Here is a 71,943-nt window from a genome sequence, read left to right on the forward strand (position 1 = left end):
GGGAGCCATTAGAGAGACCGAGAAGATATCTTGCCAGGAGGGTGCTGGTGACTTTTGAGAGCAATGTCAAATCAGGCAAAGGAGAACGGCCACTGGAGGTAAGGCATGGAGAATAGGCAAGCAGACTTCCTCCTGGGCACGCCACGCTGGGAAACGGTGGCAAGAATTGGGGCCTTCAGGAGGGGGCCCTGATGGGAGAGGGTGGAGACCGAGGGACATGCTCAGGCATTCTGCCCACTTAACTCCAAATAAGGTGGAAACTGCTTGGCAGGCACGAGTGATATAACCTTTCCCTTAGAAGCCGAGTCATACCGCTGCCTCAGCCAGGCCAGCTAATTGATGTAAAAGGCACTCTATGACCTCTCAGATCTAATTCTAATTGCAGGACCAGGTTCCTGTAAGAACCTGAGTGAGTAAGTAAGTAAGTAGTCTTACTTGAGTTCCTTTGAGAAAGCCATGCTGCACCTCTGGCCAAGGAAATGATACAGCAGAGTCAAATGGCTATGGAGGGTATTGCCGTGTTTTTTAATACCCATGTATCGCTCTAGCTCCAGTCACAAACCCAGGAGGGAATGTCCTGACACCCTTGCTTGCTGCTTGGCCTTGTTCACCTGCCATTCTGCACCCCCCTGCTTTTCAGCTCCTCTCTTGAAAGTGGGCATCCTTAGAGAGCCTCTGTAGCTTCAAGTGGACCACCCTGATTCTCAGGGAGCATCATACAAGTGCAAAATTCCTGAGCAACGAACTCCACCATTTCATCACTTTCTTGCCCATTTCCCCCCTTAGTCTCCACTCTGCCTCTGCCTTGGCATCTCTGCCTTGGTTCCCTGTCACTCCCATGAGAGCCTCACCCTGGACCTGGAGGAGAAGCAGGAACCCACAGGCTGCGATGGTTAGCCGAGTGAGAATTTGTTCCGGTCCCATGGTTGGTATACAGAAGAGTGTCTGAACTTCTGTAGGGCAGGTCAGGCTTTACCAGAAGGCACCCGAGGACTAGAGCTGGAGTTTGGACCCTGCAGAGCATGGGCAGGGCTCTGGGTGGAGCCTGGCAGCTGTGGGTGCTGGGGGAGAGCAACCGAAAGCAGATTGGGCTTGTGAGAGCCACGGTCACCAGACAGGGATCTTTTAAACCTCACACTTTTTGTATTTCTTTTGGCCTCCATGAAGATGCTATGTGGCATCCACAGCCCCTAAAATTACAGGGACCTGCACCTGAAACCTGCAGGCACTAAGTGTACTGACCTGACAGTCACAGGTCTGAAGAGGGCCCTGGAGATGAGATGACAGAGCAGAAAACTGTAACCGGAGAAGACAGAAGGTGTTCTCTGAAGAGACAAACCCTCAGTGACTCACATTCGAGAATAGACACACCTATTATGGAGTGAAGAGAAATGGGAGAGCAAATCCATGAAGCTACAAATGTTCCCCTAATCCTGAAAACTCATCCTTAGTTTCTGAACTCATGATTTACTTGGTTCTCTGTCCTGGATTCTTAATCCTCATAGTCATGGTCTGAATATCTGTATGGATTCTTCCTTGAACTCAGGGACATTTCTGTGTTTGTGTCTTTATACACACGAGTGCACACACTGACACACACACACACACATATATATATACATATATGTGTACATGCACATACTTATTTATATAAATATATTCTTGAATGAAGAAGACACTTAGGAGCATTTATGTCTTGATTGGGAGAGTGATGGAAAACTTAGTCACAGAAACCTAGAGGAACACAGGGAAAAACAGACAGCCAGAGAAGGAAACAGAAACACTCACACGGAGTCAGAGTATAGAAGGACTGAAATGGAGATGGAAGGAAAATGGAAGCAGAAGTTAGAAGTCTAAGGAGAGAGCCAGCGAGATAGCTCAGTGGGTAGGGGTAGGGGTGTCTGCCACCAACACTGAGGAGCTGAGTGTGATTTTTGGAATCCACGTAAGAGGAGGGGAAAACTGACTTCCAAAGAGTTTCCTCTACCTTTCATATGTGTGTCATGACATGTGTGTGCAAATATGCATATGTGTTTGTGTGTATGTATGTTCATGCATGGGCACACACACATGGAATAAATAAAATGAACAAACAAACAAAAAAGAAGTCTAGAAGAACAGGTATGATGACTAATGCAAGTAGTTGAGGCAGGTAGATCCCAGGTTTGATTACATCATGGGTTACACAGGAAGACTGTGTGTCAGCAAACAAAATTCAAATGAGCAAATAATAGTAACAATAACAATACAAACAACAATACAAATAAAATAAAAGTCCAGGGACTGAAGAGATGGCTCAGAGGTTAAGAGCACTGTCTGCTCTTCCAGAGGTCCTGAGTTCAATTCCCAGCAACCACATGGTGGCTCACAACCATCTATAATGAGATCTGGTGTCTTCTTCTGGCCTGCAGGTGTACGTGCAGACTGAATACTGTACACATAATAAATAAATAAATAAATAAATAAATACCACAAATGAAATCTTTCTTTAGAAAAAATTAAAAATAAAGTGCAGCTAAAAGTCCAGGTGACAATATTTGTCACCTGCCCCTAGTAATTCTTCCAGGCAGGCTCTACGTCCTAAAGGATCCAGCCTTCAAAACATTCCTCTAGCTATGGGCCGTGCACTCAAAACACAAGCCTAAAGGCCACATTGTAAAATCAAACCTTAGCAACTACTGAAAGTCTTAAACGTGCCCCAAGATTGCTGTTGGTGAGATGTCCTGTGTATTCAGAGAAATGGAAGCCACATGGCAGTGGGTTTACAGCAGTAAGACTCAGTGATCCCCTTCACTGCAGCAGAGTGATCCCTTCACTGCAGCAGAGTGTCATCAAAGCATCCCGGAAGCTTGGTATTGGCACCAACGTGTCAAACAACTAGTCACACAAGCTCCCAACACCACAGGCCAAGGCTGGCTCCTGTCTCACAAGTGAAACCCCACAGACAATGAGTGAAGGTGAAAGATAATCATCAGGGAAGAGTGAGTGCCTGAGAGTGGTGTAAAGGGACCGTGACTCCGAGCAATGGTCGCCAGGGCTCTCACCTGACAGGAAGGGTCCAGAGATTGGTTTAGATTGTATAAAAGGGCTTTGCAAAGGGGAGGAGGCTGCAGGGGAAGCAGCATGAGCTGCCAATCAGAACAGTGTTGGTTGTCTGCCTCTGATTTTTTTTTTTCCAGGAAAGTCTTCAGCCGAATTGGGCAAGCGGTTGTCAGCTGACACCAAGCTTTCAGCAATGAAAGCCTTCAGAGAGGAAGCCCCAATCTGACTGCCTGATGGGGTTCAACAAACTACTGGTCTCACCAGGAGCTCAACAGCACATTAACGCTCCAGTGAGAGTATCCCTCTGCTCAGCTTCTTAACCAGGCTCAACAATAACCTCATCTATTTCTTGGTGTCCTGGATAGTCAACACAGAAATCTTCATTTTCAACCTGAAGGTCATGGTACATTATGATTGCTATTTAGTGCAGTGATTGCCCTGGGGGAAACTGACCCAGGTAGTACAAATGACTGAGAGGTAGAGGGATGGGGCAGTTTTAGGGCCTATAGGACATAAGACATTACCCCTTAATGACATAGAAAGTGCTTTGGGGGAGCAAAAGCACAGACAGAGCAGGCAGAATCTGGCACCTTTGAAAATGATAAAGTGCAAGAGACTTTGTACTGGTGGGGCTGAAACATTGAAGAAAATCAATCACATGGAAGATTAGGGGATGCTGATCAAGGAGTCAAGAGACTCCAGGAAGTTTCATGAAGGGCAAGAAGACACTTCCATAAAAGGGGAAGCTTGCTCTGGGTGCCAGGGACAGGAATCTCTTTTGATACCTATGGACACACCGCCATAGACAAACATCTTTACAGAGGTGGTAGTCTCATGCAAGTTCTCCATAATGTCTGCAGAACTCCTGATAGGAAGAACAAACTTCAGGAAATGGGACACTTCTGGTCAACTCCCTAACTTCTGACCCAGCTTGGGAGCCTCATAAACACGCCTAGTTTTGTTTTTACAGGCCTTTATAAAAGAAGCAAATAAAAGTTCATGCAAAGGGACAATATGTAGAGATTTTTTTTTCATCAGTTGGCATTCTTAGTGGCTGATGTCAGAGACCTCTATGAGCTATGAACTGAAAGCCGTGGGAACAAATTTATTTGCTGAAATATAATTTCTAATCCAATGTTATTAAGAGTTATGACTCTGGGAAGATCAAGGGTACCACTGTTTGCTCATTCTACCCAGTGAGGATACAATGTGAAATCTTTTGAGTCAGAGACCTAACTTTCACAACACAGCAAATATGATGCCATTTGACATTGGATTTCTCAGTTTGTTGGGCCTGATAAGGCCTGCTGTATCTACCTGAGCCTGGCTCGAGTTTGGAGACCTGTCTTTAGCTTCCGATTTAAGAGACGCCACTTCCGGGCAAAAGTGATTCAGCATATCCACCTTAAAATCAACCCTGCCTGGTAACTGTTACGTGGAGTTTTGTCGCTGGCCCACCTCTCCTTGCACTACCTAACCTTGCCCTCTAGCTCATCTTACCTCACTTCCTTAACCCTGCCTCCTGACCCAAACCTGTAAAAAGGACCGCTTTATTCAATAAACCAAGTTCCTGCTTCGACAGATCTCCTGGCTCCATATTGTTTTATTCCCTGGGGCATCGGGGGAGGTTTTGTTTCCTGAGGCATGGGGGGGGGGAAGGAGGACATTGACACTCATCATCCCGCTCAGCCACAGAGGGCGCCCAGCTGGACTGGCTACCCTCTTCTCAGCTCCACCTGCTGGATGTTGACCCAGCATCAGTTTATAAAAATATATATAAATTTCTGCTATTTGCATGTTATCTAGCTTATAAATATACTTTTTAGAGACATTGGTCTTACTATGTGCTTAGGCTGACCTGAAATTGTCAGGCTCATATTCTTGTCTCAGCCTTTGAATAGTAGGGGCCACAGATACCTACTACAGAGCTCCATTTGCATTGTGAACTTTTAGAACAACAGCTTAACCATCTGAAGACAATAGGACTTTGGGTCATTAGGTTTCTTTATTGGCTACTTGCAAAGAAGAAAGACATGAGACTTGCTGAGAGAGAACATGAGATTTTCACATAGCTCATCCCCATGTAGTCAGTGTTTCCAAGGCCTTTGTTTTCTTTGAAGAGGACCTGGGACTTGGAGAAGAGGAAATAGGATGAGAGATGAAGAAAAGAAGGGAGGAGCATGGTCCCAGTGGAATGTGAAAGAAGAATAGGACACTTGGGGGAATCAGTCGTAGGACCGTTTACTGAGTGGGTCTCCTAAAAGGTATCTCAACTTGTGGAGTAATGAGTGACACACCAAAGGTTTGCCATACATGTTGGTCAGGACAACTGTAGAGGTTAGGGATGATCATGTGACTAACTGTTAGACTCTAACTAGGATTCTCAATGGGCTTTACAAATGTCAGGCTGACCCCATGTACACTCAATCCTACACATCATTTCTCACAGGACACTATAGCTCTTTGTGATTTTCCCAAGTCCCCTTAAGCTCCTGGATCTTCTGGGGCAGAATCTTGGTCCAGAACTTGAGCCTTCTGGCCTTCAGGGCTCAGCCCACCGCAGGCTGGATGTCCAGCTGCAGGTATTGCTCCTCATGGTCAAACACGGGCCAGTAGGGTAGACCCTCGCTGTTGGGGTTCCTGTGGATATGGCACCCAGCAGGGAAGGGTGAAAGTCACTCTTATTCAAGGCCTGATCCCATAATTTGTGTCAGGGCAGTAGACCAATTGGGCCAATGGTTGAGAGGGCTGATGGGAGATGTGTCCTTGTATAGGGATACAAGTGTCACCCACTAGTGTCTGCTCCACGTGGGGCAGGATTACCTGGCCAGTTTCATATCTCTATCTCAGTGGCAAAATCTAAAGAGCCATACCATAGCATGTGCCTGGTGACTGCAGTATGACCAGTAACTAATATGTACAATATATCTAAGTGTGCCCTGGGGTGAGGAGGAGGACTCTGTCATGTGATGAATTATCCATTTGTGCTAATGAGGTCATCAATTACAAATGGAGTCCTACATAGGGACCCCACACTGAGGAGTTTAAGGGAAGGGCGTGTTCTCACCCATGTCGTGCAAAGTTGGTCCAGTACTTCATCATTCTCCTGCTCAGCAGCTCCTCCTCCTCAGTGAGCTCAACTGTAGCCATTGGGAAGACAAAAGTCCAGGTCCCAGCCACCTGATGCAGCTACCTACTCATGCTCCACAATCACCATTTTTACTGCATCCCAACCCTGACCTCTATGCCTCTTTCCCTTCCTCCTTTTCCATCCAGAATCCAAGAGCCACCCACACCTCTAATTGAAATCTTCCAGGTTCATTTCTGCTCCAGTGTGACCTCATTCCCTCTAACATAAGCGTGGTGGCTTGAACGATGTCACTCCCATAGGCTTATGTATTTGAATGCTTGGTCCCACTTACTGGAACTGTTTGGGAAGAACCAGGGCTCGAGGCCTTGTTGTAGGATGTGTGTCACTGGAAGTTGGCTTTGAGGATTAAAACATCCACTCTATTCCAGTTGGCTCTCTCTCTGCTTTGTGCTTACAGATCAAGATGTAAGCTTTTAGCTACTGCTCCAGTGTCATGCTTGCCTGCATGCTGCTCTTCTTCCATCCACGATGGCTGTGGACCCTAACCCTTTGAAACTGTAATTCCAAGAAATTCTTTCTTTCTCCTATGAGTTGCCTTGGTCATAGTGTCTCATCACAGTGATAGCAAAGTGAGCAAGACAACTGATTTTACTTGCAAGAGTGCAGAGTCTAATCTGGGTGTGGCTTTTTGACCTGGGAAAAGCTGCCTACTTGGTCACGTCTTCTCTCAGAGCTTCATTTTTTTCAACTGGACTGGAAGCTCAGTTGCCCCTCAGACACCCCTTCCCCCCGGGAACCCATATAGTTCATGGAAAACAAGAAAGACTCACGTTTCATGCCCCAGAAGTAGGACCCAAAGACAAAGGGAACCTCATCGCCATGGTCAGCTTTCACATGGGATGGCCTGACATCTTTCAGGAAGCTGGCCTCATGACGGAACTCATAGAAGTAGACAGGGGAATGGGAGCCTAGAGGTGAGGACACATGGTAACATGATATTCTCTTACCTGGAGCTTTCCTGCCTAACCCCTGGTGACAAGGTATATTGGTATAAAGTTAGATGGTGCCACAATTGTCAAGTGGACAGCTGGAGTACTAGTTATGGGAAAGCCCTCAGCTAAACAGTGATAATGGCCTTTCTAGCTGAGTGGTTTTGGCAAATCAACAGAGTATCAGCAACTTATTTCCTTATCTGTCCTTGGATAAGGTTCCACTCTCTTATGCTAGAATGAAGAAATACTGATGTAATGGTCTTTGGGTGTCTGGTACCAGAGACATGACCCAGACATCAGAAGGGGACATGGATACTGCAGAGCTCATCTGGGACCCCTGCTCTAAGCTTCTTTCCTACCACCACCTCATTACAGGTGTACTCATTTTGAAAATTTTCCACTTGGAGTGCAGGGATATTGAACATGAAGTCCCCCATCATTTCTTTGAACTGTATTTGGAGGGTCTGGGGGTCCTCAGTGTCCCCCATGTACTCTTCCATCAACAGATCACTGCACTCAGGAGGCAGCATCTACACCAGGTGGTCAGGAAGAATGAGGTTAGACAGGTTCTTGTTTTGATAGATAGCAGCCTCAGTGTGAAGAATATGTCCAGGGATGAGATAAAGTATAGGGGGAAAGGCATAAGTTCTGGTGTGAGCCCACCCATAATCACACACACACACACAGACACACACACACACACACACACACACACCTTTGTTTCTAGGTATGCTATATGAGAATGTGTGTGTGTGTGTGTGTGTGTGTGTGTGTGTCTGCTGGACCCAATGTAGGGCAGCCACTTGGTCCAGGTAGCCCCAGTTGCCTCTGGCATGCTGGTCTCCAGTGCTGAGAAGTGGAAGAGAAGGAGTCACAGGGCTGTCCTATTTTTGTTCATCCCCTACTGCACAGCACAGACCAGCCCCAGGCTCACCTGAAGAAGCCCAGGACACCCAGGCGGTACTGGATAGTGACCACTACCACATCCTCAGTAGCTGCCAGCATGGATCCATCATGAATGGAAGCCATGCCCATAACCAGTGAACCACCATGGATCCACACCATCACCTGGAGAAACCAAGTCAGAAATGAGAAGGTTTCTGCCCAGATCAAGTTTTACCTGGTAAAGCATTAGGTAAAGCCTCCTACTTCACTTAATGCTTTGTCTCAGTGTATTTAGACACATAGACGAAAATCCTCACTTGGAACACAGACAGGCCCTGGTACCATCAGTATATTTGCTAGTCTCTCAACCCAAGCCTGGATTAATGATTCTAAATCTAGAGTAATGACACCATTACTCTCAGACCCCTCTGGAATGAAATAAAGGGGGTGTCTTTATTCATGTCTCTTCCGATTATTAATAAAAATCATTGGCTGGTCATGGTAGTCTATGCCTATAACACCAGAATTCTGGGATCAGGCAGGCTGCTCATGTACCTTCTTTACTCTCTCTGTTAACCCCAGACCCAGTTCTTAAGGTTGCCTATAGAGCAGCAACAGAACACTGCTGCAGCTTCCCTCTCCCTGCCCACCCCTCCTGTGGATTCCTCAGACCATTGCTCCCGTCCTTCCATCCCTACCTCATCACTATGTTCCAACCCCCAACCTGGGCAACCCCCCAACTTACCTAACCACACACAGGCCATGCCTGCCAGATGACCAGGTAGGCTGCCATAAATCTTCTCTGTTCTAGACCCAATTCTCAGGGTTACCCCTAGCACTTCAACAGACCATCTTTCCTTGGCTTCTCCTTTCTCAAGCCTTTAACACCAGCAAGAATTCCCCGTGAATGCACCAGCTGAGCAGATCAGTAAAACCAACAACGCACAGCCAACACACTCTCTGAAAATCCAGAAAAACAAGACACCAAGTAGTATAACTGACATCCGCCAAACAAAAACAACCCCCCAAATCAGCACCTAGATTTATCATCATCCCAAACTCAGATGCCTAGATGCCAGTGGAAGAACACAGTCAACAGCAGCCAGAGCAGTGGCTCTCCAGAGGAGCTTCACCTACTACAGCAAACCCTCCATATTCCAACACAGCTGAAGCACAAGGAAAAAAAAAGACCTCAAAACCAACTTTCTGAAGAAGATAGAGGTCCTTAAAGAGAAAATGGATAAATCCCTTAAAGAAATCCAGGAAAAAAAAAAAAAGAAAAGAAATCCAAGAAAACACAAACAACTGGAGGAAATAAATGAATCCCTTGAAGAAAAAAAACCAAACCCCAAAACCAAAACCCTAAAAAGCTAACCAGTTGAAGAAAACAAATAAAATCATTCAAGACCTGACAACGGAAATAGAAACAATAAAGGAAACAAACAAACAAACAAACAAAAAACAAGAGAATCCTAGAAATGAAAAATTTAGGATTGCAAACAGGAACCACAGAGTCAAACTTCACCAACATAATACAAGAGATAGAAGAGAGAAAAGGCACAAAAGAAGAAATGGATACATCTGTCAAAGAAAATGTTAAATCTGAAAAAAATTAATGACCCAAAACATCCAGGAAATCTTAGACACTATAAAAAGACCAAACCTAAGAACAATACAAATAGAAAAAGAAGAAGAAGAAGAAGAAGAAGAAGAAGGAGAAGAAGAAGAAGAAGAAGAAGAAGAAGAAGAAGAGGAGGAGGAAGAGGAGGAGGAGGAGGAGGAGGAGGAAGAGTAGGAGTACTAGTCGTAGTAGTAGGAGGAGGAGGAGTAGGAGGAGGAGCAGGAGGAGGAGGAGCAGAAGGAGGAGGAGGAAGAGGAAGAAGAGGAGAAGGAAGAGGAGGAGAAAGATGAGAAGAAGCAGGAGGAGAAGGTGGGCAAGGAGGAGGAGGAGGAATCCCAGCTTAAAGGCCCAGAAAATATTTTTCAACAAAATTGTAGAAAATTTTCCTAACTTAAAGGAGATGCCTATAATGATACTTGAAGCATACAGAGCACCAAATAGATTGAATCAGAAAAGAAAGTTTGCTAGCCACATATAAAACATAAACATAGAGAACAAAGAAAGAATATTAAAAGCAGAGTGGGAAAAAGGCCAAGTAGCTTATAAAGGCAGATCTATTAGAATTACACTTGATTTCTCAATGGAGACTCTAAAAGCCAGAGGGACTCGGACAGATGTTCACCAGACTCTAAGAGAACACAAATACCAGACTACTACACCCAGCAAAACTTTCAGTCACCACAGATGGAGAAAGCAAGATGTTCCATGATAAAGTGAAATTTACAGTATTTATCAACAAATCCAGCCTTACAGAAGGTAATAGAAAAAATATTTCAACCCAAGGATGCTGAACACACTCATGAAAATACAGGAAATAAATAATCTCACATCAGCAAAACCGAAGAAAGGCAAACACACACAGACACACACAGACACACACACTCCACTGCCACCCTCACCCCGATTCACCCCCCCCATACAATTTGCAGGCAAATGGATTCAACTAGAAAAAAAAGTTATCCTGAGTGAGGTACTCCAGACTCCAGACCCAGAGAGACAAATAGCATGTAATCACTTATAATTGGACACTTATAAGCTGTCAAGTAAATGACACTCAAGCTACAATCCACAGATTCAGAGGGCTCTGGGAGAATGCACGGACCTCTCTACGGAAGGGAAGGGAAGTAGAATATATTTTGGGAGTGGGCTGGGGGGAGGGGAGGATCAGGTTGCAGGGCATGGAGTTAGAGAGTTTGGGGAAGAGAGAGCTGGAATTGGAGAGCATTGGGGCTGGTAGCGTGGAAACCTCGTGCAGTGGGAACTTCCTGGAATCTGTGAGGGTGACTGACCCTCCTGAGAACTCCTGGCAATAGAGGATACAGAGCCTGGACTGGCCATCTTTTGTAGTCAGGCAAGGCTTCTAATGGTGGGACTGGGTTGCATTCAGTTGAGTAGTTGGCTGAGGAGGTCCTGTGGAGATCCTTAAGCAGCCCAGGCTGATGCTAGGACAAAAGGCCGCTCTCTGAAACTAACAGTGGGGGCCCCATTGCCAAGAACAACATCTGCAGAGCTCGTTGAACATTGGAGAGGTTGAGCTGGTGCCTGCATGACATTTTCACCCCTATATTCTAGTATCTTTGGTTCAAGTAGGTACTCTGAAAGCTATGGAAAGAGAAACCTGGACACAACCCAGACAAAACCCTCATCCTATAATCTGTCCCCCTGTAAGATGTGCTGGGGCAATGGTGGCTCTGAACTTGTGAGAGCGACTGAGCTTAACTTGAAGCCCATGCCAGGAAAGGGAGTCCATGACCTACACTACTTGGATGGACAGGAACCAGAGACTGGATAGCCCAGAGATGTAGGATAGAATGAAACATGACTGGCAAACACAGACAAACAAACAAACAAATAGACAAATCTCAACAAGACGATTCTTAATGATACTCTGCTAGACTCATAATTCAGTTCCTTGCCCAGTTATCAGAAGAGAGGCTTCCTCTGGCAGCAGATGGGAGCGGGTACGGAGATCCACAGCCAGACAACTATGCAGAAAGAGAGTCTAACTTGAAAGTCTCTGTCAGGTCCCTCCCCTCAGAGATCCGGGACGCTTGTCAAAGAGAGGGAGGAAGGATTATAAGAGCGAGAGGGGATGGAGGACACCAGGAGAACACGGCCCACTGAAGCAACTAATCAGATCCCACATGGGCTCACAGACACTGAAGCAGCAAGCGCAGGGCCTGCATGGTCTGCACCAGGCCCTCTGTGTGTTATGGCTGTTAGCGTGGTGTTTTTGTGGAACTCCTAACAGTGGGTTTGACTGTATCTCCAACTCTTTTGCCTCTCTTTGGGACTCTTTTTCTCCTAATGGATTCTTTTGTCCAGCCTTGATATGAGGGTTTGTGTGTAGTCTTATTGCATCTTGTTCAGTGTTTGGTTCATATCCCTGGGAGGCCTGCTCTTTTCTGGAGAGGAAATGGAGGGGGAGTGGATTTGGGGGAAAGGGAAGGTGATGGGAAGTTAGGAAGAGTGGAGGGAGGAAAAACTGTGGTCAGGATGTATTGTATGAGAGAAGAATCTATTTTCAATGAAGTATGTATATATGTATGTATGTATGTATGCATATATGTATGTTTGTATATATCTCAGAACTCTGGAGGCAGAGGTTGAAGATCTTTCTGAGTTGGAGGCCAAGCTGGTCTGCATAGTGAGTTTCAGGCCAAACAGAGCTACAAAATGATACACTTTCTGATACAAAAAAAAAAAAAAAAAATTGGCATGGCAATAAATTTGCATGATCTCAGTGTTTCAGTTCTCAGGTCTCTGGTAGGTAGTGTGAGATTAGAGCTGATCACAGAGCTACAACCTCTGACCTCTTAGAGTCTCTAGATCTCTCTGTCCCACACCCAGGATTTAGTTTATGCCATCGCAGAGAAGGCCTTCTTGGACCTGATAGGGAGAGCTTCCCATCAAGGTCTCAGACTGATTTTCCCTTCTAATCATACTGAGTAAATGCATCCTCCCAAAGCTGACCGTGACTTGACACTCACAGGCAGGTTAGAGCCCTCGTGGGCATGAGCTGGTGCATAGATATTGAGATACAGGCAGTCCTCTGATGTAGAGACGGGAAGGAGGGTCAGATTCATCCTCTCCAGACTCTCTGCATTCGCTGTTTCAGAATTTTGTAGACACCTGGGGGACCATGACAGACAATTATTCGAACTGATGTACAGTGGTCAAAAACAGAGCCTGAGTATATATTCACTCCCAGCCACCACCAAAATTCCCCTGTCTGCCATATGGTTTCCTGACAACATGAGATCCTACTCTAAAATCTTTTCCCACCAAGGTAAAGGTCACAGGCTCTGGGAAAACTGGTATGGCGCTCAAACTTCCAGGGAGACTGGCAGATGGGTGGGAGCCCTGGATCCCACATCTCCTGAGAACGGGTGTTGACATTTCCACGAGTTTCTGTGGGAACCATTGGTGTGTATAAAGATGCCTCTTCTCTTTGCACTCTCTGAGGCCTGGGTATTGGAGCGCTGGACCTGCATAGGTGCTGCATTAATAAACAGGGTGGTAGGACATCCTTCACCTCATGTTCAGACTCTCAAGGACCTCTCCTCTTTCCTAGAATCTTTATTTAGAAGACATATATTTGCTTCTTGGACAGTGGTACCTGGACACTTGTGGGTTGGTACAATGATTGTGGAGGTGATTTTTGCCAGGAAACCATCATCATGTTGGCCTTTCTCTGGCATCTGCAGCATGTCCCTATCACAGAGGGAATGCAGCTCAGGGGTTGTGATGGGGAAAGCTTTGCAGCCAGGCTCAGAGCTCTGAGTTCCTACCTGATCCAGGGTCTGAAGTTCCCTAGGTCTCAGGAGAACTTACCTGGCTGGGTAGACTGTCCCATCCCTCATGCCACTCCATGGCTCAGGAGACTCAGGGGGTGCAAACCTCAGCTGTCCTAGAGGTGGCTTGGCAAAGGGAATTCCCAGGAAGGTGTGGACACTCACTGTGGTGTCATTCAAGTGGACAAGACTGCCCCGAACCTGTCCTGTGTGGGTGGTCCTGATGGGGCTGGCTGAGTCTTCGCCTGTAACATGTGATAAAGATTGGGTCCCGATCACCTACCTTTATTCTACGGGTGTTGCTACTTTCTTGTTGTCCCTCAGCCTAGCCTTTTCTAAGCATCCTGGTCTTCAAATACTGCTTACTGTCAGGTCCTAGATTATCCAACCAGGCTCACCAGGTGGTCTTGTTGCTATCAGACATCCCTATGAGCACCCAGTAATGGATTTTGCATGTTGATTCAGTTCAAGTGCTATGAGTGGAGGATCCCTGGGGGCTTGCTGGTACCAACCTAGCTCCAGTTCATTGAGAGAGCCTGTCTGGAGGGAATGAGCCTGTCCTCTGAGTTTGATAGGAGTACACATACCAGTTTGCATACACCACACAGGCATACATAACACTCACATACACATGCACATAAACAAATATAATTTTTGAAAAGCCTAGGCTGTTATGGCTGAGATTAGAGAGTATAGACATGATTGAAATAATCCAATAATCCCAGTAAACCGAGGGTGTCTGAGTCCTGGTGTTTGGTGAAATGGGTGATGAACACCACCACAGGTTTGCTGGTTCTTCTTCCTCACCTTGGGTGCTACACCACACTCTTTGTATCTCCCTTCCCCAAGTCTAGGATACAGGGAGGTATGCAGCGAGGCCCTCCTTCCCTACAGGGTCTCACTTCTCCACCAGCTATCACATCCCTGGCAGCTTGTCTCCATAGCATCGTGTTCCAGTACAGCAGAATTTGGCATACCCGCTATGTTTCTATAAAAAAGTGAAAACTTTCCACACCTGATAAACATGAATTGGGTATTTGGAGCTACGTAGCCAAGGCAGCAGCCACTCCAAGGGACCACAGGACAACTGGTAACACCTTCCAGTATGGAAGGCTCACCCTGTGCCTTGGGACAGGACATATGTGACATGACCGTACCACATGACATATCTAGGTAGCTCACTGAGGAACTGGGCCACAAATTCCTGCCCCACTACAGCCACAGGCAAGACCTGTTGAAATGGGTCTGGTAAGAGTCAAGTTACATCCAGGATGCTCCACCCACCAAGAGAAGCTCTCCATGGAATCCTGTGCATGGGAATACTTTCAGTCAGGAGGTGGAAAAACAACCCAGAAAGGGGCAGTTTGTGACCAATATATGGGATAACAAATCTATGCACACATTCTTCCTTTTTATTTTTAAATGAAGCAGAATTGGAGTTTGTTAAGCAGAGATTCCGACTGTGAATAGCACATGGGGGAAGGATAACACATCTCTAATCACACATGTAGGCTTCTCAAGAGTTACCTTTTCTTTATAACAGCCGTATGGGCAAAAAGGAGGCCCTTTGGGCTGGAGAGATGATGGCTCAGTGGTTAAGAGCACTGGCTATTCTTCCAAAGGATCTGGGTTCAATTTCTCAGCACCCACATGGCAGCTCACAATGGTTTGCAGGCCCAAAATTTGACACCCTCATACAGACACACATGCAGGCAAAACACCAATGCACATAAGTAAAAATAAATAATTATTAAAAAAGAGGGACCATGAAAAGAAAAAAAAAGAGTAGAAAATTACTCTGTAATTAAATCTCAATAAATGCCATTTATGCTGTATTTAAAACCAAAAAGTGACCATTGATTGGATTGCCACCTGACCATTTATATGATATTTCAAATTTCTGATTTTGTTAAGAATGTCTGTCCACTGGGAATTGGCACATACTTTAATCCCAACACTCAGGAAGGTAAAGGTAGGTGGATCCCATAAGTTCAAGACTAGCCTGGTTTACAAAGTCCAGGACAGCCAAGCTACACAGAGAAATCCTGTCTTGGAAAAACAAAAACAAAAACAAACAAACAAAAAGAATTTCTATTTAAATTCATTTCCAGATGTACTCCTTCCCTTGGTTAGTAATGATGCTGAGATTATTGTGTGATTCTTTTATTACACATTTCTACATTTAACTTATTTTTCCTGAGAGAGGTTCTTGCTTTGTAGCCCAGGCTGGCCTGCAGCTGGAAAGCCTTCTGCTTTTTCTGCCTTATCCAGAGTGCTGCTTACAGGGATGTGATGTCATACCAGCTCTTCCTATCTTTTTAATCATGTGTGAGACTGACATCCTGATGTCCCTGTGGATAAGCCTGGCCTGGATGGGGTACAACTCTGTACCATTTTATGGTTGTTAGTAATTCTGAGCCCAGGACCCAAACGAGAATGTTCAACTAAGCCAGAAGGGGTTGGGCAGGCCATGCTGCCCAGAAGGCCCTGGTGACATTTCAGAGCCCGCACATCAGCAAGCCAGAATCACATTGTGAACACGGTCATCTTAGGGTAGACCTGAGGCCTGGCGGGAGGTCAGCATGGGTCATGCTTCAGCACCCATGGGTAAGAGGCAGGGTTACACACAGACCTTCCCAGATCACCTTCTAGAAGCCTGAAGACTTCGTGACAGGCCCAGAGCACATGCCCTTTGCCCTGGAAGCCAACTTTTTCCTTTCCCAAAGGTCAGAAAATGGGGACGGGAACCCGGGCCTGTCAGTTTGGCAAGTGTTGTTGGGCTGGAGAACTTTATAACTGAGGGTCAGGAGTATACCAGGATGTTTCTCTGTTCAAGGGGTGACACATTCAGAGACCAATGACACCAGGAAGGTGTAATTAATTTCATTATTATCTAAGGGTCGAGAGCAGCTACAGTCACAGGCTCAGCCACACACAGAGGATGGAAATGCCCACCTGCCCCTCTGGGCTCCTGACTTTGAGGTGCAGGGCTCATCAGAGGCCCTCACACTTAGTGTCCTCAGGCATCACTGGCACCCTGTGTGCTGCAGAGGCCACTTTCCCACTCTATCATCTGTCATCTCTACCTGCTCCTCCCTCCTTGCTACTTCCCCTGCCACAGCCTCAGCCTCTGGCTCTGTAAAAATTGGCAACTCTGGTCCCCATCACAAATGTAGGGGGGGGGGGTGTCTCACCATGCACCTGGAGGAGAAACAGAAGACCACAGGCCACAGCGTTCAGCCAGCCAGGAAGTGTGTCCAGAGGCTTGGCCAGCTCTCAGGCCTGAGTCTGTGCTGCTGTGGGATGCACTGTGTATCACCAACAGGACGCAGAACATGTGAGCCTTGCCCAGACAGATATTTGGACCCAAAGGGTTGTAGGCGGGAGCCTGATGGGCAGGGCAAAGCTGTAACAGGAGACTAGGTCGAATAGATTGGAAGCAGGGCTCAGCAGGCGGGGCACAGCATGGCTTCAGAAGCTATTCTCCATATGTGCAAGCCTCACCCCAAACCTGTTTACTGTCCTGTTTACTGTCCTGTTTACTGTCCTTCGAGTCACAGGCCCAGTGTGCTGTTGGGCAGAGAGCAAGGAACAGGAAGGAAGCTGTGACTGGAGTAGCTGTGGTTGTTTTTTTTTTTTTTTCTTTTTCTCTTTAATTTATTTTTATTAATTACAGTTTATTCACTTTGTGTCCCAGCCGTAGCCCCCCCTTCCCCTCTCAACCCCGCCCTTCCTCCCTCCCTCCCTCTTCTTCTCCCATGCCCCTCCCCTGTGGTTGTTTTTCTAATGAGCCAGGAGCTGTGAGATTCCCACAGGTGAGTGGTGTGACTATTTGAGCACTGTCCTGATAAAGGGAGAGCTAGGGCAAGCACAGGTGCTCTGAGCACACCCTTTTCTCCAAAACGTTTTGCCTTCTTGAGTCATAGTTCAGAGTCTGCATTCGGGTCTCTCCACCCTTACAGTGGTGATCTTACATGCGCACATACCTCTCCCTGTGAAACCATGACTGTTTGAGTGAAACTCATGGGAACTGTAGCGATTTGTGTTTTTTTTTTTTTTATTACATAATAATGTTCCATACTTTATACATGTAGGTAATGTTCTTAAAACATATTCACCACCAGATATCCTTTCTTGTCTTCTTCCACCTTTTATCAATGATCCTCTTCCCTCCCAACTGGTCCATATGCTACTTCCCATTTTTAAATGTCTTCATTTTCATTTTTAAATTTTTCAGGTAAGGTTTATTTATTTACTTACCCACACATATTTAAATGTACCTTGTGTGTTCCTGGTGCCCACAGAGGCCCAAAAATGGTGTTGGATCCCCTGGAACTAGTTAAGTATGGTTATGAGCTGCCATATGGTTGAACAGAACTCAGGTTCTATATGAGAGAGAGCAGCCAGTGCTCTTAGCCACTGAGCCATCTCTCCAGCCCCAGTTTCGCTTTCATGTTCTCCTTCCTTCAATTCCTCCCTTCCTACTCCTGCCCCTCAGTTCATTTTTTTTTTTAGACAGATGTGACATACTCTATTCATCTGCACATGAACCACCAGGTAGATGCTAGTATGCATACAGGTAAATTCTGGTACATACAGGACCAAAAAAATAGGTGCACAGGCTTACAGCTAAATGACACAGGCAGGCTGCTGAAGGCATAGGTGCCTGGATATGGCTTTAATTAATTAGCGAATCATCCCCTTCAGATATTCATGGAAAAGCCTTTACTCATCTCAAAATGTCTCTACCATAACCAGTAAACAGTTGGTCTTTTTGATGGGTGCCTTGTGGGTAAAATCAATCTTCCAATCCTGGTCAGAGTTACCTCTTGCTTGATGAATTGAGGAAGGCAGGGTCCTGAAGTGTCCTTGGGGCACATGAGGCAAGACTGGGTAACCTCATGGAGATTTCTGATAAGGGACACATCTTCCATTAATTTTGAGAGGAGACTAGGGGCTTCTATAGCCCACGTTGTTAAAACAGCAAATTTTTTCTAGGTAAAATTATTTTTTTCCACCCTTAATAAGTCAATGTTGATATGAGGTAGCTCCTTTTGGGGATAATTTTTCTTTTTCCTCAGATGAGAAAGGAGAAGGGCAAAGGACAGTGAAGAGAGGTTTACAGCTAGAAATTTAGTTCCGCTGCTTAGGATTTCCTAGGCCCTAATGGCAGAATTAAATTCTAAGTGCTTCTGGAAATGGAAAGCAGCTGCCCAGTTGGGGGAAAAAGGTAGCCTGCAATAATTTAAAAATAGGGGTACTATTAATGATAGGTAAACCCTTAGTAGTTAGGACTCCCCACCCCCACCCCCATGAGGGAATGACTGCTTCAGAAGGCATGATAGGAGTCTGTTTAGATATTTGCAGGCAGAGACTTAGTCAAGGTTAACACTCTAGATAATATAGTAAGTTCAGCTGCAAGGATTCCTTGTAGGAGGGGCCCAACCCAGTTGCTGAGTCACAGGTGGCTATTGTCTTGCTTGGGTGGCTTTCTGAGTTTCAGCTGAAATTTGTCTATCAACCACACAAAGGTTTGAAGGGGAAAGGGAGAATCATTGATGTTAGGGAAGGATTAAGAGGGTGTGCTTGATGGCTTAAAAGGGGTTTTAGAGAATGGGATATATAGACATGTTGTATCAGGGTCCCAGACCTTAGTTGCACAACTGACTCCATGATGGAAGTAACATTCGGGCTGTAAAACTCAGCATGTAGACAGCACCACCTGCCAAAAATAAAAACAAGGACCGAATCCATCAAAATCCATGCTTATGAGAAAGTCTCCAAATGTGCTACCCTTACTTTTTGGCTTCTGTAGTTCTGCCTCTGGCTAAATTGTTCTTGTTAATTGAAGTATGTCAACCCAGGACAAAGTTTTGTGCTTAAAAGCTCACCCTGAGAACGGTTTGGGGCCACACTGGGATCCCAAACACTCAGTGTAGTCGTAGGTCAGCTAATACAAATCTTCTACTGACTTAAACCCATGTCTGGGCAGCCTTCTCTGCTGAATACCCCACAACAATGTATGTAAGGATAAGAGACTAATGTAAAAGTTTCTTGAATCATAAGAGCAGCCCCTCAATGCCCCAAACAAGGAAGCTATCTTAGGATAATTTTATTTAATTGTTTGTGAAAAGAATCAATGGTGAAGAACTAGGAGAAATAGAACACAAATATCTACTTAATATATGCATAAATTATATGTTATATGCATAAATATGTTCTTAACAAAATAGTACAAAAATACCCATGACAATGAAAACCACTGTCTCTGTAATTGGTCACATGACTTTATCTGGTATTTATACTTATCTTCAACCAAATTTTGTATATACTCAACTTTCAGCAGGCACCTAAACAGGTCTTGATTCTCTACATGGAAGACAACTTCCATTCATGAAGAATCTGGACCATTTATAATTCTGATTAGAGTAGGCTGTTGTAGTTTCACATTGACCCTAATAACAGGACACAGTATCACCAAGGACTGCCTGAAAGCATCTCTCAAACTCCAGTCATGCTCTTTCTCAGCTCTGTTTTGGAGAAGTCATCTAATTTTCCTTTTATAGTCTGGCCAATCATCCCTGCTAACACTGTAGTTACAGCCTGTCAACTGAGAGGAATCAGGAACTCAAATAGACCAAGGGGAAAGTCTTACTATCCAGTCCAATGGGATGTTTGTTGTCTCTCCTAGCAGAAACATGCTCTACTCTGGAAGTAAAATTTATAGGGCAGAAGACTAAAAGGTCATGGAAACAGTAACCAAAAATTTTGCTACTGGGTCACCTAGAGGTTCTGTGAGTGGCACCGTTCCCATTCCTTGACTCCTAGACCTATAAATCCTGGATATGGCAGAAAAAGTACCATATATGGGATGCTGTTTTTGAGCACACATAGCCTTCTAGAAAACCCTACTCCAACCTCTAAGCCAGTGGCTCTTATTGCTGCAACCCTTTAATGTAGTTCCTCATGTTATGATAACTCCCAACCATAAAATTATTTTTGTTGTTATTTCATAACTGTAATTTTGCTACTGTTAGGAATAGTAATGTTGTAATGGGCCCTGAAACCTTGGCACAACTGACTTCATGGTGGAAATACCATTCAGACTGTAAAGCTCAGCTCAAGCCCCACCTGCCGAAACCAAAACAAAGGCTGAATCCATCAAAGTCCATAGTTTTGGGAAAGTCTCTAACTGTACTGACCTTGGTTTTTGGCTTCTGCAGTTCTGCTTCTGGATAACTGCTATCTGAAGTATGTCAACCCGGAACATGGTTTTTGTGCTTAAAAGCTAACCCTGAGAAAGGCTAGAGGCTGCTCTGGGATCCCAAACACCCAGTGTAGTTGTAGGCCAGCCAATAAAGAGTGTCTGTTGGCTTAAGCCCATGTCCTAGCTGTCTTCTTTAGTGACTATCCCAGAACAGTGTAAATATCTTATATGCAGGACTTCTGATATGTGACTCCTATGAAGCGGTCATTGTACTCAAAGGGGTCATGACCCACAGGTTGAGAACTGCTGCTGTAAGCTATTGTTCTGCACCATGGAACATCCCCCAGACCTACAGCTTTTTGAAGGTTAAACACATTTGACTTATGATTGCATGACTCTGCTCTAGGTCTGAACTCCAAAAGTCAAATGTGATTGTACGAAGCCATGTGTGTAAGTATCCATAAAGCTTTATTAAAAATAGCTAAACCTGGATGGCTACGGTAAAATACTTACTGTTCTAGCATGAATATCTGAGTTTGGATCTCCTGTGCTGATAGAAAAGCTGGACATCATGGCTTGCATATGTAACACCAGTGGCAAGGAGTAGGCACAGGTGGACCAGGAGCTCTAGCTGCCTATCTAGCTTAGCAAAACAGCAAGATCCAGGTTCCTCTCAAAAAGTAAGGTGGAGAAGTGATTAGAGATAACATCCTGATGTCAACTCTTGTCTTTACATGTACCTATAAATAAAAGCAAGGATACCTATCCACAGTTGTACATGAATACCACACACACACACACACACACACACACACACACACACACACACAGAGAGAGAGAGAGAGATAGAGAGAGATAAAGAGACAGAGAGAGATGGATAGAAAGATAGAGACAGAGTCAGAGAATAGGCAGAGAAATAAAATCACCACACTTGAGCCTGAAAGCCAATTCCTGTAAAACTGGCACCAGAAGGCCAAAGCAGGGTTATTATACATTCAGAGCCATCCTGGTCTACTTAGAGATACTTAATATGTATGCAGACAGGCATGGGCACAAATTAACCAGCATACAAACATCAGGCAAAAGAAGACAAATAAAAACAAATGAGCCATTTAGCTGTACACCAACTGAATAAGTGTGTAAAATGCTGGATGTGCAAACATGCAATGGCATGCTTTGATAAAGGGAAGCAAAGGCATGAGTAAGATGACTCAGTAGGCAAAGGCACTTGCCACCAGGATTATCAACCTTAGTTTGACACATAAAACTCACATGGTAGAAGGAAAGACTCATCTGTAAGTTCTCCTATTCAGCTCCACCTCTCTCTAAAATGTAAATTTCTTTTTAAAAATATTATTTATTTATTATTTTATGCAGTATACAGTATTCTGTTTGCATGTGTGCCTGTAGGCCAGAAAGAGGGCACCAGCTCACAGTATAGATGTTTGTGAGCCACCATGTGGTCGCTGGGAGTTGAACCCAGGACCTTTGGAAGAACAGCCAGTGCTCTTAACCTCTGAGCCATCTCTCCAGCCCTATTGAAAATTTCTTAAGGAAACAAAAACATTATGGTGAAACAACACAGCCAGCAACAAAACATTCCATTTATATTGGATTCAAGACAAGGTTTATGATAGTAACAAAAGCAATTGCATGGTTGCTTTGAACAGAGTTCTAGGCAATGAAAGACTGCAAAAGGCAGTTAGAAAGCCATGGGAGCCACAGAAACATTGTAGACTTTATGTGGTGGTTGCACACATCCTAAGTTATTCAGAGCAGATAAGTGGTCTACAAGAATTTTTTTTTTTGAGACAGGGTTTCTTGGGGTTGGAGTCTGAAATGTCCCTCACAGTTGCACAGTTGAACACTTGATTGCCAGCAGATGGTGCTGTGTTGAAAAGTTGTGAATCTTTGCTAAAAGAATGACTCTGCTCCCTGACAGCTGCTATGATGTGAACAGTTGCCTCATGCTCACACCACCTAATGGGAGCTGGTGTTACTGCCCTGCTTTCCATGCCATGATAGACTGTATGCCCTGAGCCATGATCCCAGATAAATAAGTCACTTTTTCCTTTTCTTTTTCTTTTTTTCTCTTATCAGGTGTTCTGTCACAGCCATAAGAAAACTAACACAGTCTTCGTGGAGCTGAGGTTAACCTTGAACTTGCTTTGTAGCTCTGATTCTCCTTGAATGTATCACCCTCCCACTTTGCCTTCACTAGCACTGAAATTATAGGTGTGTCCCACTACACCCAACAAAGAGATTAGCTTACTTGCATGCAGATTATTGCACATCTGGGGAACATTAGGGCTCAGTTGCAGAGCCTGATCTGTTCAAGGCCTTTTAGAAAGCATGCCTTATTAGGCAGTAATTAGGTATGGGGCACTGCCCTTGTTAGGGAATGACACCATTCTTATGGCCCTCAGGGTTGTGGAGTGTGATAAGCTGCTCTACCTCATGTGTTTGCCTGTTAACATTTGCCAATTTCTCTTTCCGCTTCCCAATCACTGTGAGGCAGTCCAGTGTACTCTCATGTGCTGACAAGCAAATGTCAAGACACACCTTGGAATTTGGCCTCCCAAATTGTGAGCTAAAAGAAACTCTTTAAGTTGGAGCTTCACATTTTTTAATAGCAAAAGAAGATGAGCTAATAGAGTAGTTTTAAAAATTCATTTTAAATTATATATGAGTATATCTGTGTGGGGGTGCCCATGGGGACAGAATCGGGCAATGAATCTCCTGGAGCTGGCATTACAGGCAGTTGTGTAAACATACCAATAAGGATGTTCAAATGGAATTTGGACCCTCTCGAGGAGCAAGTGCTTTTAACTGCTGAGCCATTTCTCCCTTCTGGAAGACTTGATAGTATATAACACACTCTTTGTGAGGGCATTCTTTGTGAGTATTGGCTGAAAAGGGAAATAAAGAGGGGGATGAAAGGCTATGTAAGTGATGGAGCTATTGTAGCCCTAGGTGGGCATATGAACATCTCAGACTTATCCCAGCTTCATTCAAGCCTACATCTATGACATAGGACACTACAGTTCTATGCACGTCTCCTAGAGTACAAAAAAATCATGTCTGAAACGGTTCATAACAGCTTTGTTAAAGGTAACCGAAACCCAGGCTTGTGTTGCTTTTCTCCAATTCCAGTTCTTGGGAGGAAGAAGCATAGGATGGAGAGTTTAATGTCAGCCTGGGCTACATAGTGGAACCCATCCTATCCCACCCATTTCCCCCAAAGCTGAGAAGTGGAAACCACAATACTGCTGGGTGAACAGAATGCAGTATGAGCAAACATAAGCTGCCTCTCTGCAGTAAAAGGAAACAGCTACTGTCCGAATCTCAAAACCAAAAGATCCCATCAGAGTCAAGAGAAGTTACATTACAGCTGCAAGAAGAGTAAGATGGTGGCTCTGAAGCCTGTTCGGGGCAGTGACTTCAGAAAGGCACGAGGGAGGTCTTTGGGGTGAAAGAAACATTCTAAACACCATGTGATGACATCTACGCACCTTACGAATTTACTCAGATTTACTGAACCACATATATGAACGATTAATTTAATCGCATCTAAGTCATCCCACTCTGGACTGTTCAGTGGGAGAACACTTGCATGGTGCCCTAAGATCAATACCTAGCACCACAAAAAAATATCCACACTCAAACTGTTTAAAAATGTAGTAACTATTAAAAGTCTAAAGCACGTTCTTGGCATTTTATTTGGGAATTCAGTATGCATCCACAGAACTGAAAAGCAGAGGCATTCTTGCAGTAGAACTCCATAAGTGCTTCATATATGTAGAGGAAACAACCTGCATGGTCAGTGTTCACTAACAAGAAATTCATCCCTGTCCTCAGTTCAAGTCTACAGGGTCTTAATGTTATCATTGTCTAGCCCTGGTGGCACAGGTGGGTAGTGTGGAAATTTTCATCCTTTACCCCCAGACTCATGAGGCTCTGGTTGAGATTAAATACAGTAAATCAAAGAAGGACTTTTGAATGGGTGTATTGGTGCATACCTTAAATTCCAGCACTCAGGAAGCAGAAATAGGCAGATCTCTGAGTTCAAGGCCAGCCTGGTGCTCACAGAGAGTTCCAGGACAGTGTAGAGTGACCCTCTTCCTAAAATTAAAAAAAGAAAGAAAGAAGAGAAAGAAAGAAGGAAAGAAAGCAAGAAAGAAAAGAAAGGAAGGAAGGAAGAAAGGAGGAGTATCCATCAAGGAACAGGTGTGCCAAGAGGGCAGGTTGGTCAGAAGTAAAAAGATGGTTGTGTCTTGCAATCTAAGGGATGAGGAATAAATCTTTTAATGACAGACAATGTCTAAAGGGTATAAGGGGCAGATAAAGCATAATTTATCATCTTCATAAAATACAACAGAGATTCAGATGTGAGAGGAACAAAGGCACTTTTGGGGAAAATAACGAGGTGATGGGAAAATTACTCATATGCATTCTCTGGTGACCAAGAGATGGCTAGGTGGTCCTGAGGTTGCAGGGGACTATGAATGCAGGGAGATGCCTCCATTCATGGACATGCCTGCCCCCTTTTTCCAGAGCCAAAGGATGGGAACTGATTCTCCTTGACATGTCTGGATCTTCTGTTTCCAAGTATTATCTTAGGCTACCTCAGTAAATGTGCGATGATCACGTAAGTGTGGCCCTCACAGTGTCTGCAGATCAAACAGCATTGGGGTAATGGCAGAAGATGTGTCACTCAGTGGATTAGTCACTTTTCTGTTCCTGTGATACAACAGCATGACCAAGGCGACACATAGAAGAGGTTTTTGGGGTTTGTAGTTTAAGAGGGTTAGAGCCGATGACGGCAAAGTTAAGGCAGCTGGTGGTGGGCATGGCAGCTGGAACAGTTGCTGAAGGTTCACGTCTTGAATCACAAGCACAAGGGAGAGAGAGAGAGAGAATGAGAGTGAGAACGAGAGAGAATTGGGAATGAAATAAAACATAAAACCTCAAGTTCTAGACCCAGTCCCGGTAATGTACTTCCTCCAGTCAGGTCACATCTCCCATTTGGTGCCATCAAATGGGAATCTATCTATCTATCTATCTATCTATCTATCTATCTATCTATCTATCTATCTATTTTGGATGGCTGTTTTGATAAGTAGCCAGGCTGGCTGGCACTGTGATCCTTGCTCGAGTTCCTTAGTGCAGAGGTTATAGCTATAGGAAGTGACACACTGCAAGTGAAGGCTAGATGGCTTTAACTGCCAAATATAGATGATATTCAGTGTTCAAAGACAACAGGTAAGGTTGACACCTTTACATTTTCCATAACTAGTGAACACAGTGGCTATGGTCTTGGGGGTGCCAGGGTAGGAGTTCTCCATCTACCACACCAGGGATTATCTTGAAGACCCAAGGGACATTAAAGGTTAATGTGGAAGGTCAATAGTATTCATTTTCTGGTGTTCTCTGATTACCACAATTTCCTATTTTTCTCAGAATACTTATTCCACTATGGTCTAAAAGAGATACTATACCTGGATTAGCCTGTCTTGGTGTTCATTTTTTCATCTATGACTACACAATAGAAGACTATGAGGATGAAGTTACCTCTTCAGAGCAGTAATGACTGTTACATTACACGAGGCTCTCCCTCATCCTCCATGTCCCATGGTTCTCTAACCTTGTTAATGACCAGAATCTCCTTTTCTCTCTTGCCTCTCAGTTCTAGGGCCTCTGAGTCCATGGGCTCACACTCAGATAGTTAGTCTACCCTGTCTGCTCCCTTTGCAAGCAGAGTTTTCCCAACACCAGCTGGCTGCCATTGCCCCCAAGATCTCATCATATCATGTGCAGATTGTGGCAAGTATAAAACTGTTTCCATTTTGTATTGCTTAAAGGTGGCAAGAGTGACATTTCCACGTGAACATTTGTTTTATGTCAATATTAGAATGCCCATGTGCAGCTTTGTTGGCCATTGTCTTAGCTACTTTTCTATTGTTGAGAAGAGCCACCATGACCAATGCAACTTATAAAAGAAAACATTTAATTGGGGGTTTGCTTACAGTTTTAGAGGTTGAGTCCATGGCCATTACGGCAGGAGGCAGGGCAGTAGGTAGGCAGTCGTGGTGCTGAAGCAGTAACTGAGAGTTTACATCTTATCCACATGTAGGAGAGAGAGAGAGAGAAAGAGAGAGAGAGAGAGAGAGAGAGAGAGAGAGAGAGAGAGAGAGAGGAGAGAGGCTAGGTCTAGTGTGGGCTTCTGAAACCTCAAGTCCATTAGTGACATACGTCTTTCACAAAATGGCGATCCAGTCAGGGTTGCCCCCAAAGTGTCACGAATCTGCTGGATGCAGAGTAGGGTAGACCCTTGGTCCAGGTAGTCCCAGTTGCTTCTAGCACGTTGGTCTCCAGTGCTAAGAACTGGTGGGGATGGGAATCCCAGAGATGTTCTGTTTCTACTCAGCACCCTTTGTCTAGACTAGACCAATGTGAAGCTCACCTGAAAAAGCCCAGGGCACCCAAGCAACACTGGATAGAGAGCACCACATTCTCAGCGGCTGCCAGCATGGATTCATGATGAGTAGAAGCCAGGCCCCAAACTATCCTACCACCATGGAGCCATACAGTCACCTAGAAAAGTCAAAACAGGAGCTTGCTTCCCAAGCTGGGTTGTCTCCTAGACTATCTGCTTTGCCTCTGTACAGCTAGACATACACAAAACTCCTCAGGACCTCATGACCCCATCAGCATAGGGGGCACTTTAGTCCTGTCAGCATAGACCAGCTCACCTGAACTCCCACGAATCTATGTTTTGATTAATGTCTCCAACGCTAGACTACTGTCACTATTATTCTTAGCCTCCATGCGGAATGAAATGGGCTATCTCCACAAACATGTTTCCTTATTATTAAATAAAGGGACATCAAGTCTCATTGGCACAGCAGATAATAAGTTCTTCTCATTTTGGCTGATGTTGATGGTTAGACCTTAGGTGCCTGAGTAAGTCTGTACCACTCAGATTGGCAAAGTGTGTCCTGAGTTTATCAGTAGGCGTTGCTCAGACCCCTGAGTCTTTGGGCTGATCTGTGATATATACCCATTCTTCCACTGCCAACTATGGCTGAGAAGGCTTTCTTGGATGCCAAAGAGAGAGGCCCTTTTTCCCCCCTCAGGCTCCACACTTATGGGACTCAGGTTAATTCTGTCTCTATTAATCATCCCACAGAAGAAATACACTCTCTCTGAGCTTGTCATGGCCTGCCACTCATAAGTAGATTAGATCACTCATGGGCATGGACTGCTGTTACAGATGCTGAGATAAAGGCAGTACTCAGACGTGGAGATAGGAGGCGTTCATTTTCATCATCTTCAGACTCCTCTCCATTCAGTATCTCAACACTGTTCAGACAGCTGGTTACAATGACAGACTGTTATTCTAACTACTATTAGGTGGTCAAAACCAGGCATAGTCCTAAGTCTGTTTATGCTTCACTCACCCTCAATGCCTGCTCTGCTCTGCATCATGCCTTTCCGACACATGGTCCTTCCTTGGAGTCTTTTCCCACTGAGGTAAAGTGTACATAACTCACAGGAAGCTGGGACCGAACCCAGATTTCTGTAGAGGACTCCAGTTGGGTGGGTGGGGGCCTTGACTGTCACTCTCCATGAGATTAGGACAGTGACACATCTAGGACTCTTAAGAAAATGATGGGCTACATGTAGCACCATTCACCACGTCTGTGTTAGTGAAGGTCTGGATATTGGAGTGCTGACCACCACTCCACCATTCACTCCAAACATCAGCACATCCGTTAGGAATCCCACATGCTGGTTGGTGGGATGGCTTACCAGGTAAAAGTGCTTGGTGAGCCAGCCTAAGGAACTGAGTTCAATTCCTGGAACCTACTATGGAAGTCTAGAAACTGACTCCTGAAAGCTGTCTTCTGACTTCTACACATGTACGTTGGTATGTGAGTACTTCCATTCACACATACATATCTCACACACACACACACACACACACACACACACACACACACACAAAACAAACAATAAACACGCATGGGAGAACTTCCCCAACATGTAGGGAATTCAGCTGTGGAGCTGAGATGGAGGAACCACAGTAGCATGGCTATAAGCTTGGAGTACTTATCCGCTCCATGGCCTGAAGTCCCCTGGGCCCCAGAAGAGCTACATGGCTGGGTAGGAGACTCCATTCCTCACAGTGCTCCACAGTCCAGCAAATGCAGAGGGTACAACCTGTAGCATTCCTGAGGTAGTTTGGCAAAGTGAATTACCAGAAAGGTGTGGACACCCATTTCAGTGCTGTTCAAGTAGACAGGGCTGCCTTGCACAGGCCCTGCGTGGGAGGTCCTGGTGGAGCTGGCTGAGTCCTGACCTATGAGTGCTCTGATCAGCAGCACCCTCAGAGAGGTCAGTCTCAGGCAGCTCTGTCAGGGTCTTCCGGTAGGCCCAGGTGGAAGCCTTGGGACTTGGTGTCAGCATTTATCACCAAGATCTTCCAGCTATGGGCATCTTGTGTAGGAACAATTCTCCCTCTAACATCCCTGCCAGGACATGCAAGCTACTAGAAAGATGATAGGGTCCCACTGAAAAAAATTCTGTCCTATGGAATCTCAACCTAGAGATGACCAGAAATGACAAGAAAGCATTGTTTGTGCAAAGAGTGATGTGAGAGGAGCTAAGACAGATGTGTGGCTGTAATGAGAACACAAAAAGCCCAGGCTGTTGCACTAGGGACCAGAGAGGGAAGTCATGATAGTAACTCACCTAATTATCCTCCTGCACCCAGCTCCTCCAAGTCCTGATATTAGGTGGACGTGGCTGATGAGTGCATGGGTTTGTTGGCTGTCGTTTACCTCAGGCAAGGCCCTGCTCTGGTGCTATGCACTCTTTAGGCACCTTGGACTCTTCCCCTGTTGAAGATGTAGGGAAGTGTTCAGCAAGGCCCCTCCTTCTCCTGCTGGAGATGTCACCTCCATTAGTCTTCACCTCCCTGGCGTTCACTTTCAATGATATCAGCTTTGTGGCTGCAGTGTTTGTCAGCTCTGATCCATTTCTGTAAGAAAATAGAAAAGCCTTGTAGGTTTACATCTATCATGCATGCTCAGGCCTCAGAATCATGCAATGCATTTTTTCTCCCCCGAGATAGGGTTTTTCTGTGTATCAAGCCCTGGCTGTTCTAGACTTGTTTTGTAGACCAGGCTGGCCTCGAACTCATGGAAATCTGCCTGCTTCTGCCTCCTGAGTGCTTTATTTGCAAGCATGGGCTACCATGCCTGACTAATGCATTTTTTAACACTCTTGTTAAGACGAGAAATGGGGCATGGTGGCACATGCCTGTATTTGGGGAGGCAAAGACAGGTGGAACTCTGTGAGTTTGAGGCCAGCCTGGTCTACAAAGTGAGTCCAGGACAGCTACGTTACACAGAGAAACCCTCCTCTGGAAAAAAAACTCTCAGTAAAAGGAATAGTCTCTACATAAGCAATCTTCACAAAAAACTTTTGTTAATTGTTCTGGATTTGATTTGCTTTTTAAAAGTTTTTTATTATGATGCATGTAATATTTGTGATAATCATATTCATTCTGTTACTCTTTTTTGTGCCTCTCCCCCTTTCACATTCCTCTTCCTGTTTCCTACTTTCGTATCTTTTCTCTTTTCTTTTCTTTTAAAAGATCCAATGAGTTTAATTAGTTTTTTTTTTTTTAACAGGAGGACATTTGAAGGTTTATTTAAAAGAGTATGGGCAAATTATCATTGCCCATACTACTGAAGAAACTGTCTCTTTCTTCTCTCGCACCCATTAACTGCCCATAGAGCTCATGAGGGCAGGTGAGAAGGCCTCCTGAGCCTGTTCCCCCAGTAACTCATGCCTATAATTCCTCATGATATTTTGTTTTATTATTCACTTATTTGGTTAGTCAGAGATAAGCTCTTACTATGTAGCCCAGTCTGGCCTGCAGCTAGATTCTGACCCCAGGCATCCCAGCAAAGAGTGTTCAGTAAGTAAGGTAGATCTTCCTACCTAGAAGGTTTTGGTGCTCTCCCAAGAGCCTGGAAAACAGCATGCCAGGATCACAGGGTAAGGTGGTGTGGTAAGGTAAGGTAAGGTAAGGTAAGGGTGGATTAGACTAGCAATTCAGGTGGGAGGTCATCAGAGTTCACACTTAGACACCTGGAGTGATAGACATCAAGGGTTGCACCTACACTATGGATATTGACTCAACCCTCCTGACACAACCCTCCTGATAAAGGCCCAGAGAACATAACCTTTACCCTATAAAAAAGGAAGTGTCCCTTTGCCCAAGGCGGGGTTCATGTGGAAGAGAATACGCAAATTCTGACTTCAGCAGTGGGTACCAGTCTAGGAACTGTGTGCCCTAGGGCCAGGAAACTTGACCAGGATCCTTCTGAAGGACACAAGGGTGCTCCTATAGCTAAGGAGATGACACTTAGAGCTCAGTGGTGCTTTGAAGGCATTATTAGTTTCATTATTGTCTGAGGATCAGTTGCAGCTACAGTCGCCGGCACAGCCTCAACCAAACACAGAGGGAAATGTCACATCATCCTGTTTCGAACTTTGTGCCTGGCACCTTTGACTTGCAGATCCAGCTCCTGAAAGCCTCTCCACTGGAAAGGCTTCTTGGTGATGAGTATCTTCACTCATGACGGAATCTCTGTGTACCATAGGGACCATGGGGTTTTGGTGTATGCACTGTGTGGTGTATTTTCCCTCATTGTCAACTGTCATCTCGACTAGCTTACTGCTCCATTCTCCTTTGCCCCTGGCCTTCTCAGCCTCTGACTCTCTGACCCCAGTCCCCATCTCCTCCACATGGAGTCATAGTGTGCACACAGAGGAGGAAAAGCAAGAGCCCATAGGCCACAGTATTTAGGAAACTGTTCCAGTGACATGATTCCTCCTAGGTCTGAGTCTGTGTTGCGATGGAGGTGCGATGGAGGTGCGATGGAGGTGCGATGGAGGTGCCAGGTTTCCCAACAGGAAGATATGGTAGGCCTTGTCCAAGCAGGAACTTACATCCATGGGCAGATTGGTGGGGCAGGACAGAGTGGCAGCTTCAGGAGAGCCGAACTGACTAGACAGAGCCAGCATTTACCAGGTGGAGGAAGGCATACCTACTGAATTTGATCACTCTTTGGTCCACCAGAAGGTACAACATGACTTCTGAAGCCATTCTAGATACCAGCAACCCTTACCCTCAGTTTAGAGTCACCGTGTTTATGATCCTCATACTCACAGGCCAAATGTTGGGTTTGTGTTAGAAAGCCAGGAGCAGAAGGTTCTAATTGCAGATTTTGGCTTCTCTAAGGAGGTGTGTTGAGGATCCCACAGATAGAGAAGGGGCAGGCATTTGACTTTTGAACTTAGGCGTTAGGGTTTGGGGCTGCCTCAAGTGTGTTCTCTAGGGCTTGCATTATTGTTTTTTTTTTAATTTTCATTTGATTCTACACACTCAAAATTTTTTTTCTTAATTTCTTCATTGGTGCATTCATCATTCAGCAGCATGTTGTCTAATCCCCACAAGATATCATGTGTTCTATAATTTCTCTTACCATGGTGTTAGAGTTTTTACTGTGATAAAATAGATGTAATTACTTCAGTTTTCCTGTATTTCCTAAAACTTGTTTTGGGTCCTAACACACAATTTATTTTATAAAAAATTCTCATGGGCTTCCAAGAAGAATGTGCATTTTGTAACATTTAAGTGGGATGTTCTGTAGGTGTTTATTTACTCCACCCAATCTACGATATCTTTTAATTTGGATGGTACTCTGTTTATTTATGTGTGGCACTTGTTAAGTGCCCATCCCCAATCCATTTCTTCTCTATGCTATGGCTGGTATGGTGGCAAACTCCTCTGAGAGCAAGTTCAGAGTCATTTATCCACCGGACAAGCATTTTTAGGCACTGTTGGTTCCATCACTGGGACTCTACGGACGCTCAGAGCCTATGATAAAGCTGAGATGCTGGGCCGTAAACAGGAGCTTCACAATCCAGGGAACCTTGTCAGGATTCGCCAAAGAGTACAGTCAGGAGCTCCCAAGTGGCTAAGCCAGGCTTCATGGAGGAGACCGTGCATCTCTACTTCAGACATCTATCAGTTCCACCTGAGAACCAGTCTCTTTCTCCCCAGCCCTCAGTAATCGACAGCACCCTCAGCCTGGCACAGTAGGCCTTCCTCCTCAGTGCTCTTCTCAAAGTGTTTCCACTGGCATGGTACAACCATGGCTGTGCCTGACTCTCCGAGTCAGTAAGGCATGATGTCAAATGAGTGTCTCCCCTTCAAAGTCTCTGTGCTCTCAGGCCCGGCCTATGCAGATGCTCACTCTCCTCTCAACTTCCCCACTGAAGGAACATCTAGAATTTGGGAGATGTACTGTCCCAGCTCTTCTATGAACAAGGACATGGAACTAGATTCCTTGTGTTACCTGAGCAGCCCGATGTTTCTTAATCATTGGCAGCAGGAGCCCAATACTGAGCTCAAGCCCCAGTGGGAGAATCCAGCACCAGCCCTCCTACAGATTATCCTTCTCTGCCCATGGTGTCCAGGATGGGCAAGCAGTAATACTCACTGTGATCCCAAAGGTCATGTTGTCCAGGGGTTTCAGTTTTAAAAGGGGGGCTTTGCCAACCTGGGAAAACTTGACTTGTAGGGCAAGCTGATCAGAGGTAAGAGGATATGACATGTCACAGGGTTTCTAATATGAAAGATCAGGACAAAATTAATGACAGGACAAAATTGCTTGGGAGAATTCAGATAGCTTGAGAACAATTTGACAACTTTTAATAATGATATAAAATAAAAGATATGGTATTTATGAGAAAGACCAAAAATGTCTAGTAATAGTAAAGATGTAAAAATGAAAGTCATGTATACGGACAAGCAAGGCAAAGAGGGTTATCACAGGGGCCAGGAGGTTGCAGTGGAACTGTGGAAGTCAGGAGGACAACCATATACATGAACAAGCACACATGCAGCTAGGGAACAACAATCTCTACTGTACGTGTTTGGACCTTCTGACTCCTCACCCTGCTACTAGGACTCACTGTATAGTCAAACATCCACACAGATATGCTGTGCTTGTGCACATATGGGCCTTATCACGCACACAGAACCCTTGGAAGTAGGGACAAACCTCAGCAGATACAAAGTTCCAACCTAGTTCTTCTGGACACACTCAGATACACACATACAGATACACACAGAGATACACACACACACACACACATACACAAACTATCCTAGACTTGGGGGGATCATAGATACTTAAAACTACTTCTCCTATAAAATTGTGGCACTGACTACTTTGGGACAGAAATAAATGAATGGGGATGGATTATGGGAAGAGGGGAAAAAAGAAATCGATAATGGAAAACAGGCAGATTATCTTAAAATAAATTGTTAGTAAAATTTAATTTATAAACATAGTAGACAGAGACACTTTCAGGTGTTTTCAAATCAAGTGACTAACTTGGGAACCTCTATGTGCTATGTTTTGAAAATATCTATGAATCATACTTCTGTATTGAACGTTAAGCTCCAGTGTGATGATACTAAGAAGAGACATATTGGAGGCCTGGGTCATGAGAACTTTTAATTATCCCATGTACTCAGCGAAAGCACAAGGTATCATCTTTGGGTCAGAGAGCAATATCTTAATCTTGGAATTAATGGTCTCCAAAAGTATGAACTTGATGAGAAAGGGCATGTGATTTTTTACACAGTCTACCCATGTCAAATAGGTTCTCTAAAGAACCCATATCAGTGTTCTCCAAAGTTTCTGCTTTAGTTAAAGAGGGTTTTGGTCATAGAGAAGAGGACAGTGAGAATGAGAGATGAGGTGAGGAAAAAAAGGAAAGGTCTTAGTCCCAATTGATTGTGAAATGGGATGGGCCACTTAGGGGCTCACAAATCCACACTGCTATGGGAGCACTTACCGAGTGGTCTAACAAAAGATGATTCAGCAGGAGAGGAGTCACATGCAGAGGATTTGTGATAAATGTACAAGAACAGAAAAGTGCAGAGGGTATGTGAATGTTAGAATCAAGCCAGGCTCCTCAGCATGATTTGGGAACCTTTCCAAGAGCAGACTCTTTCCCACACACCATTCCTCACACAGGGCACTAAAGCTCTTTGTGCATGGTCTGAGATCTCTTTAGCTCCTGGATCTTCTGGGGCAGAGTCTTGGTCCAGAACTTTAGCCTTCCGGTCTTCAGGGCTCGGCCCACAGCAGGTTGGATGTCCAGTTGTAGGTACTGCTCCTCATGGTCAAACACGGGCCAGTAGGGTAGACCCTCGCTGTTGGGGTTCCTGTGGACATGCCACCAAGCAAACAAAAATGAGTTCACTCTGGTTCAAAGCCTGTTCCTCTGATTTTGGTCAAGACATTGAACAATTAGGCTGGTGGTTAAGGGGGCTGGTGGAACAGGTGTCCTGATATGGGGATACAAGTGTCACTTACTAGTTTCTGTATCATATGGGGGAAGACTCCTGACCTGTTTTATGCCTTTCTGTAAGAGGCAGTATCTAAAGAACAGTACCATAAGCACTATAGCCAATTGCTATTAGGTAGAGAAGACTTTCATGCAATGGAAGATCCATGTATGCTAGAAGGTGACCATCCAAAAGGGAGTCCTAGAGAGGGACCCACATGTGTAAGGTTGAGAAAAATGTGTTCTCACCCATGTCTTGCAAAGTTGGCCCAGTACTTCATCATCCTCCTGTTCAGCAGCTCCTCCTCCTTGGTTATGTTAACTGGAGTCATGAGGAAGACAAAGGTCCAAGTATATGCCTCCTCACACAACTGCCAATTCACTCTTCACACTCACCATCCCAACTGTTGTCTGAACCCACTCTATTGGCTTTGTTTCCCCCCTTCTTCACTATATAGAGTAGCCAAGATCAATGCATGCCTCTAATTGAGTTCCTGCCCTAATGTGATGTCAGGTCCTCCATTACAGACTATACTGGAAAGGGTCCATACTCTAAATTGGATACATACACACACACACACACACAGACAGACACACACACACATATACATATAGCTATAGGATTTCTCAAATCCTATATGAGAGCTACGGATCTCATTTAGCTCAAGGAAAATAAGGAAGACTCACGTTTCATGCCCCAGAAGAAGGACCCAAAGACAAAAGGAACCTCATCCCCGTGGTCAGCCTTCACGTGGGGTGGCCTGATATGCTTTAGGAAACTGGATTGATGTTGGAACTCATAGAAGTAGACGGGGGCATGAGAGCCTGGAGGTGGGGACAAATGTTGACTTAGTGGTACCTCACCTGGAGCTTTCTTGACACATATTTGGTGATTATGATACCATGATATAATGTTACCTGTAGCTATAAAAGTCAAATGGGAAAAGGAGTTCCAGGTTGGAGTGCTAGCTTTAGAAAAGCCCTTGGCTAAACAGTGCCTGTGACCTTCCCGGCTGAGTGGTTTTGTTAAGTCAATAGAGTATCAGCAACCCATTTTCTTCTATGTATCTGCATTTCACCCTTTTAAACTAGACATGAGGAAACCTGGATACCACAGTGCTCCCCATGACCCACATCCCCGAGATGCTTCCTGAAGCCTGTGACAGATGTACTCACGCTGAAAATGTGCTACTTGGAGTGAAGGGATCACAAACATGAAGTCTCCCATCATCTCTGTGAACTGTATTTGTAGAGCTTGGGGATCTTCAGTGTCTCCCATGTACTCTTCCATTAGCAGGTCACTGCACTCAGGAGGCAGCATCTACACCAAGGAAACCAGGAAGCATGAGCTTAGGCATGCTATTGGATAAGTAGGTAACAGACTTGGGTGTGGGGAGAATAGGGCCCGGGATGAGATAGGGTATAGGCAAAAAGGTTCATGCTCTGAGGTGACCCCACACAGAATCACACACATGTACTGACCTTCATAAATAGGGTTGTTGTCTGAAAATAATATATGAGGGATCCCTCTGTTTGGACAAGAAGTATCTTACCATTTGTGCTGCTGTATTCTTCAGAACAGCCTGCAGGTTCTCTCTGGTCATTTCCTTTATTGTCTGAACAGAACCTATGACCTGGAAGCAGAAGACGGGATTAAGTGTGGGATCTGATGGACCTGGGTTAAAGATGTATTGAGTTTCCACTGCTTAGCATGTGGCTCTCCAGGTTCCTAGAGGTTTGGAAGTGAGACTCACCTTGGGGATGATCCAACCATACTCATCATTGTTGAAACCAATGATGCTGGGGACAGGGTGAAAATCTACAGAAGCCAACAATTCCTGGGGATGCCTAGGTAGGAACTCCCCATCCACCACAGCAGGGATCATCATCAAGTCCTGAGGAACATTAAACAGCAATTCAGAAGGTTAATGGAATAAACATCCTGATGTCCACTGAGTTATGCCATCATTTTCTCATTTCTTACTAGTCCGGGGTGCTTTGTTCACTCTGGAAGAGAAACTACATTTACATCAGCCTATCTGGAATTCATTTTGCACACAGAACTGAAAGAACACAGAGCCATAAGGATGAGGTATTTGTAGACCAGGTTCTTCCAGACACTCAGTTCTCCCACCTTGTTAATGACCAGAATCTCCGCTTCACTCTTGCCTCTCAGACAGCGCACCAGGCCCTTTGAGTCCATGGCCTCACATCCAGATAGGCTGGCCACCATCTGGAAAGGGAATGAGCACGGAAAAGCGTTGCCAATTTCAACTTGATTCTGTTTGCATCTAATTCCCACACTGTGCTGTGTTCTGTGTGGAATGGAATAAGTATATATTGTTCCCATTACCCTCGTGCTCAGAGGTGACATCCAGCAGGCAGTACCCTTTCTACCTGCATATTTGTTCTTTCTGTTAGGTTAGTTTTGCTTTCTCCACCCATCTTTCTCTGTTTCATATGTGAGGGATGGAGTAAGTGTGCCAAGGTTTGTATATGAAGATTAGAGGACAAAGCCTCAGTCTTCGTTGTCCTCTTTATTTGACAGGGCGTCTTTTGTTTTGTTGCTGCCTACTAATAAGCCTGTCTGCAAACATCGCTTGTCTCTGCCTCCCACCCCACCATAGGAACATTAAAATTACAGATACGTGTTACTATCCCCCGTGTTTTATGGGTTCTGGGGATTTGAGCATAAGTCCTCAGCCTTTTACTCCAAGTACTTTCAAAAACCAGTGAAGGAGCTCCAAGCCCATACATACTCATTTTTGCCAAAATGGAAATTGCTAAGGGTAGCTTTGCTGTCTGCATCACATACTCATCCTGTATTAAAGGAGAGGTGTGGATTCTAATACTCGAGCCCCTGAGGTGTCATTTCCCTAGATCTTTGTTTTCCGCACTGACCACCAGAGTGCCAGAGAATAGTGCTGTGGCAATAGATATGGGATTGAAATACTTGGGGGCACTCACTTGGTAAACGTCCTCAGAGAAGTTGGATACCATACCAGGCAACAAAGCCACCCCACTCTCCATGATGGCACCATGGAAGAGTCCTTGGGACCTGGGTGACACAACATGCGAAGACACACTGACACCACCTGCTGACTCGCCAAAAATGGTGACCCGGTCAGGGTTGCCTCCAAAGTGGGCGATGTTCTGCTGGACCCAGCGAAGGGCAGCCACTTGGTCTAAGAAGCCCCAGTTGCCTCTGGCATGCTGGTCCCCAGTGCTGAGAAGTGGAAGAGACAGGGATCACAGGGTGTCTAGGTTCTTCTCAGGTACCATTGTCCAGCACAGCCCTTAGCTCACCTGAAGAAGCCCGGGACACCCAGACGGTACTGGATAGTGACCACCACCACACCCTCAGTGGCTGCCAGTGTGGATCCATCATACATAGAAGCCATGCCTACAGCCAGGGCACCACCATGGATCCACACCATCACCTGGGGAAGTCAAGAGAGATGCCAGGAAGCTCCGAGCTTGTCCAAGCTCTTCTGGTTTGCTTATTACAATGTCAACTGCTGTTTCCCTGTGCAGCTACAGAAACACATAAAAAATCCCCAGGACTTCGGACCTTGGCCATAGCCGGGACCTCCAGATGCCTCATCAGCATATTTCTTGTCCGTATCCCCACCATGTGCCTCAGTTTAAATTAATGTCATCATTACTCAGTGGAAAAAAGAGGGGTGTCTCCATGGACATCTCTCTGGATTAAAAATAGAAAGGATCATCAAATCTTATTGTCACAATAGTAATCCAAAAGCAGAAATCTGGGTGACCTCAGTGCTGGGGTGTTGAGCACCTAAGCAGTTCAGCAGGGCTCGAGTTCTATAAAGAGCCCAGGTTTTATCAAAGAACTGGAGACTTTTATTGCTCAGTGCTCCAGTGCTCTGTGTCCCATACCCAGGTTTCAGTGGCATAGCGTGGCGGAAAAGGCCTTCTTTGACCCAAATAAGGTAAGACTCATTATCAGAGTTCATCCTGCAGTGGAGCTTAGGTTGCTTTTGTCCCTTCTAATCATACTGAAAAAAAAAAAAAAAGTCCTCTCCCCAAGCTGAGACTCACAGGTAGGTCAGAGCCCTCATGGGCATGAGCTGGTGCATAGATGTTGAGGTACAGGCAGTCCTCAGACATAGAGAGGGGAGGGAGGGTTAGATTCATCTCCTTCAGTCCCTCCACATTCATCATAACATTTTGCAGACAACTGGTGAAAAGAGGAGACAGTTATTCCAAGAGATGTATGGTGATCGAAACCAAATACGAGTATGGATTGTTTTTCTTTTTTCCTTTTTTCTCGTCTGCCTTCAGCTGCTGCCTTCACAATGCCCTAATCACACATATTCCTTCTCTAAATCTCTTTCAACCAAGGTAAAGGCGAGAGGTTCCCTGGAAGCCGGGGTGGAGCCTGATTTCTTGGTGGCACTTGGCCCTGTGGCTTGGCACAGACTGTTAGGGTGGGGCTGGCATGTACTCATCAGTGCTGAACTCCTCAGGGACCTGAAGTTTCTTCTGCTGGATTCAGGAGTGCTTGCTGCTTAAGAGGTTACACTACCTCATGCCTAGAGATGCCTCCTACTTTGGCAGGGAACACTGGGCTTAATGTGAATCTGTGAGCAATTTTATCTTTGTTCTCAATAGTACCTGCATCTAACTCCTTGAGTGCCAAGCTCTGATCCAGGAGCCTGGCACATTTGTTCTACTCAGTTTTAGCATATCATCAGAAAAGTGGATGGGACACTCCCCACAAGGAGAGAAAACTGCTGTGTGGCTGAGATGGAGAAACACTTCAGAGTGGCCCAGAGCTCAGAGGACATTCTCACCCCAGTGACTGAAACCCTCTGGGCCCAGAACTTACATGGCTGAATGTGAGGTCCCATCTCTCACACCACTCCATGGTTCAGGGGCCTCAGGAGGTGCAAAGCGCAGTGGTCCTACAGGAGGCTTGGCAAAGGGAATGCCCAGGAAGGCGTGGACACCAACTTTAGTGTCCTTCACATTAAGGAGGCTTCCTCGAACCTGGCCTGTGTATGTTTTTCTGATAGGGCTGGCCTCTGAGGAGTCCTGACCTGCTGGAGAGAGGCCATCAGGGTTAGTTTTCTGTAATCAGCTTCCAGATGAATGTAAGGTTCCCATTACATTGTTACCAGAGCACTGGAGAAGGGAACCCAGGGCCCCCCAGTTCAGCTGTGGGGTGTGAGTGTGGGAGCTTCCCTACGCCCCAGGGCCAGGAACCTTTCCTATTTTCATGTGAAGGCTGTCAGAGCTTTTCTCTGACAAAGGGATCAGACACTCAGAGCCATTTGGGCTCATGAATTCATGATTATTGTTATTCTTGTCCAAATGTCAGTGGTAGTTACAGTCATAGCCATACACCAAGAAGGGAAAAATGCCTTTTAATTTTCCTTGAATTGTCTACTGATTTTCCCAGAGCTCATTTCACTGAACTGTCTCCTCATAATGGAGTGATCTTAACGATAACTCTCTGTGTGCTAGTGGGTCCACAACATGTGAGGGCTTTGTTAGGGAATTGGTAGGCACAGTTTTTTCACACTTTAATCTATCATTTCCATCCATCCCCCCTTCCCTTCCCTCCCACAAGCCCAGCCTCTGGCATGCAGGATCGGCAGCTCTGTCTCCAGTCAGTCCCCATTGCCTGTTTAGGGAGCCTCACCCTGCACACGGAGGAGGAGAAGCAGGAGCCCAAGGAGCACAGCATTCAGCCAGCTGTGCAGCTGGTTCAGTGGCATGGTCGGCTTGCAGGCCTGAGTCTGTGCTGCCAGGACGACCACGCTTCACAAACAGGAAAAAAGAACCTTTGAGCCTTGCCCAGGCAGGAATTTCAACCAAAAAGATGTAGGTGGAGCAAGTTCTCATTGTAGGACAACCAATTAGTCAGAAGTGACTGGAGCCAATGGGCTGGGGGCAGGGCAAAGCCTCTGTGTTAATCAGGCTTCTCTAGAGTAGCAGGAGTTACAGAATAAATCTCCCTATATAAATACACAGATACAGGATTTACTAGAATAATTTATATGCTAACTAAATGCTGGCTGGCACTGACCGGGGATTCAAGAATCCAGAAGTTGCTCAGTCCATAAGGCTGGATGTCTCATGTAGTGTTCAGTCGACGCTGGAATTCTGAAGTCGTCTCTAATGCCAGTGAGGACTGGACTTGCTAGGAAGGCGGGAACAAGCAGGCATAGAGCCAAATCTTTTGTTTTCCATCTCCTTGTATAGGCTTGCAGCAGGCGTGGCCCAGATTAAAGGTATATCTTCCTGCCTCAAGATCTGGAGCAAAGGCATGAGTCTTTCTACTTCAAATGTCCAGACTAAAAGTAAATTGACCTACTACTAGCCGAGCAAAAAACCCTCACAACTGTGTCCTCCATATCTGGATTCCAGATATAGTCAGGTGGACAGTTAAGAACAATCATCACGGCCATCTCTGCTGTTTCTGCTGCCTCTTTGGCCTCCTGAAAAAGCACAGCATGTATTCTGAAGCTCTTCTGGAATACCAAGAACACTGTCCCCACACATTGGCAGAAAGCTGTAACAGGAGTAGCCAGAGGCCTTCTGTGAGTAGGTCACATGCAAGTGGTCACAGGAGAGACAGACAAATGCAGGAGCTCTGAGAGTGATCTTTATCCTCAAGATTCCCTTGTGCTTTGAAGACTCAGTTTACTGAGCCTGCTTCCAGGGTCCCTGATCCCTACAACTATCTTAGGATCTGCATGGATCGCCTTCCCTTTTGGGTCACATTTGTTTCAACAATGCACACTGCAATTCTGGTGTTTTAAAAGTCCCCAGCTCCTATCCACTCCACTGTCATGATGTGTCTCCTCTAGTGGCCAGCTCCTGTCAAGATCTGCTTCATAGGTGTTTATTCACTTAACAAAATTTTAATTTATTTGCATTTATTCATTTATTTATTTATGGTGCTCATGTACATATTATGAGGGTGATCCCATGCTGTGGCTCACAGATGGAGATGGAAGGACAATTTGTGTAAATTCACATTCTCCTACTGTGTGGATCGAAAGTAGAACTTGAATCATCAGGGTTGGAGGAAAGTTCTCTTACCACACCCTGATCACCCTCACTCTTAACCACATGACAAGTATTTAATGGGGCCTTGCTGGCTCTAATACCAGGGTCAGTCTGGGCTCTCAGAACCTATGATAAAGCTGAGATACAAATCTAGAAATAAGAGTCTCAGAATCAGAAAGAACCTGTCAGTATAAATTAAAGAACACATGAGCAAGATCCTATCCTTAGTCCAGTCTGACTCCTTGGAGGGAGTATTGTGAGGATCAGTGTCAGACAGTCTTTAATGCACCTAAGAATTGGCTTTTGGCACCAAATTATTATTGATAATTATCATTATTATCCAAGTCATAATCTAGAGCTTTACAGCATGGCACTACAGAAATTCTCCCTTGATGTCTTTCTGGCTGTTTCCCTGACATAACCCAGCACAGGTTTTCCTGCCTCTTCTAATAAACAGGGGCTCATTCTACCAAAAGAACTGCTAGATCGGGAGGGCTGCCAATTTCCCATTTCCTTCAATCTTGGTATGAGGGAACCAGACCCTAATGGATGCTGGGTGTCTCTGTGCTTTTTAATCCCAGACATTTTTGTAGCTTACCTAGGGAAATCCCTGTGTGCTCTGCTACTCACTGCAGCATCACTCAGAGGCCCTGTGTTAATGATTCCGATGGCCACAGTGAAAATGTGAAACAAAGAAGACACTCAGGTTGTGTTCTGTGGAGGGAGACAGGGAGTGAGTAGAGAGGGCATGAGACAGAGACAAAGATGAGTGACAGACACACACACACACACACAGAGAGAGAGAGAGAGAGAGAGGGAGAGAGAGAGAGAGAGAGAAAGAAAGAAGAAGGTAGAGTCTCAACTCCATGAAAATAATAAAAAAAGAAAATACCTTCAATGAGATACTACTCCAAGTCCATTCAACATAACCAGGTTTAAGAACCCTACAACCAACCAAACATGCAGTCACTGGCACTATCATACATGAATGGAGGAAATACAAAAGTCTCTGTGTGGGTACCCTAGTAAAGGGAGCAGAGGCTGCCTCTGACATAGACTCTGTTGCCTTTTCTTTGATCAATTCTCCCTGGTTGGGGGCACTGCCAGGCCACAAAGGAAAAGGATGCAAGCAGTCCTAATGAGACTTGATAAGCTGGGGTCAGATGGTAGGGGAGGAGGGCTCCCCTTTTCTCAGAAATAGGGGAAGGGGATAGGGAGGAAGAAGGAGGGAGAGTGAGAAGAAGAGATGAGGAAGGGGTGTACAATTGGATGTAAAGTGAATAAATTATAAAAAGTAAATTTAAATAAAAAACAGAATGATACAGTCTTTACAGATGACAGTTTGACAGTTTCTTTAAAAGCGAAACACATTTAACCTGTGATTGAATAATTCTACTTCCAGTTATTTAGTTCAAGGAATTGAAAACACCAATCACAAAACCTCCTATTTCCAGAAATTTCCTATTCCAGAGCCTGATTAAACACAGTCAAAATCAGGTCACTTAGATGTGCACCAAATGGGGAGTGGGTAAAATGTGTCAGGCAAATGTGTGGAAGGACAGCACCACTTGAATCTCAAAGACATTTAACAAAGTACTAGGCACGTAAAGAAGAGTAGGCCGTGATTTTGAGAAAGGATGCATGAGAGGCATAGGAGGGAGGAGAGAGAGAGGGGAAATGTATAATTATATTAATCATTATTAAATGTGTAATTGCACTGTATTAACTAACTACTTTATTTAATAGGGGAATGAATTAGCAAAAGTGGAGTAATCTCTGAGCATGTAAATAAGTTCTCCTTTGACCTTCAACACTGATGTTGAATGCTTTTCATATTTTCACTATCACCTCTGCTATAGCGGATGAGGATTTTCTACCCATGAACTCCAGGAGCTTTTGGCCTCTGATGGTTTTCACCTCATCTGGAGCATCACTGGTGTCAACATCAGTGAGTAAGCCTGCACTCTTCTGTCTAGAGTCCTGACAAAACAGGTGTGTCATTAGTCCAAGGAAGGTATGTGGGAGGCAGGACCTTTTCTTAGACAGCTACTCTATGACAGAGGGAAGGAGAGCAGTCTAGGTAAGACTGAGCCCAGGAGAGCTTCCATCAGGCTGGAACTAGTAAGGCCAGGATAGGGAAGTAGTAAGTATGGATCCTGGCAGGTGTGGGGTGGACATATGCAAGTCCTAGCATCAGGCTAATTCATGATGGCACGTGTGGAGCATAAGCTGGCAGCTGCCTGCTGTGGTCAGGATCCGAACCCTGTCCTCCTCCTGTCTGCATTGACCTCAGTGAGGAGGAGCATCTGGATAGGAGGAGAGTATTCTGGACCATGTTTACATGACATGACATGTATGAGTGGCTAGTCCTCAACCACCCTAGGGGATTCCCACCCAGGGCTTCCTTATCTGTGGTGACCTCATCAACATGCATGGGCTCTTCCCCAACGGGAGCCTTTTTTACAATGTCAGGACACACTCAGACGAAAGTCTCTTCTGGGTATCAGTCACTGATTATGTCCCTGTGACCTGGCAGGTAGGTATCAGGTTGTTATTTTGTCTATATAAGCATACCTTTAAAAGGGAGGACAAACACTCCAGATGGCTCTGCTGCACACAGAGCAGACACTGATGGGAGCTCCTTGCGTCAGGACATCTGCACCTCTAGGCCTCTATATCCCCCACTCCCAGCATGCTCTATACGCTCTCCTGCCCTAAATCAGGAATGAGTCAGCTCAGTAGAATTCAAAATGCCCAGTTCCCAACTCTACTTGGAGTCTACAGCTACAGGAATTTCCAAAGAAAAGGATGGCAAGTTGGTCCCTGTTTGGCACAATGCACAATGCCTTAGTTGGACATCCAAGCAGTGTGGCTCATGCTCTGAAAGCCTGCTGGATGGAGGTCTGGGCTCAGACCCTGCCCTAGAACATCCTGGAGGTGGGAGGCTAAGGTCAGTTGCTTGTAGCTGCAGCATGCTGTGTCAGATTTTGTTCTGAGCACAAAGCAGGTCAGCCTGCGGTCCCAACAGTCTGAGGAGACAGAGGCCCAAGGATTCCAGAGTCTCTCTACACCCCAATGGATTCTGTCCCCTCCTCCCTTCTTCATCTCATTTTCTTCTTCTCTTTTCCTCTTCTTCTCCAAGGCCCAGATCTTCTCAAATAAGGCAGCTCTTCTGGGGACTAGTGCCCACACCGTGGAGGATGTCAAATTTCCATGTCAACCTCCCAATGAGTCCCATGTTTCCTCACATCTATACTGACCAATGAAGTTGTACTACTCTCATCTCTTAGTCCCTGTGAGCTGTTGTGATGGTAAATCTTGGTTGTCAACTTGGTACGATCTACTATCAACTAAGAGACTTGTTTCTGGTGGACTTGGGGAGGTTGAATTTCCAGGAATGCTTGAGGGGAGGAGAGCCTCCTCAGTAGTACGTTGCAACTTTTGACTGTGTCCTACATACAAGAAGATAGAAAAGGCAATGCTTCAAGTTACCTAGCTGTTTCAGTGTGTCCATCTCTGTTGTTGCTGCTGCCTTCTGCCTTCAATGAAGGATGAAGCCCAGGCACCCTTTAGGAATCTTCCAGGCCTTCTGGCACCAGATTAGAACTGCTAAAGCATTGAGATTTGGGGAACTCTACAGAGTGGGGTTCTTAAGGTCTCTGGGCTACATGTAGTCATTGTTAAGCGTGCCCAGCTCCTATGATACAAGGACATTCCAGTGAATCCTCTTTTATACCATGTGCACACACTATCACTGCTAACCTGGGAATCCCTGTCTAACCCAGAGCTCATAATGAAATGATCCTAAGCTGCAAGCTGTGGCAAGGGTCTGTGGCCTGGCCACATGGAAGGCAGAAGCAGGCTGGCACTGAGTGTGTGACTTCTCTGGCCAGAGAAACGCTCTGGCTTCCTTCAAAAGGGAAACAGGAAAGGTTCCTGGGCCTGAGGGATAGGGAAGCTTCCACTCTAAGCCCCACAGCTGAACTGGGAGGCTGTGGCTTCTCTTCCTGTGTGCCCTGGTAAAATGGCGTGGGAACTCCCTCAACCTTGTGGGAGCTGGTGACACTGCTGCCACCGCTCCACCCACAGTAAGGACGCAGCCAGCCCCATCTTACAGGCCAGGTCCAAGGCAGCCTCACCCATGTGAAAAACACCAAAGCTAATGTCCACACCTTCCTGGGCACCTGTAGGACCACTGCGCTTTGCACCTCCTGAGGTCCCCGAACCATGGAGTGGTGGGAGGGATGGGACCTCAAATCCAGCCAGGCAAGTTCTGGACCCAGATGGGTTCAGGCACTGGGGTGAGAATGTGCTCTGAGCTCTGGGCCATGCTGAAGTGTTTCCTCCATCTCAGCTACACAGCAGTTCTTTGCCTGTGGTGAGTGAAGTCTCCCATGCATTTTTCTGCAGCTAAGGATCAGAATAAAATGCCTGTGTCAGACTCCTGGGCTAGAGCGTGGCACCTATAGTGAGAAGCTCATCCAAACTGATCCCAGAATCAGATTGTGCTGAGTGAACTCTCTGACAGAGGAGAGGTCTGTGGACAAAGTTCAGTGTGTGTATAGTAAGCAAGAGGCCAGAGTCCGGTGTCATGCACTGTAAGTCCCTCAGGAGGGCAGCAGTGATGAGCATCCTGCACAGTCACTGTGACAACCCATAGGTTAAGGGCCAGCACCCGGAACAGGTATGAAAGCTTCCCCTGGAGAATCTGTAGGACAGAGAGGTTCCCTGAGAGTCTGGACATGGGATGAAGGATTTCCTACTCCCCGTGGGAGTAGAAAAGCACTGCTCTGTATACTATAGAGTAAATGGGTCAGGCCAGAGCACAGCTTGTTCCCAGCAATGGATGTCTGAGGGATGTTTCTTTTTCTTTCTTTAATATATATATATATATATATATATATATATATATATATATTACTTTTAAATAATTGTATACATTCACTTTTATCCCTGTTGTAGCCCTCTCCCTCTTTCCCTCCCAATCCTCCCCTCCCTCCCTCATCTCCTCCCTGCCCCCTTCCGAGTCCACTGAGAGGGGTGTCCTCCTCTCCTTCCATCTGGCCCTAGCTTATCAGGTATCTTCAGGATGGTTGCAATGTTCTTATCTGTAGCCTAGCAAGGCTCCTCCTCCCTCGCGGGGGAGTGGGGTGGGGTGGGGGAAGAAGCTCAATGAGCCTGACATTGAGTTCATGTCAGAAACAATTCCTGTCTCCTTTACTAGGGAACCCACTTGGATACTGAGCTACCATGAACTATGTCTGAGCAGGGGTTGTAGGTTATATCCATGTATGGTCCTTGGTTGGATAAACAGTCTCAGAGAAGACCCCTGTGCCCAGATGTATTTGGACCTTGTAGGGCTCCCTGTTCCCTCTAGGTTATACTAATTCTTCCTTCCTTCATATGATCCCCTACACTCTGCCGAAGGCTTGGTTATGGGTCTCAGCATCTGCTTTGACACACTGCTAGGTAGAGTCTTTCAGGTGCCTTCTGTGGTAGGCCCCTGTCCTGTTACTTGTTTTCTCCTACTTCCAATGTCCATCCCCTTTGTCTTTCTAGATGAGGATTGATCAACTTACCCCTGGTCCTCTTGTTTATCTTCTTTAGGTGTACATATTTACGTATGTTTATACCATTTTATAGGTCTACTACCCACTTATAAGTGAGTATATACCATGTGTCTCTTTCTGCTCCTGGGATATCACTCAGGATGATTTTTTTCTAGATCCCACCATTTGCCTGCAAAATTCATGATTTCCTTGTTTTTAATTGCGGAGTAGTATTCCATTGGGTAAAAGTACCACAATTTCTGTATCCATTCCTCTGTTGAGGGACATCTGGGTTGTTTCCAGGTTCTGGCTATTACGAATAAAGCTGCTACAAACATGGTTGAGCAAATGTCCTTGTTGCGTACCCGAACATCTTTTGGATATATGCCTAGGAGTGGTATAGCTGGATCTTGAGGTAGCACTATTCCTAATTGTCTGAGAAAGCACCAGATTGATTTCCATAGTGGTTACCAGTTTACATTCCCACCAGCAATGCAGGAGGGTTTCCCTTTCTCCACAGCCTCTCCAGCATGGGTTGTCTCTTGAGTTTTTGATCTTAGCCATTTTGACTAAGGTGAAATCTCAGGTTCATTTTGATTTGCATCTCTCTGATGGCTAGGGATGCTGAACGTCTCCTGATGTGTTTCTCTGCCATTCTATACTCTTCTACAGAGAAGTCTCTGTTTAGCTCCATACCCCATTTTTTAATTGGGTCGCTTGAATTATTGGCTTTTAATGTCTTTAGTTCTTTATATATTCCAGATATGAGCCCTCTGTCAGATGTTGGGTTAGTGAAGATCCTTTCCCAATTTGTAGGCTGTCGTTTTGTTCTGACGACAGTGTCCTTTGCTTTACAGAAGCTTTTTAGTTTCATGAGGTCCCATTTATTGATTGTTGCTCTCAGGGCCTGTGCTGATAGTGTTCTGTTCAGGAAGTTGTCTCGTGTGCCAATGAGTTCTAGGGTCTTCCGCACTTTTTCTTCTAACCGATTTAGAGTATCTGATTTTATATTGAGGTCTTTGATCCACTTAGACTTTAATTTTGTGCAGGATGATAGATATTTGTCTATTTGCATTTTTTCTACATGTGAACGTCCAGTTTGACCAGCACCATTTGTTGAAGATGTTGTCCTTTTTCCATTGCATACTTTTGGCTTCTTTGTCGAAAATCAGATGTTCATAGTTGTGTGGGCTTTTTTTTTGGGGGGGGGAGGTGGTCTTTGTTATGATTCCATTGATCCACCAGTCTATTTCTCCGCCAGTGCCATGTGGTTATCATTACTGTTGCTTTACTTGAAATTAGGGATGGAGATACCTCCAGAAGATCTTTCATTGTACAGTATTGTTTTAGCTATTCTGGGGTTTCTGTTTTTCCATATAAAGCTGAGAATTTTTCTTTCAAGGTCTGTAAAGAATTGTTTTGGCATTTTGATAGGAATTGCATTGAAGCTGTAGGTTGCTTTTGGAGGGATGGCCACTTTTACCATGTTAACCCAGCTGATCCATGAGCATGGGAGTTCTTTCCATCTTCTAATATCTTCTTCTATTTCTTTCTCCAGAGACTTGAAGTTTTTTTTTTTTTTTTTTTTTTTTTTTCATACAAGTCTTTCACTTACTTGGTTAGAGTTTCACCAAGATACTTTATGGTTTTTGTGGCTATTGTGAAGGATGTTGTTTCCCTAATTTCTTTCTTCTTTTTTAATAATTTTATTTTTTTCTTATCAGTTAAAAACTCTGTATCCCAGCTGTATACCGCTCCCTCATTCTCTCCCACTCCCACCCTCCCTCCCTTATCTCCACCCTGCCCCTTTCCAAGTCCACTGATGGGGGGGGGACCTCCTCCCCATTCATCTGATCCTGTTTTATCAGGTATCTTCAGGACTGGCTGCAAAGTCCTCCTCTGTGGCCTAACAGGACTGCTCCTCCCTTGGGGGTGGGGAGGTCAAAGAGCCAGCCATTGAGTTCCTGTTAGAAATAGTGTTTCTCAGGAATTACCACTGCTCACCTCAGGTGTTTAGCCCTGAGTAGTAGCTGTGGTCTTTGTTAGGCAGGGGGGGCTCTCCTCTTACCCATAGAAGGTCTCAAGACAGCTGCCCCACTGCTGGGTTTCTTGTTATAAATTTAGTGAGCTGCTGCTGTTGTTACAATTTTCCAGGTACAGTCCTCTTGAAGAACCTGCTGATTCCCTAGCTGTGGGGTTTTCTCCCAACAGGGAAACTCAGTCTGTTATCTTGGGGCACACAGTTCTGTCAGGGAAAGTGAGAGGAGCACCCAGCAAGTCTCTGGGCCAGAGGCTGAGTGCTCCGCTCTGGGCCTAGAGAATGTGCACCTAGGTTGAGTTGGCACCTGGGGGTGATGCTGTGGTCTGGAGGCTGGGTGCCTCAGTCTGGACCGGAAGCTGTGTGTCCCTGTCTGGGATGTCGGCTGCAGGCACTGCTCTGGTCCGGACGCTGTGGGTGCAGCCCTCTTGAAGGACCAGGGGTTCCCACAGTTTTGTCAATCTAGCTAGGGGTAACTGGTTTATCCTTGGCACAGTATCTGAGGGCTGCTGTAATGGCTCTCTGGCTTTTGTAGGTGTGAGGATGCAGCTGTGTGCCCCAGTGCCCTAGGGGTACTCAATAATGGCGGCTGAGCACAGCGCTCCTGCCTGCAGTAGAAGGCTAGAGCCTAGAGTCTTCGTGAATCCAGAGAGTCTTTTGGTGCTGGGTGTCCTGAGAGTTAGACCTGATGATCCCCCCTGCTGGGGGTTTCCTCCTGCCAGGGACACCCAGTCTTTGCTTTGGGGACCACCGTTCTGTCTGGGGTGGCGGCGAGTAGAACCCACAGGCACAGACACTCGCTCGTGGCTCCGCCTTTCTGGCCATTGGGAGCCTGGACGTCTGCCTAAACTGGGTAATTTTCCCAAGACCTTTTTGGGGTGGTGGTATCAGCTGAGTGCTCTGAGATCAGACCAGCCGTTTCCCTCCCTGTGGGTTTGCACCCAACGGTGAAACTGAGTCTCTGGTGCCCTGGGGCCCACAGTTCTGAGGCGGCGAATCAGGCACACAGGCAGGCCTTTGTGCAGGTACCTGAGTCCCCGACTCTGGCTCCCCGACTCCTGGGGCGCCCTGGGAACCAGTCTTTTCCAGGGAATGTCTGGGTGACCTAAGGTCGGTCCCAATCGTTTCCTGCTCCATGGGGTTATTGCTCGACTAAAAAAATCCAGTCTGGGATGTTGTGGGCCCACAGTTCAGTCTGGGACAGTGACCAGATCACGCTGGCGTGTAGCTCTGGGCTGGCGGCCAAGCGCCTGGCAGAACCAGGGTCTCTTCTGAGGTTTAGCTGGGTGAGTTAAAGCTGATTGAATCCCCCACTGTGGGGTATCCTCTCACCTGAGAAACACAATCACTTGTGTTTTATGGCCTCGAGTTCTGCTTGCTGGTCACTGTGCCAATCCTGCTGTGCTGCTGCTCAGAATGAGAGTCCTCCCAGTGCTGCCATCTTGCTCTGCTCCCCAACATTGTCTTTTTATCTCCATATGTGAGCCATGACCTGGGAGCACTCTCACACACATATGGACATGATCTCAATTGTGGATGTTTTGGATTATGATATGTAAATGTGTTTTTGTTATAATTCCAAGTTGGGGGTTTTAGTTTGTCCATACCTTTTCAGTGTCTTATGAGGAGTGTGTTCTTTGCCAGATGGAATTAGTTGAATTCTGAGGACTTTGAGGTGCATAAATATGATATCCCAGAGGAAGAGGGCAGATGCTTGGAGAACTGCTTGCTGCTGGTTGGTCCTGCTGCTGTGTTTGCTGTTTGCTGATTTGCTGGTTACCTGGATATCTGGATTTCTTGACGACTGACATTGGTATTTCCCTAAAATATTCCTATGACCCTACCCAGGGGAAAGTAGCAAAGAAAACTCCATGCCAAGTCCCCACTAACCTTCTTTCCTTCCTAGCTGGTGTTGGAGATTGGAAGGGAGGTAGAAGCATGTAAGACCCTAAATAAAGTAGGTTTGTTAAGAATATGCATATAGCTCAACACAAAATAAATGCAAACAATTAAGAGTATGTGTCACATGAACAAGTCACCGTGAAGGTGACCTTGGCAAGAGCCAGCACAGGAGACTCATCATGCTGGTGGAGTGGATACGGGGTGTGGACTTTAAGCACCGGGATTTCAGTGTGCTCCGTTGGGACACATGTGACCTAACAGGGCGAGGAGTCCATGCAGACCCTAAGATAACTGTAGGGACCAGGGACTCTGGAAGTCGGCTCAGTAAACCGAGTCTTCAAAGCACAGCGGAGCCTTGAGAATGAAGGTCACACTCAGAGCTCCTGCATGAGCCTGTCTCTCCTGAGTGAGCTTGAGTGTGACCTAGAAGGCCTCTGGTTTCTTCTGTTAGAGCTTTCTGCCCTGGTGTGGGGCGGTGTTCCTGGTATCACAGAAGAGCTTCAGAATCCATGCTGTGCCTTTCCAGGAGGCCAAAGGGGCAGAAGAAACAGCAGAGGTGATTTTTCTCTGCCTCCTGGCCACTGGCTCTGGTCACTTCTGGCTAATAAGTTCTTCTAAAATGAGAACTTTGACCCATCACACCATGTTGCTCTCCTACATCTCTTTGGTTTAAATTCTTGCCTGGGGAAGGCTCACAGGCTCTTCCTGTTTGTGAACCGTGGTCGTCCTAGCAGCACAGACTCAGGCCTGGCAGCTGATCATGCCCCTGAACCAACTGCTCAGGTGGCTGAAAGATGTGCTGCTTCTCCTCCTCCAGGTGCAGGGTAAGGCTCCCTAAACAGGCAATGGGGACTGACTGGAGCCAGAGCTGCTGAAATCCTGAATGTCCTCAGAGGCTGGGCCTTTGGGATGGAAGGCATGGGTGAATAGGTGAAGGAAATAATATACCAGCAGTTCTCCACCTGCAGGTCATGATCATTAAAACCGATATATCCAATGGCCTTAGAAACCTCCAACCAATCACTTTCTTTTAGTTGCTACTTACTAACTGTAAATTTCCTATTCTGTGGTGTCTCAATTCCTAAGATCGGCAGAAATATGTGGTTCCCAATGGTCCATGACCCATATGTTGAGGACTGGTGCAGTAAATAAAAATATGAGGAACATGGGCCAACCAATTCCATTTGACCAAGGGACAAGCATATGCAATTAATTTCCTCTGGAGACACTATAGCCAAAAGAAGGTCCCTGAGTGTCTGTACTTGGGATGAAGGACTGCTCACCACCCTTTAGGGCAGTGTCGTCCATTGATTCCTCTGTTATCTGTGAGAGTACAATACTCCCATATTGTAAACTTAGTGTTTTCTTTTATGTTGCCATAAAAAGTACTAATAAAAGCTATTTAGAAGTGAAAACTGCTATTACTTGCTCCGGATTACAATCTGTTACTTGGGGGAAACGCAGTGAAACAAAACTACAGTTGATCACATGACATTCATAACCAGTAACAGAGACTAGAAAATGCTTGCATGCCTGCTAATGCTTAGCTCACTTTTCTATACTTATATAGTTTAGTGAATGCCATTATAGACAGCCAATCATTTCCACAGAGACATCTAGCAGTGTCTCTCTCCCAGACTCAGAAAGATTAACATCCAGGCCACACCCAACTGGAAGCCTCCCTAGAAGTTGGGCTTCATCCCAGCTTTCATGGAGTCTCTGGCTTTTACCTTGGTTTGAAGTGACTTAGGGAGGGAGTATGTGTTAAAAGGGCAGTGTGAGGAGCAGCAGCTGAAGGTGGGTGAGAGAAAAATCCAGACTCACATTTGGTTTTGATCACCATATATCTCTCGGAATAACTGACTGCTATTTCCATCAGATATCTACAAAATAATATGATGACTGTGGAGTTCCAGAAGAAAATGAATAGGACCCTGCTTCCCATCTCTGTATCTGAGGACTGCCTGTATCTCAACATCTATGTACCAGCTCATGCCCATGAGGGCACAAACCTGCCTGTGAGTGCCAGAGCACAGTCAGCTTGGCCAAGATGATTAGAAGGGACAAAACCAACCTGAGCCCCACTGCAGGGTGAACTCTGATGACATGTCTTGCCTCACTTAGGACACAGAAAGCCTTCTCAGCCACACTATGCAGCTGAAATCTGGGTGTGGGGTACAGCACTGGAGCCCTGACTAATCAAGGTCTCCAGCTCTTTGATTAAAGCAGGACTCATGCTACAACTTGGGCCCTGCTGAACTGCTTAGGTGCTCAAGGTCCCAACAATTTGGTCACCCAAATTTCTACTTTTGGATCATCTGTTTTGATGATGAGAGTTGATGATCCTTTCCATTTTTAATCCAGAGAGATATCTATGGAGACACCCCTCTTTGTTCCACTATGAAGGGTCTGAGTAATGGTGACATTACTCGATACAGAGAGCCATTAATTCAAATGGAGAACATGGTGGGGATGGGGACTAGAGATATACTGATGGGGCATCTAGAAATCCCTGCTGTGGCCAAGCCCCTGAAGCCCTGAGGATTTTTGTATTTCTGGAGCTGCACAGAGGCACAGCAGTTGATATATAATAAGCAGATCTGCAGAGCTTGGACGGACTAGGAGCTTCCTGGCCTGTCTCTTGACTTCTCCAGGTGATGGTATGGATCCACGGTGGTGCACTGGTTACAGGAGGGGCTTCCATGTTTGATGGATCCCTATTGACAGCTACTCAGGATGTGGTGGTGGTCATTATCCAGTACCGTCTGGGTGTCCCGGGCTTCTTCAGGTGAGCCTGGGGCTGGTCTGGACAATGGTAGCTGAGAAGATCCTAGACAGCACTTTGATCCCTGTCTCTTCCACTTCTCAGCACTGGAGACCAGCATGCCAGAGGCAACTGGGGATACCTGGACCAAGTGGCCGCCCTTCGCTGGGTCCAGCAGAACATCGCCCACTTTGGAGGCAACCCTGATCAGGTCACAATTTTTGGCGGGTCAGCAGGTGGCACAAGTGTGTCTTCACATGTTGTGTCCCCCATGTCCCAAGGACTCTTCCACAGAGCCATCATGGAGAGTGGGGTTGCCGTGCTACCTGACCTTATCTCTGACAGCTCTGAGATGGTCTCCACTGTAAGTGCCCTCAACCATCACTAATCAAGTTTCCTTCCTCTGCCTTCATATGCTGGTACTCTGGGGTTCTGTTGTGTGGGAAAAGAAGGACCATTGGAAATAACTTGTTTTCAATAATTTCTGAGACACTCAGGGATTAGCATCTACTCACATCTACTTCATACTGAGTGAGTGAGTTATCTGACCAGCAAACTGCTCTTGTAGTTTCTATCCTTGATAGAATAAGTATGCATGGGCTTGGGAGAGGCTTCATCTGTTTTGTTTTTTAAAGCTTGGAATGCATGCCTAAGGACATAAGTTCAAATCCCCAGTACTCACAAAAGGCTGGAGGTAGTAACATGTATCTGTAATTCTGATGTTCCTGTGCTCAGGTGGAGGCAGAGTTAGAGAATTCCTGGATGTAGACAGACAAGCTCAGCTAGTGTAGGCAGCAACAAAACAGAAGACACTGTCAATTACGGGAGGCATTGAAGACTGAGACTTTGTCCTCAAACCTTCATGTACAAACCTTGGCACCCTTATTCCATCCCTCATACATGACACAGAGAAAGATGGGTGGAGAAATCAAAACTACTCTAACAGAAAGAAGTCTGTAGGTAGAAAGCTTACTGCCTGCTGGCTGTCACCTTTGACCACTAGGGGAATGGGAACAATTCATACTTATTCCATTTCCCACAACACACATGACAGAATGGAAATTGGAGGAGAGAGGATCAACTTGGAACTGAGAAACCTTCTTCCTGCTCATTCTCTTTACAGACAGTGGCCAAACTATCTGGATGTGAGGCCATGGACTCAGAGGCCCTGGTGCGCTGCCTGAGAGGCAAGAGTGAAGCAGAGATTCTGGACATTAACAAGGTGGGAGAATTTTGTGTGTCTGAGAACCTGGTCTACATGATGAGGAATTCTGAACTACATACCTCATCTTTATGAGTTTGTGTTCTTTCAGTTTGTATATACAATGAACATGAGCTTAGGCTAATCTAAGGGTGGATTATCCTTAGGGTGAGCAGTGCACGCTGATAGTGTGAAATAAAAAAAAAATGGTGAAGGTAACTCGATGGATATCAGCTATTTCAGCAATTTCTGCACTGATGTTTAATGTTCTTCAGGACTTCAAGCTAATTCCTGCTGTGGTGGATGGAGTGTTCCTACCCAGGCATCCCCAAGGGTTGTTGGCTTCCGTGGATTTTCACCCTGTCCCCAGTATCATTGGTGTCAACAATGATGAGTATGGTTGGAACCTTCCCATGGTGAGGCACAGTTCCAATCCTCTCGGAGCCTTGAGACCCATATGCTAAGCGGTGGGAACTCAATCCATCTTTAATCTAAGTCCCCTGATCTAACACTTAACACCTTTATGTGCCTCCCAGGGCCTGGGCTCTGCTCAGAAAATATTGGAAATAAACAGAGAGAACCTGAATGCTGTTCTGAAGAATACAGCAGCACAAATGGTGAGAAACCTCTGATCCTGTCCAAGTAGAGGGGTCCTTCATATCTCCTTTCAGACAGATTCCCTAGTAATAAAGCTCAGTATATATGTATGATTCTCGGTGGGGGTCCTCAGAGATGAAGCTTTTAACCTATTCCCATTGTTATCCCAGGTGTCATTCTCCCAATACCAAAGGCTGCTGCTTACCTAATGTAGAATATACCTAAGCTCATTCTTGCTAGTTTCCTTGGTGTAGATGCTGCCTCCTGAATGCAGTGACTTGCTAATGGATGAGTACATGGGAGACACTGAGGACCCACAGATCCTCCAAATGCAGTTCAGAGAGATGATGGGGGACTTCTTGTTTGTGATCCCTGCACTCCAAGTAGCACATTTTCAGCGTGAGTACATCTGTCATGAGGCTTAGGGGAGCATCTCAGAGATGTGGGTCACAGTGAGCACTGTGGTATCCAGGTCTCCGTGTGTCTAATTCAACAGAGTACCTCTAGGTACAGAGAAGAAAATGGGTTTCTGACATTCTATTGAATTAGCAAAATCACTTTTTAGATTGCCTTGGGCACTGTTTACCCAAGGGCTTTTCCATAGCTGTGTTCCAACCTGGAGCTCCATCTCCTGTTTAACTTCTGTAATTCCAGGTAAACAAATATGCAACAGAAAACCTTCAGGTGGGGTTCAGCTACATCACTCTCTGTCTCCACCTGCAGGTCCCCATGCCCCTGTCTATTTCTATGAGTTCCAACATCCACCCAGCTTTTTCAAGGATACCAGGCCACACTATGTGAAGGCTGACCATGGGGATGAAGTTCCTTTTGTCTTTGGGTCCTTGCACTTTGGCAGGAAACATGAGTCTTTCTTACTTTTCTTAAACTGACAGAGGCCCCAAATGACTCCCTGGTGACTTCTGACCTCTCAGTCTTTTTGAGAAAATTTATGTTGTAAGAGAGGACAAATCAAATGGATAACATATTGCATCCCCAAAGTTATAGCTGGTTTAGAATCTTCAACCCTTCCAATCTAGCTAGTGATGAAGGACCTGACAGCACATTGGGGCAGAAATTCAGTTAGAGGCTTGCATGGATCTTGGATACTGTATATAGTGAAAAAAGGATACAACAAAGCCAATAGTGTGGGGTCAGACATCACCTGAGGTGGTGAGTGTGAAGAGTGAGTTGGCACTTGCTTGAAGTGGCATGTAATTTGGACCATTGATTTCCTCATAATTACAGTTAACCTCGCTGAGGAGGAGGAGCTGCTGAACAGGAGGATGATGAAGTATTGGGCCAACTTTGCATGATATGGGTGAGAAAGCACATTTCTCTCAACCTAACTCATGTGTGTCACTATTAGGGCTCTCTTTTGGGTGGTCACCTTCTAGCATTCATGGATCTTCCACTGCATGAATGTTTTGTCTACACAATAGCACATTTATGTAGGTACCTTACAGTTAGCAGATCTTTGTCATCTCACAGTGACCTACCTGATGAGCTATGGTGCTGTGGCACTGTTGTTGAGATCTTTCCTCTTAGAGGCAGATATAGAACTTGTCAGGTAGTTTTTTCCCCACAAGGAGCAGAAACTATTGAGTGACACTTGTATGCACATATCAAGATACCTGTACCATCAGACCCCTTAAACAATGGTTAACTTTTTCCACTGCCATAACCCAAATCAGGGGATCAGGCTTTGTAAAAGAGTGACCTCGTTCTTCTTTCCTTTGTTTTATATCCACAGGAACCCCAACAGCGAGGGTCTACCTTACTGGCCTATGTTGGACTATGAGGAACAGTACCTACAGCTGGACATCCAGCCTGCTGTGGGCCGTGCCCTGAAGGCCAGAAGACTGCAGTTCTGGACCAAGACTCTACTCCAGAAAATCTAGGAGCTAAAGGGGATTCAGAACAAACATGCATAATTGTAGTGTTCTGCGTTAGGAAAGGTATTTGGGGTTCAGAGTAGATGGGGGCCATTCTAAAATTACAAAGTCCATATATTCATTTTTATTTGTTCCATCACTCACATAAGCATTCTAATCTCACCATTTGTCCTTTCATATATGTATGTCAAACCCTCTGTGAATTACTCCTTATTCTCCTGGGCATACTTTCATTAGAGTCAATAAATGCTGTCAGAACAGTGGGTGTGTGTCTCCTAAAGTAACCCATCTTCTTTAAGTCTTTCCTGTGTTTAGACTCCTGTTCTTCCTTCTTTTCTTCTTTCCTGCCCTCCATTATCTTCTCCCCATCATCACTCTCCTCTTCTCCTAGTCCAAGACCCTATTCAAATGAAGCACAAGCTTCAGAGACTGTTGACTACAGGGATTGGCTGCATCAAAATCCTGTATAATCTCTTGGCAAGTTCATGTTTTATCATGTTTATATTTGCCATCAGAAAACCTTCTTTCTTATTGCGTTCATCAGTTCAGAATGCTGTTCCCAAAGATTATAAAGTCCAAATTGGACTCAGCATCTGTGGCCTCAGATGTTTCGAGGCTGAGATAAGAAGATTACATAAGCCAGGGAATACAAGACCCAAACCTCTGCAACAAAACAAAAACCATGGCCTCAGTAACTTACAAAGCACAGGAATCAATCTACTTATCAGCCTGGATTGAGAAATCCAGGGTCAAGATGCCCCCACATTTGCTGTGTGGTGAGAAATCGTTCTCTGGCTAGAGGTCTCAAAGTCCTCTTTTGCCCTATCCTGGTAGAATGTGTAAACAAAAGCATTACAAGGTTAACGCCAAGTTCCTGCTGATTTGCACTGGGGTGATTTGCACTGGGGGCCGGGAAGGCTTTCCTGTCAGTGAGACTGACGGTGTAGGTTGTTTCCTGTTGTAATCAGTGGCTAATATTTACTATGGGTTTAACTTCTGGTATTGCTGCTGTTAATCCTCAGCAGCTGTAAAACCAAATCACCACACAGAGACTGGGTTTTTAGTTAACCTAGAACACAATGCTGGGCAATATTTACTCCCTCCTAAACCTCCATGCCCTCAGTTTCCTAACATTTAGATTTCCCACATTATACTTGCTTTTTGTGAAATCTTAGGTCTGGTTCATGCTCCACGTCCTCCTAGCTCTCCCTCCTGCTCTGCTCTCCTTGTGCTCTCTTCTTCTCGAGCTCCTCCTCCTTCTTGCCCCTTCCTGTTCTCTAGCTTCTCCCCTCTTTCCTGTCCTCTGGCTCCTCCCATTGCACAACATTGTATCTAGTTGCTTTATTTGTGTAAACCAGAGAGTTGGGGGTGGGGAAATCAGCATTTGAATTAACAAGGGTAAGGCATATACATTTTAAAAGAACATTATACCAACAGTTTCCCCTCTACTCTACATGTGTAGAATTGATCAAAGATCTTGCTGCTAGAATGCCTTTGCTTATCAGTTCAGTATATACACACTAAAGTTTCAACAGGAAGTCAGAAGAAACTTTAACCTTCTAACAATTATCTCATTATTAATATCTTGAGTGTGGATTGTTTATATGGTGCTCTGGACTTATCTTAGGCTTGTGTATGTTAGGCAAGTGTTCCACATATGAACTATACCGTCAGACTCTGGATTGTTCAAATGCAATTAAGTTAATCTCTTTTAGGTGTCTGGCTTAGTAAGTCTGAGAAAACTCTCAAGGCATGTAACTGCCACTAGATCAGAGTTAGACTATTCCCCCTACTTCCCACCGGGCTTTCCTCAGGTCCTTTTGCTGTTCACTACCTTGTTTAACCTTGTTTCAAAGTAAACATGACATTATTTTATCTGGCTCTATTGGGTCTTCTCTCAAACTCGATATAAACAGAACATTTTGTCTTACTGCATACAATGTTTTTCTTTCCTTTTATTGTGGAGTGACATCCAAGTGTGCACTTTACACACTTTATATACTTAATCTATGTACAACTGTTGCCCTGTTTATTAGCTTGTCTTTTTGGAGACATGGTTTCTATGTAACTGTGGTTGCCCTGAACTCATGATCTCACTGTGTTGGCTTCCTGAGTGGTTAGATTTTAGGTATGGGCCACCCATCTAGGTTTTGGGTTTTAAAAAGCTGTATGGATATTCTCACACATAATTTCATGTATTCAACTTTTGTATTTACAACCTAGAGTAGAATTGCTAAGCAATGAGGTATATGTGTTAAACATTTAAAGAAGTTGTAAAGCTAGGGATATAGCAGTGGTAGAGTGCTTGCCCTGAATGCACAAAGCCCTGGGCACAATAAAAAATAAAATAAAGCCTGATCAGATGACAAAGGCTTGCAATCCCAGGTGCTCAGATAGCTGAGGCCAGAGATCACAAGTCAATACTTGTATGAGCTATAGAGAAAGACCAGGGAAAACTGAAAAATTTAGTTGTCATCTGTCTCCACATAAAAAGTACAAAAAACATCTGATAAGTAGCAATGGAGCCTTTAATCCAGCACTCTGGAGGCAGAAGCAGGTGTATCTGTCAGTTGCTGGCCAGCATTGGGAAGTTTCAGGACAGCTAGGACTACACAGAGAAAGCCTGTGTTGAAAAAAGGTATAAAACATTAATAAAAATCTTATTTGACTTAGTGGATTATTAAAGAAGGGGGAGGAGGAGAAGAAAGAGGAGAAAAGAAGAAAGAAGTAAAATAAGAAGAGGCAAGGAGTTTAGGAGTGGGAGGAGGAAAGGTAGAAGGATGAAGAGGAGAAAGAAAGAGTGAAAGGAGGAGAAGGGGAGAGGAGGAGTGGAAGGAGGAAAAGAAAAAGAAAAAGAAGGGAAGAAAGAGGAGGAGGAGGAGGAGGGGAAGGAAAATATGGTTCTGGGTTTGCTGGGTCTTGGGAGCAATGCAGGAGGCATGCATATGACAATCATATTTGCTCATGAAATTACCAAAAGAAAAAAAATACCCAAGGTTCTGCATGCATCTCAGTTGCAGAGGACTTATCTGACATACGAAATATTCTAGATGCAATTCTCTGTGCCCTCCCTCTTTAGAAGCTTTGGGATAATTCTTTACTTCAGAGCTGGTTGGGTGTCAAATTTCCATGTCCATCTCTTACCAACCAGCAAGCTTTCTCACATCTAGAAATGGCTTCTAACACATCTGATGAACAGCAGACCTGCCCCCTCCATTAGTTCAAGCTGCCTTGAAAATAAGCATAAGCTGCCAGCTAGGTCAGCCCGAGATGGATGTCTGTGGCTCAGCTTCTTGAAAGACTGAAGCAGGAGGATTTCATGATCTCTGGAGTGAAAGAGCTACCCATTATATATACTGGATCTCAATAATATATAGCTATGTACATGTGTGAACATGTAAGTATCATAATATTTGGCTTATAAACAATAGACATGTGTTTATAGTTTTGGAGACCATGGAACTCAAGGTTAAAATATCACATGTGTTATGTGGTAAGGGCTAGCTCTCTATGCCAAAGACTGAACCTTGTGTTTTCAACTGGGCAGGTGGGGAAAATGATGGTGTTCAAGATCTGGACACACTATGCATGTATGAACTTACCAAAGAATAAATAAAACCTTAAGGTTATGGTTATACAGATCAGTGGTAGAGGTCTTTAATCTAGAGTGTAAGACCCTAGATCCAATTCTCCGTACTGGCTTTTTTAGATTTCCTGGTCTCCTGTGACAACTCCTAAAAATCTAACTCTCCTTAACATCCCATTGTAGACAAGATTTGAACATAGATGTGAGATGCACAGATTTTCAGAACATAGCACCTAGAGGTTCCCATATGGGCAGCCAAGTTGTAAACAATGGAAAAGTTTCAACTTATTGTGATTAAAAATCAAATGTCACCTATTATCCATATTTGAGAGAATCTATTAATGTAGTTTATTTCTGTCTCAAGGGGCAGGTGGTATAAGCTTTTGAGAAATAGGTCTTGGTATGTTTTAGCTTTTTATGCCTGAGGCTGTGTGTGTGTGTGTGTGTGTGTGTGTGTGTCCAGAGGGTGTGTGTGTCCAGAGGGTGTGTGTGTCCAGAGGAGTAGGGCTGACACTTTTGTGTCTGCTGATGCTTGTTTTTGCCCCCAACGACTCTGGTGACCCTGGGAGGCCCACCCTTGCACAATCACAGCACATCTGTGGAGATATTGGACTGTGGGTTGTGTCATAAAAGTAGGACGAGTGTGTCAGAAGGTTCAGAGATTTCCAGTAGAGGAGATTCCTATTCCCGGTCCCCCTGAGACCATGTCTTTCTTGGATTGATCATCCTGGCTCTTTTCAATCTCCTGGTCCCCTGTGACTCCACCACACTCACAATTCTGATCAACTGAACTTGTAGGAGAAGTTTTGTGGGTTAACAAGCTTTCCCCTTTTTAATACACTGCACTGAAGGCCAACCACAGGACAGCACGACCTTTGGAGTTATGTGTCTAGCAAGGTGCATGTCATTCTCCATACTCCAAATACAGTCATGACATGGTCTGCAAAGGTCATTTTTATACAGAATGGAGGACCTGGCTCAGGCCAGAGTGCAGCTTGTTCTCAGCAATGCAAGCCTGAGGGAGTTTTGTTTTTTAATCTAAACAGTTATGAACATTTTTTTATTTTTATTTTTTATTAATTACTCTTTTTTCACTTTGTATCCCCCCATAAACCCCTCTCTCCTCCCCTCCCAATCCCACCCTCACTCCCCCTTCTTCACGCAAGCCCCTCCCCAAGTCCACTGATAGGGGAGGTCTTCCTCTCCTTCCTTCTGATCTTAGTCTATCAGATCTCATCAGGAGTGGCTGCATTGTCTTCCTCTGTAGCCTGGTAAGGCTGCTTCCCCCTCAGGGGGAGGTGATCAAAGAGCAGGCCAATCAGATTATGTCAGAGGCAGTCCCTCTTCCCGTTACTATGTAACCCACTTGGACACTAAACTGTCGTGGGCTACATCTTTGCATGGGTTCTAGGTTATCTCCATGCATGGTATTGGTTGGAGTATAAGTCTCTGGGAAGACCCCTGTGTTCAAGTTTTCTGGTTCTGTTGCTCTCCTAGTGGAGTTCCTGTCCTCTCCAGATCTTACTATTTCCCACTTCTATGGAATCTTATGTAAGAAGTGAGAAACAGTTATGAACATTTAAAGCATGAGTTTCTGTGATAAACTTTCACATTATTAGGCAAAAAACAGGAGAGTAGATTTACTGAATCAAAAAGCACAAGGGTGTGTTTAACTCTTGAAGGTAGTTCCAACCTGTCTTTCAAAATGACTACACCACTTTGAGTCTTTTTCAGTGATCTTATGTATTTTTGAATACTGATTATATGGGTGTGTAGTCATGGTGTGTGTTTTCAAATGATTCTGTGCACATTTTTTCCTAAATAGACTTTTTTATTGATGAGCCATTTTCAACTTTTAAAATCTTTCTTCTTCTTTTTATCTTTTTAAATTAATTTCATATTAATTACAGTTTATTCACTTTGTATCCCAGCTGTAGCCTCCTCTCTCATTCCCTCCCAATCTCACCCTCCCTTCCTTATCTCCTCCTATTCCCCTCTCCAAGTCCACTGATAGGGGACGTCCTCCTCCCCTTCTATCTGATCCTAGCTTATCAGGTCTCATCAGGACTGGCTGCATTGTCCTCCTCTGTGGCCTGGCAATGCTGCTACCCCTCAGGGGGTGGTGTTCTAAGACCCTGCCACTGAGTTTATGTCAGAAACAGTCCCTGTTCCCCTTACTAGGTAACCCCCTTGGGTACTGAGCCTCTGTGGGCTACACCTGAGCAGGGGTTCTAGGTTATATCCATGAATGGACCTTGGTTGGAGTATCAGTCTCAGAAAGGACCCCTGTGCCCAAATATTTTAGTTGTTATTCTCCTTGTGGAACTCCTTTCCTCTCCAGGTCCCACTATCTCCCCATTCTTTCATAGGATTCCCTGCATTCCCAAGGGCAACCAGTTATTCCTAATTAAACTGAACAAACCACTAGACTCCTGCATTCAAGGGGACTGTTTCTAGAAAACTGTGTAAGAACAGCAGCAGCTACTCACTAAATTCAGTGCAAGAAACCTAGCAGCAGGGCAGCTGTCTCGAGGTCTTCTCTGGGTGACAAGAAAGCCCTCTGACTAACAAAGACCACAGTTTTGACTCAGATCTATCTTCCTGAGGTGAGCTGTGGCAAGTCCTGAGAAACACAGGCAATTCAGTGACCATAACCAAAAAACTGAGGAGGCCCCTTTCAGGAAAAACCATCTCCCTGCCAAGGGGATTGTCCCCATCCCAGTATTCCAGGAAGCACCAAAAACTAATAGCCAACACCTAAGATAGCCCAAATGGGTAGAGGCCAGCCTAAAAGACCAACCAACAAAAGACAGAGCAATATGGCATCTCCAGAACCCAGTTATCCAGGGGCAAGCAGCCCTGAACACCCCAGCATAAATGAAATTCAAGAAGATGATCTTATATCTATGCTTATGAAGAAGATAATAGAGGAAACAAATAAAATGCATAAAGAATTAGAAGAAGATAAAGTCAAACAGATTATGGCCATTTGTAAAGAAATGGAGGCAGATAAAGAAAAACAGATTATGGCCATCCATAAAGAAATACAAGAAGATAAAGACAAACAGATTATGGCCATCCATAAAGAAATATGGGAAGTAGCAGCTTTATTTGTAATAGCCTGAAGCTGGAAACAGCCCAGATGCTCCTCAACTAAAGAATGGATACAGAAATTGTGGTACATCTACACAATGGAATATTACTCAGCAATGAAAAGCAAGGAAACCATGAAATTTGCAGATAAATGGTAGGAACTGGAAAGGATCATCTTGAGTGGGCTATCCCAGAAGCAGAAAGACACACATGGTATATACTCACTCATATAGATATATAATATAGGCTAAACCTACTAAAATCCATACACCTAAAGAAACTAATCAAGAAGGAGGACTCTGGCTAAAATGCTCAATCCCCACCCAGAAAGGCAAAGAGGATGGACATCAGAAGGAGAAAACAGGGAATAAATCAGGAGCCTGCCACAGAGGGCCTATGAAAGGCGCTGCCCTGCAGACTATCAAAGCAGATGCTGAGACTTATGGCCAACTGTTGGGCAGAGTGCAGGGAATCTTATGAAAGAAGTAGGAAATAGTAAGATCTGGAGAGGACAGGAGCTCCACAAGGAGAGCAACAGAACCAAAAAATTTGAGCACAGGGGTCTTTCCTGAGACTCATATTCCAACCAAGTACCATGCATGGAGATAACCTAGAACCCCTGCACAGATGTAGCCCATGGTAGTTCACTGTTGAAATGGGTTCCATAGTAATGGGAAGAGGGACTGCCTCTGACATGAACTGATTGGCCTGCTCTTTGATCACCTCCACCTGAGGGGGGAGCAGCCTTGCCAGGCCACAGAAGATGGCAATGCAGCCACTCCTGATGAGATCTGATAAACTAGGATCAGAAGGAAGGAGAGGAGGATTGCCCCTATCATGGACTTGGGGAGGGGCATGTGTGGAGAAGGGGGAGGGAAGGTGGACTTGGGAGGGGAGGAGAGAGGGGTTTATGGGGGGATACAAAGTGAATAAACTGTAATTAATAAAAATTAAAAAAAAAGAAATATGGGAAGATGCAGCCAAACAGTTTGTAGCCTTTAGAGAGGAAATAATTAAATCACTGAAAGAAATAAAAAGAAGCAGAGGAATGTTCAAATAAACAGCTGAAGAGATTGAAGGAAAAACAGGAAAACACAGTCAGACAGGTAAAGGAAATCAATAAAACAGTTCAAGATCTGAATATAGAATTGGAAAAATTAAAGAAAACACAATTGGAGGAAATAATGGAGAGGAAGAAATTAGGTAAGAAAACAGGAACTACAGAAGAAAGCATAACCAATAGACTACAAGAGATGGAAGAAAGAATCTCAGGTGTGGAAATACAATGGAAGAAATCCTTGTATCCATCAAAGAAAATAATAAATCTAAAAAATTCCTGATATGGACCATCTAAGAAATCCAAGACACCATGAAAAGACAAAACCTAAGAATAATAGGAATAGAAGAAAAACAGCATTCCCGGGGGGGGGGGGGCGGAGCCAAGATGGCGACTAGCACACACAGTTTCTGAGCGGTGGAATACCTAAACTTCTGAGTTGGTGAATGGAAGGACCTCTAACCCAGGAAAACAATGGTGAGGCTTTCTAAACAACAGGGAACATCACAGGAGGTGAAAACTTTGGTCACCGGGGGACTTGTATGGGGAAGGAGAGAAACGATCCTTTGATCTCGTGGCACTCCCCTCCCCCAGACCTCCCTCCTCCTCGGCACAGCGGGCTGGTCTTTCTCAGTGCAGACCTAACTGCCTGGGGTATACAGCTGCTGAGGTGGAGCTCCAAGCCCTTTAGCAGCAGGCAAAGGCCAGCAGTAAGTGTCCCAGAGTCCCAGATTTGCGCAGCGGCTGCACCATCCTCCCAGGGTCCGAGTCTGGTAGATGCCATACTAGCTCCGCAGGATCGCCATCACTGACGGTACGGCCCACCCAATCCCACAGTTACAGAGAATACACTATATACTCACCAAAACCAGGCAGAAATGTCATACAACCTAGACACACCAGGCGCTGGGCCTCCCAAGCTGGGAGAGCACAGTGAAGAGACCCCCGGACTTCCCAGAAAGCATCGGGACTAGTGACCTAGTCTCCAGTTATAGCGGGACTTTCTAACCTGGCGGTGGAGCAGCACTGAGCTGGCCGGGCACAACAGCCCTCCAGTTTAAGACTAACCAGGGCCAAACCAGAGAACAGAGAGCCTGGTTACCCTGATCCCTACTGACGTGACCACCCTGAAATTTTCAGCTGCAGCAAGACCTCAGAACCTGGCAGTGACAGCAGCACAGAACTGGCAGAGCACATCAAAGAAGCAGGGCCAAACCAGAGAGCAGAGAGCCCAGATATGCTGATCTCTGCCAAGTGACCTGCCTGTAAGTGAATGCACCCTTGAGAATCTGCAGATCCCCAGATCCCGGGTCCTTCTAAAACAGAAGCCAGGCATCGAACCCCCCTCCCACCCACATACCCACTTTGGGAAACAGAGGGGCCCTTGGGACATTCAAGTTCCTGCTCTGTGGGTCTAATTGAGGAGTTAAGGCAGTTAATGCCAGAAATTGCACTGCGATCATCACTAGCGCCTGTGACATATACAGTGCAGAGCCCCTCCCACACACTCAAGGGTTCAACATTAGCCATCACTCTGTCCCTCGAGACACACGTCCACACACACTTACACACACACACACACACACACACACACACACACACGCACGCACGCGCGTACACATTTCCATTTGCCCCATTTGCGCCTGCGTACTTTTCTCCCACAGGTACAGCTAGTCCTCAGCACACGCTGAGAGTTCTCAGCTTCCTGAAGAACTCTCCAGACACCAGAGAGAGACAGTACCAGTATAATCTGCAGAATCCAAAAACAAACAGGGAAGGTTTCAGATAAGCCAATGGCCAGGGGTAGGCGAAAGAACACTTCCAACATAAATCAGGACATCATGACTTCACCAGCAAACCCCAAAATCGATGGATACTCCAATTCAGCAGAAGCACAAGAAAATCATTTTAAAGCCATGCTTGCCCAATTATTTGAGGCTCATAAGGAGGAAATGAACAAATCTTTCAAAGAGTTGGCCAGTCAATTGTAGGTAAAGAAAGAAGAAATAGACAAAATCCTTAAAGAAACACAGGCAAACATAGTCAAACAAATAGATACACAAGTAGAGGAAAAATTAGTGGCATATAAAAAGGAAATGAACAAAGAAATAGAGGCCATCGTAGAAAGACAGGAATCCAAATTCAAACACATGAAAGAAATGGTGCAAGGCATGAAAACAGAATTAGAATCAATAAAGAAAACACAAAATGAGAAAACCCTTGAGCTGGAGAACTTGGAGAAAAGATCAGGAACCACAAAAGTAAGCATCACCAACAGAATACAAGAGATGGAAGAAAGAATCTCTGGAGCTGAAGACACACTTGCAGAAATGGATACTTCTCTCAAAGAAAAAGTAAAATCAGAAAAGTTCCAATCACAAAATATCCAAGAAATCAAGGATGCTATGAAAAGAGAAAATCTAAGAATAATAGGAATTCTTCTTTCATGAAAAAGAAGACTCCAGGCTCCAAAGTCCAGAAAATATTTTCAAGAAAATCATAGAAGAAAAATTTTCCCAACTTAAAGAAAGAGATATCCATAAATATACAAGAGGCCTACAGAATTCCAAATAGACTAGACCAGAAAAGAAACACATCACGTCACATCATAGTCAAAACACTAAATCTATAGAACAAAGAAAAGATGTTAAAAGCAGCAAGGGAAAAAGGCCAAGTAACATATGAAGGTAGACCTATCAGAATCACACCGGACTTCTCATCAGAAACTATGAAAGCCAGAAGGGCCTGGGCAAGTATCATGGAGACTCTAAGAGATCACAAATGTCAACCCAGACTACTATACCCTGCAAAGCTTTCAATCAACATAGATGGAGAAAACAAAATTTTCCATGACAAAACTAAATTTACACAATATCTACAGAGCAAACCAACCCTACAGAAGATACTAGAAGAAAAACTCCAATCCAACGAAAACAAATTCACCCAAGAAAACAGGGCATACAGATAATATCCCAACAAAAATTAAAAGAAAACAAGCAATGAAACAGGGTTAGATCACCGACTCCATTACAAAAGAAACTAACATGCATTGGTCACTATTATCTATCAATATCAATGGACTCAACTCACCAATAAAAAGACACAGGCTAACAGAATGGTTAAGGAAACAGGATCCAACATTCTCTTGCATCCAAGAAACACACCTATGCAACAAAGATAAACACTACCTCAGAGTAAAGGGCTGGAAAACTGTTTTTCAAGCAAATGGTTCCAGAAAAGAAGCTGGAGTAGCCATCCTAATATCTAATAAAATAGACTTTCAACCCAAGTTAATAAAAAAAGATGAGGGCCACTATATCCTCATCAAAGGAAAAATTCACCAAGAGGACATCACAATCTTGAATATCTATGCCCCAAATACAAGAGCACCGACATTCATAAATGAAACATTATTAAAGCTTAAATCATACATTGATCCTAATACCTTAATAGTGGGAGACTTCAACACTCTACTCTCACCAAGGGACAGATCAACTAGACAGACACCAAATAGGGAAATAAAAGCACTCACAGAATCTCTAAATCAAATGGACCTAATAGACGTCTACAGATCGTTTTACCCAAACTCAAAAGAGTACACCTTCTTTTCAGCACCGCATGGAACCTTTTCCAAAATAGACCATATAGTGGGTCACAAAGCAAGCCTCAACAGATACAAAAGTATTGCAATAATCCCTTGCATACTATCTGACCACCATGGACTAAAGCTAGACATCAACAACAACAGAAACAACAAAAAGCCGACACGCACATGGAAACTGAACAACTTACTACTCAATGACAGCTGGGTTAAGGAAGAAATAAAGAAAGAAATTAAACACTTCCTAGAATTCAATGAAAATGAAGACACAACATACCCAAATTTATGGGACACATTGAAAGCAGTGCTCAGAGGACAATTTATAGCACTAAGTGCCTGCAAGAAGAAATTCGTAACATCACATACAAACAACTTAATGGCCCAACTGAAAACCCTAGAAAAAAAAGAAGCAGATACACCCAAGAGGAGCAGACGGCTGGAAATAATCAAACTAAGGACTGAAATCAATCAATTAGAAACAAATAAAACTATCCAAAGAATCAACGAAACAAAAAGCTGGTTCTTTGAGAAAATCAACAAGATAGACAAACCCTTAGCCAAACTAACGAAAAAGCAGAGAGAAACTATCCAGATCAGCAAAATCAGAAATGAAAATGGGGACATAACCACAGACACTGAGGAAATCCAAACAATTATTAGGTCATACTACAAAAGCCTATATGCCACAAAATTTGAAAATCTAAATTAAATGCATAATTTTCTTGACAGATTCCATCTATCAAAACTAAGTCAAGATCAGGTAGAAAGACTGAATAGCCCTATATCTCTCAAGGAAATCGAAGCAGTCATTAATAATCTCCCCTCCAAAAAAAGCCCTGGACCAGATGGCTTCAGCGCAGAATTCTTCAAGACCTTCAAAGAAGTGCTAACTCCAATTCTCCTCAAGCTATTCCACAAAATAGAAACAGAAGGAACACTACCAAACTCATTCTATGAAGCCACAGTCACCTTGATACCTAAACCACACAAAGACTCAACAAAAAAAGAGAACTTCAGGCCTATCTCTCTTATGAACATTGACGCAAAAATACTCAATAAAATACTTGCAAACCGAATCCAAGAACATATCAAAGATATCATCCACCATGACCAATAGGCTTCATCCCAGGCATGCAAGGGTGGTTCAACATATGGAAATCCATCCATGTAATCCACCACATAAACAAACTGAAGGAGAAAAACCTCACAATCATCTCCTTAGATGCCGAAAAAGCATTTGACAAAGTCCAACACCCATTCATGTTTAAAGTCTTGGAGAGATCAGGGATACAAGGCACATACCTAAAGATAGTAAAGGCAATATACAGCAAGCCTATAGCTAACATCAAACTCAATGGAGAGAAACTTAAATCAATCCCACTGAAATCAGGGACAAGACAAGGCTGCCCATTGTCTCCATATCTCTTCAACATAGTACTTGAAGTCCTAGCCATAGCAATAAGACAACTAAAGGAGATCAAGGGGATACAAATCGGAAAGGAAGAGGTCAAAGTGTCACTATTTGCAGATGATATGATAGTATACATGAGCGACCCCAAAAATTCAACCAGAGAACTCCTTCAGCTGATAAACACCTTCAGCAAAGTGGCAGGATACAAAATCAACTCAAAAAAATCAGAAGCCCTCCTGTATACCAAAGACAAATGGGCTGAGAAAGAAATTAGGGAAACAACACCCTTCACAATAGCCACTAATAACATAAAGTACCTTGGTGTGACTCTATCCAAGCAAGTGAAAGACCTGTTTGAGAAAAACTTCAAGTCTCTGAAGAAAGAAATCGAAGAAGATATCAGAAGATGGAAAGATCTCCCGTGCTCATGGATTTGTAGGATTAACATTGTGAAAATGGCCATACTGCCAAAAGCAATCTACAGATTTAATGCAATTCCCATCAAAATACCAACTCAATTCTTTACAGACCTTGAAAAAAAGATTCTCAGCTTCATATGGAGAAACAAAAAACCCAGAATCTCCAAAACGATCCTGTACAACAACAGATCATCTGGAGGTATCTCCATCCCCGATCTCAAGCTGTACTACAGGGCAACAGTAATAAAAACTGCATGGTATTGGCATAGAAACAGAAAGGAGGATCAATGGAACCGCATAGAAGACCCAGAAATAAATCCACACACCTATGAATAATCGATATTTGACAAAGAAGCCAAATCCATTCAATGGAAAAAAGACAGCATCTTCAATAAATGGTGCTGGACCAACTGGATGTCTACATGCAGAAAAATGAAAATAGATCCATATTTATCACCCTGCACAAAACTAAAGTCAAAGTGGATCAAGGACCTCAACATAAAACCAGATACTCTAAATCAATTGGGAAAAAAAGTGGGGAACAGCCTAGAACTCATTGGCACAGGAGACAACTTCCTGAACAGAACACCAACAGCACAGGCTCTAAGAGAAACAATCAATAAGTGGGACCTCATGAAACTGAAAAGCTTCTGTAAAGCAAAGGACACTTGTCATCAAAACAAAACAACTGCCTACAGATTGGGAAAGAATCTTCACC

General features: G+C 44.8%; 2 protein-coding genes and 2 pseudogenes across 4 annotated transcripts in view; 1 reads left to right on the forward strand and 3 right to left on the reverse strand.

The window, feature by feature from the left end:
* Window positions 1-1,008, reverse strand: part of LOC110545492 (pyrethroid hydrolase Ces2e-like) — a 14,979-nt gene extending 13,971 nt beyond the window's left edge. Inside the window, exon 1 of one of the 2 annotated variants that reach the window (XM_060392114.1) lies at window positions 852-1,008. In XM_060392114.1, the coding sequence (XP_060248097.1) occupies window positions 852-924 (73 nt within the window). In that variant the 5' untranslated portion in view covers window positions 925-1,008. The remainder of the gene's footprint in view (window positions 1-851) is intronic. The other variant, XM_060392115.1, reaches the window with a different exon arrangement.
* Window positions 1,009-5,495: 4,487 nt separating this feature from the next.
* On the reverse strand, window positions 5,496-31,369 carry LOC110546200 (pyrethroid hydrolase Ces2e-like; annotated as a pseudogene).
* A 2,030-nt stretch (window positions 31,370-33,399) lies between these two features.
* LOC110545478 (acylcarnitine hydrolase-like) lies at window positions 33,400-41,259 on the reverse strand. 2 transcript variants are annotated; one of them, XM_021631639.2, is made up of 13 exons: window positions 41,130-41,259; window positions 40,743-40,861; window positions 39,927-40,137; window positions 39,137-39,275; window positions 38,381-38,514; window positions 38,042-38,300; window positions 37,209-37,307; window positions 36,829-36,969; window positions 36,628-36,708; window positions 36,251-36,395; window positions 35,762-35,899; window positions 35,324-35,396; window positions 33,400-34,952 (listed from the first exon to the last, which is right to left on the reverse strand). In XM_021631639.2, exons 2-13 carry the CDS (start codon window positions 40,816-40,818, stop codon window positions 34,766-34,768), a joined length of 1,683 nt encoding a protein of 560 aa, XP_021487314.1. In that variant the 5' UTR covers window positions 40,819-40,861; window positions 41,130-41,259; the 3' UTR covers window positions 33,400-34,765. The 2 variants fall into 2 exon arrangements, with proteins under 2 accessions (XP_021487314.1, XP_021487307.1); XM_021631632.2 differs by having other exon boundaries at window positions 39,927-40,140.
* An 11,024-nt stretch (window positions 41,260-52,283) lies between these two features.
* On the forward strand, window positions 52,284-58,321 carry LOC110543527 (acylcarnitine hydrolase-like; annotated as a pseudogene).
* The last annotated feature ends 13,622 nt before the right edge of the window (window positions 58,322-71,943 follow it).

Source organism: Meriones unguiculatus, chromosome 10 (assembly GCF_030254825.1).
Source record: "Meriones unguiculatus strain TT.TT164.6M chromosome 10, Bangor_MerUng_6.1, whole genome shotgun sequence".
Classification (NCBI taxonomy): Eukaryota; Metazoa; Chordata; class Mammalia; order Rodentia; family Muridae; genus Meriones; species Meriones unguiculatus.

Excerpts from the sequence above, each read along its gene's own strand:
- LOC110545478 (XM_021631632.2), bottom strand. The coding sequence starts at position 40,818 with ATGCCACTGAACCAGCTGCACAGCTGGCTGAATGCTGTGCTCCTTGGG. Across the intron at positions 36,396-36,627 it reads AGAATACAGCAGCACAAATG|ATGCTGCCTCCTGAGTGCAG; the intron begins GTAAGATACTTC and ends TCCTTGGTGTAG. Across the intron at positions 34,953-35,323 it reads GCCAACTTTGCAAGACATGG|GAACCCCAACAGCGAGGGTC; the intron begins GTGAGAACACAT and ends GCATGTCCACAG.